This window comes from Capsicum annuum, chromosome 9, assembly GCF_002878395.1.
Source record: "Capsicum annuum cultivar UCD-10X-F1 chromosome 9, UCD10Xv1.1, whole genome shotgun sequence".
NCBI classification, from domain to species: Eukaryota; Viridiplantae; Streptophyta; class Magnoliopsida; order Solanales; family Solanaceae; genus Capsicum; species Capsicum annuum.
In genome coordinates this window covers 113,637,556-113,709,644 of record NC_061119.1, presented here as the reverse complement: position 1 = coordinate 113,709,644, position 72,089 = coordinate 113,637,556, and the positions used below count along the sequence as shown (strand labels likewise).

Genomic DNA, 72,089 nt, shown 5'->3' with positions numbered 1-72,089 from the left:
GACTTAGTATGTCATTCATTCCAGTTGTGTAGTCATGCCTTGAGATGTTTCCGTTTCGTGAGTAAGTTCTGTTGATCCGTATTCTCAGTCTATCAAGCGACATGCGAGGACGAATGTTCCCAAGGGGGAGATAATGTAATGCCCCGCAAAGCCCTCTTCCAGTATGAGCCTTAGAGCGATAAAGTAAAATGGAAATCCGAGTCTAAATGTTTCAGAAGTGTCTTCCCAAGTATGAAATACTTTGAATCGTGTGGAATTTCCACCGCATAGCGTCGTCATGCAGTTTTCCAGTTGTCCAATTTCCAGTGAACTGACGCGATATGGCGCATCGCTCTAGCATGTAAAATCGAAATTTTATAGTTTATAATTCCAAGGGCTTTTTGATCTTTTTCCCTTATCCCCAACCTCTATAAATACCCGGTTAAGGGATCTCAGCCTCATTTTTCTCTTCCACTCCAAAAACTAGGGTTTCCAAAAAAATTAAATCATCTCTTCTTCTTCAACAAAAATCAAGGGAGAAATCAAAAGGAAATCAAGAATCTCTCCAAAGGCTTTCAAGAAAGAGTTTACCCAGGTATGTAGATGTTGATTCTTCGGTTCCTTTCATCCAAGAAGCTCAAGTACCATTTTCTAAAACTCAAAGATTTTATGTTTATGAGTTGTTAATGACTCATGTGAGTTGAAATTGATGTTCCATGTGTTGTTGAGTTTTGATTCATGTTTTTTTACAAGATTCATGAGCTTTGACCCTTGTATGTGGAATCCATGTGATATTTGTGATGAATCTTCCTTTAAATGAATGACTGTGATGATCAATGAATGATTGTGATAATGATGATGAATGAATGGTTGTGATGGTGGAGGAATGACTATGCTTTATTTTATGTTATCGAGTCCTGAGGGTATTTATAGCCGATAACTTAGCTATTGTCTAGAGCCCGTGTCAGTTTCACGATAATTCCAGTCGAGCCATGATTGTCAGAACTCAGTGAACTATAGAACTCTGTATCCTCAAAAAATTGCAGAACTTAAGAAAACTCAGTAATCTCAGTTATCTCTGTAATCTCCGTATCGCTAGTAATCTAGCCTCAGTCCTGAAATCAGCTCAGATCTAATAGTACTCAAGTGTTCAATTCTAATCTCAGAAGCGATTCAAATATTCTATTCAAGCTCTGTATCGTTAGTCAGATACCATGATCTAATAGCATTCTATCAGATATAGAACCAAGTGATCTCAGCATAACTCAGTCAGATCTTTTGAGAAACATGATCAGTATCAAATTCAGTTCAGTTGTGTTCAGTTAAAAATTCAGTTCAGAGTCTTTCAGTTGGGAGTAGAAACTAGCACCGAGCGAGGGAAGGGATGGCGGCTCCTCCCGTCAACGAGAGAGGCCGGAGTCATTAGTAGCAATCCCTGACCTCCAGAACTGCGTAGCCAGTGTAGGATACAGAAGTCACCGTTAGGAAAAGACTGTCACCTCCAGAGAGAGAGTATTTGACTATTATATTGCCTTATGTTGACTGCCTGGTAAGGGTCATCCGTCAGAGAGAATTGACCAGAAGAGGTCTTTACCTCGTGGCACGGTATTGACACCCTTCCAACTGGGCTTACAGGTTGGATCCCACCTATGGTAGGTTGGGGCATATCGGTTAAGTAACTACTTCCCACAGTTTCAGTTTCAGTATCAATCTTCAGAAATCAGGACAGTTAAATATAGTTATCTATCATTATGAGGAACTCAGATACTTCCATTGATTCATGGACCATCCTGTTAGATAGGCTTGGTCTCATATACAGTTATTTGATATCATATTCAGAGATATGCCGCCAGACAAGCTTGATCATACTATCAGATTCTATTGAATATTCTTATTGTCAGATTCAGATATGATCATTTTCTTACCATTGATAATAGCTTCCTTAATCATCCATTAGAGAGGTTGATCTTTAATCTTGTCAGTCGAGAGCAGTAAGCTCAGAATTCAGTCATCGATGTAAGTACATCCAGTTTCTCAGTCATCAGTATCAGATGAGTCAGTATCTCAGTGTCAATAGTGAGTTCAGTCTGCAGTAAGGTAGTACCCGAGTTTCAGTCTCTAGAGTTATGATGATTGTGACTATGGTCTATGCATTCATGTATGTGTATGTGTTCTCGTGCGGCATTATCATGATTATTCAGTTTAGATATTATGCATGCATGAGCCCTTGCATTTAGCCTTACCCCGTCTACATACTCAGTACATTCCTGTACTGACGCATTTGTGCCATGGTATTTTATTTGGCACCATAGGTTCAGAGGCACAGGACCCAGAGTTTCCACAGCAGTTCAGTCCCAGTCAGCAGTGAGTCCTCTTCCTTTGAGGACGAATCTCAGTTTACTATTATGGCATCAGACTTTGTTTATATTTTCAGTAGACGAAGTTAGTTGGGGATCTGTCCCATCAACTCCACAGTTCAGAGAGTTTAGAGGCTTTTCAGACAGATGTATTAGTATTCAGTTTTCAGTTTTGAGTATGTATAGATGTGTTGAACCTTATGGCTAGTTTTCGCATTTATTTCAGATACTAAGTAGTATACAGGTACAGATATCAGAAAAAGGGTTAGCTTGTGATCCTTCGGGGTCATAAGCACTGTGTGACGTCTCAGGATGGGATCTCGGGGTGTTATAGTTATACAAAGAATAAAATTGGGTCAACTTTGTAATACAAACTAAGGTTGTGTCACAAGATTTGAAAAACAAAATAAGTCTTCAAAACTTGATTACCACCATTGCACTCGAGCTCTACTTTGAAAGATCTAAGAAAACTTTGAAACCCAAGGGGAATGGAAGTAGGCACCACATTGGTGTTTCGAACTAGGATAAATCTTCATGTTTTTATTTCAAATTGCTTATTTACTTATCTACTTATATAAATCTAATCTGGTTTGTGAAGTATATTAATTTTTAGGTAAGTCGACCGTGAAGAATCAACAGTCGACTCACAAAAATTTTCAATTCACCCCCTTTTGAATTTCAATTGTTATCAGATCAAGTCTCACAAATAGTGTTGCTTAACCACACATGAGCAAATATCAAATGGAAAACTACCAAATTCTCGGTGCTCTCCTTCAAGACGACCACTCCTCTACAAGAACACCATACTTTAACAGATAACATTACTCCTATTGGAAGAATAGATTTAGAATCTTCATCCAATCAAATGATTTCCAAGCATGGATTCTCATTAAGAAGGGACCAAATCCAATTACAGGACTCAAGGAAAAGAATAAGGACAAGGACAAAGACAAGGAATCATGTAGTATTGATATAGAAGACCTCGGGAACTTTGAAGTCACCAAAGAGCGACAAGAGCTAATACAAACTAATGCATGAGCTATTAGTTTACTACTTTGTGTAGTAAGCAGAGAAGAGTACGACAAGATATCAACCTGGGAGATCAAAAAAGAGATGTGGGATAAATTAGAGGTAACTTATGAAGGAACCACCAAAGTCAAAAAGTCAAAGATTGTTGCCCTAGTCAATGAATATGAGTTGTTCAAATGGAAGAAAATGAGAACGTTGAATTAATGCTTTCCAGATTCAGCAAAACTTTATGTGAGCTAAAATCATCGAGGATGATCTATCCACACAACCTACAAGTCCAGAAGCTTGTTAGAAGCCTCCCTAAAGTATGAAAAACTAAGGTTGCCATTCTGGAAGACGGAGACCTTCAGAACTGATATATGACGAGTTGCGAGGTAATCTCATTGCATATGACCAAAATTATATCAATTGGTATAACAAGGAAGAAAAGAAGAAACCAATAACCTTTAATGACGTACCAACTATAGAGGAAGAGTTTTTAGAAGAAGACAATAGTGAAGGAATGGGTCTAATAAATTGAGGAATAAGGAAAATCATAAAACAAAGATAGTAGAGGTCCCAAGGAGTCAGAAACAGTGATTCTACAAGAAATGATGACCACTGCTATCACTATGGAAGACCAGGACAATTTAAATAAAATTGTCCAGAGTTAAGAAAACGATCATCTAGAAAAAATAAAAACTTTGGAGCCTGGAGTGATGAAAATAGAAGCAGCCAACATGTGCTTCATGGAGAAAGGTGAATCAAGCGAGGTAAGACCCTAAAACTGTCATAACTATAACATCCTTGAAACCAATCTAGATATGGTTACTGATGAGCTCCAAAATATTATTGATGAGTACAATAAATTGGCTCAAGAAAAGAAAACCTAAAAATCTCGATTGAAATGGAAACTTAGGAGGAACGAAGAAATTTCCAAGTTGAACTGGCAGTATGTCAAATCGAAATTGACTTTTTACAATAAGAACTTGATGATGTGAAAATGTAATTAAATAGCATTATAAATCACCAAGTCATAGTTTCATACGATCAAATTCTTTTAAAACAATCGTTTGAATCGGCTAAAACCTCATTTTCTTTTCAAAGACCAACCTTCTATACCCGTGGACAGAAAGGGCACAAATCACAAAGTTGTAGACAAAGGACTAAATACGTATAGGTTTGGAGGCCCAAAGGAAGTAATTCCAACCCCCAAGGACCCAAGACCTTTTGTGTACCTAAACAAAATTAATTTTTTATTTTGCAGGAACATATTCGCAAAAGCTATAAAAGGGGATGTGGGTCATTGATAGTGGATATTCCAAATATATGACCGAAAAGAAAGAAAATATTTATTCTCTAAAGAAAATAGAAAGAGGACCGGTCGGATTTGGTGATAATGCTAAGGGCAACGTCATCGAAGTCTGCTTAATCAATCTCAACTCCTCACGTGAACTTGTTGAAGTGTATCTCATAGACGGACTCAAACACAACCGTCTCAGCATCAGTCAGTTGTGTGATGCAGGATTTGAAGTCTCCTTCAAAGCTGAGAGATGCTCCATCAAACATGATAAAAGAGATATTTCTCTTATCGGTGAACATATTGATAATATTTATGTTTTAATAATCCTAATTTTTCTACCCTTACCCACCTTACTGTGCAAACCAATAACACTTAGTTGTTGCACAAAAAACTTAGGCATGCTAGTATGGACATATTGAGAAACTCTCAAGTATTGGTGGAAAAAGATATTGTTTCGTTATTATTGATGACTATTCCCGTTTTACCTGGGTAATGTTTCTCTCTCATAAACATGAGGCTTTTACAAATTTTGAGATCTTTTATAGGAAAGTACAAAGAAAAGCAGGACACTTCATCACCTATGTTAATAATGATCATGGAGGTGAATTTAAAAATAAAGCTTTTGAGAAATACTGTGCTCAGAATGGGTACTCTCAAAACTTCTCATCGCCTCAGTCTCCTCAACAAAATGGTGTGGAGAAACAAAAAAATCGATCCCTTCAGGAGACTACAAGAATCATACTGCTAGAACACAATCTTCCAGATTATTTTTAGGCAGAGGCAGTAAGCATAACCTGTCACATCATCAACAGATACCTTATCAGACCTATTCTAAAGAAGATGCCTTATGAGCTGTGGAGAGGAAAGAAGCCAAATATTAGTTACTTTCATCCTTTTGGATGAAAATGTATCATCTATAACAATGGTAAGAATAACTTGAGAAAATTCAATCCACGAAGTGATGAAGGTATTTTTCTTGGGTACTCTCCCACTAGTCGCACTTAAAAGGCTTATAATAAAAGAATGCTATGTGTTGAAGAATCTATGCATATTGTATTTGATGAAATTAATCACCCTCCTATGAGTTTGAGTATTGATGAAGAACAGGTGAATGATCTATAATCTGAAGCCAATACTCATACAAAACCAGATCTGTCAAAAGATGAGTCAACTACACCCCTTTCGGAGTCTACTCCCATAGTTAAAATAGTCAAAATAAATGTTCCTAGAGAATGGAAACACAATGCTAACTATCCAAATAATTTTCATATAGGATGCAAACAAGAGCCTTTTTGAGAAAACAAGCATTGGTTGCCCTTGTGTCTTAATTCGAACCTAAGAAGACTGATTAGGCCCTCAAAGATAAATCCTAGATAGAGGCCATGAAAGAAGAATTGGATCAATTCGAACAAAATCAAATTTGGATTCTAGTTAAAAGATCCAAGAACTACTCAGTAATCGAAACCAAATAGATCTACAGAAACAAATTGAATGATGAAGGTAAAGTTATCAGAAACAAGGCCAGAATAGTAGCTCCAGGCTATTCCCAACAAGAAGGAATTGATTATGACGGAACTTTTGCTCCTGTATCAAGATTAGAGTCAATTCGCATTTTGTCAGCATTTGATGCCTTCAAATGCTTAAGTTATATCAAATGGACTTCAAAAGTGTTTTTTAAATGGATTTATTCATGAGGAAGTTTCGTAAAAAAAACCATTTTGAAAATCTATCTTATCCAAACTATGTTTTTAAATGTCAAAAGCACTTTACAGTCTCAGACAAGCTCCAAAGGATTGGTATGAAAGGTTGAGTACTTTTTTGTTAATTAATAATTTTCAAAGAGGAAAAATTGATACAACTCTGTTCATCCAAAAACTTGACTCGAATTTACTTATTGTGCAAATTTATGTTGACGATATTATTTTTGGTAGTCCTAACATATCCTTGTGTGAGAATTTTGCTAATCTAATAAAAGGAGAATTTAAAATGAGTCGCATGGGAGAACTCATGTTTTTCTTGGGATTACAAATCAAGCAAACCCCCAAATGTACTTTCATTAGTCAAGTCAAATACACGAAGGAACTTATCACAAAGTTTGGCATGGAAAAAGGAAAATCCTATGAAACTCCAATGAGTCCATCCATCTAGAAAAGGCGTTGATGAAAAAACTTACAGAGGAATGAATGGATCACTCCTCTACTTGACTGCCAGTCAACCAGACATTATGTTTAGTGTATGTAAGTGCGCAAGGTTCCAGTCGGTTCCTAAAGAATCCCGTCTGACTGTCATCAAGAGAATCATCCAATATCTTATTGGAACCTAAGATAATAGACTATGGTACCCTTGCTCTTCTCATTTTGATTTAATTGGAAATTCAGAAGCTGACCTTGCAGATGCTAAAAATAATAGAAAAAGCACTAATGGAACTTGTCAAATTCTTGGTGATGCCCTGATTTCATGGCTTAACAAGAAGCAAACTTCAATTGTTCTATCAACAACTGAAGCTGAATACATAATCGTTGGAAGTTCTGGTACTTAAATTGTATGGATTATGCATCAACTACTTGATTTTAATTTGTCCTTTGAATTTGTGCCTATAATGTGTGATAACACCAGTGCTGTTAGTCTGTCTAAATATACTGTGCATTATTCTAGGACTAAACACATTGATATTAAATATTATTTTACTCAAGATCATGTAGACATTTGTTGATTCCAAAAATCAATTGACAGATATTTTTACCAAACCCCTGTCAGAAGAAAGATTCTGTTTCCTTAGAAAAAGACTTAGTATTATCAATATTAATGACTTATGAGTCTTATCTTTGGAAATTGTTTTTTTCCTATTTCGAAATATTTATTTACTGCCTTATTTTAAATTTTCAAAATTGGTTTACAAAAGAAGGGTGTCATCATTACTTTCACTGCTTCTTATGCCACCTCTGCCGTCACTTTACCCTTTTATCTTCCCAACATCCCGCTTTTGTCATCCTTTCACTTCCAACAGTCGCCTCATTCACTTTACCCCTTTTATTTTCCCCTCGGTTCATCCATCCCCTTCGTTTATCCATCCATTCATCTTCTCCTCCGCCCTTTTAAAACCCTGGTTCAAACCATTCTTTTATGACCAAAACTCGCTCCATGGCCAGTCTTTCTAAATTCTTTCCAAAATGTCCTTTTGATAATCATATTCTTGGCTCTGGATCCTCTTACGAATCTTCGTTCGATTCTCAACTGTCAACTATTGTCAAAAACTGTCCAGCCCCCAACCCAGCCTCTCTAGTCAAGAAACCTCATTCAAAATTCCTAAACACCTTCCCTCCCGAGTACATACATAAATTCTAGACATGGTCGCAAAAAGAAAAGTTCACAGCCTTCAAAATCACTTTATTGTACCCGATCGCATAGTTAATATCTGTCAATTAAAGGAAGCTTATTCCAATGTCATTCACTTCTTTAAATTTCAAAACTTTAATGGTTTTCATCTATATGGACTTAATGTTTATAAGAATCCTGTTCGAACGTTTTGTGCCAATCTCTATCTCTCTTCTAACAATGGCAAACTTGAGATGCTTGTGTTTAGCACAAGAATCACACTAAATGATGTTTTGTTTGACAAAGTATTTGATACAAAGTTCTCTGTGTAATCATCCTTATGGATGACTCTTGACTCAAAGATTTTGAAATTAGCTTTGAAGAATCTAAAAAGATCTTGTCTGACTCGAACACAATTTCTTCCAATTTTGGTCCCTTGTCTCTATGTTTTATGTACCACATCATCGCCACCACATTGATTCCAAGAAAGGTATCCCTCAAAAACATAACCTACTACAATGTGTTTATCTTATATTGCATAGTGAAAAAGAACAAAGATAAATTGGGCTACTTGGATTCGTGAATATATGCTTGAGAGTGCAGCGGATATTTATGCCTCTGCCAGTCTGCCGTATGGATTGTTGATTAGTTTAATTCTCCTATATTACTGTATTGACCTCTCTGCATATCCCTCCGGATGGAAGTCTCCGCTACTTATGACTCTAAAACTTTTGCCAGCATAGGATATGTTTTGGTAGATAACAAATGGTGCAAAAAGGACTCTACCTGTACAAAATTTAAACTCCCTAAGGTAAGAAAGTCTATTTCTAACCCCATGATTACTGTATTAAAGGAACTGGAGGAACTCAAGGACCGCTTCAAAGCTATTGAGAAAGGAGTAATGCTGGTTCAGGATTTGACTTCTAAATTTCTAGATCTTGGAAAGAGCACAAGCACTGATATAGGCACGGTACGGTTGACCCTCGACTGATTCAAATAAGAAGGCGCCAAGTTATTCACTATAGTGTTTACTCGCATGGACTCCCTCAAGTCTCTAGTCAACTCCTCAAATAATGATCTTGCAATATCCATCCAGAACCCCTACTCTTCATTCTTTAAAAATGTTGAAAAATCTTATGATAAATTCTGCTATAACATGCATAGGACCCTCTTTGGAGGGTTGTAACATGATTTTTACACACTATCTACCATGCTTTTTTATTTTGTTTAAACCTTTGGTAATCAATTAGATTGTTTATCTGCTATATGTCTACTTCTGCTATATGTATACTTCTTTCTTTCTTTTTTTGTCTGTAGTGTTGTTCTTTTTTATTATGTCAAAGGGGGAATAAAGGCAGAAACATTAGAGGTGTCTACAAGTTATGTAATACCCCAAGAATCTAACCAATAGTGCAACCATTACTCAAGCTCATGAGAAGTAAATTATAGTTCTTTGGTTGTTTTCTGATCAAGGATGATGTGTATTAAGGCCTCAAAGATGTCCTAGCGATTAGGTGAATCAAAACATTTCTTACCGATTGAATTCTTCGGAAGGATATTGCCATATTCAATTTCAAATGAGAATATATCTCGTTATACTATGAATTATTGAGCTCATGACCTACCAAAAGATAGATAATTGAATTATCTTTCCAACGATACTAATTTTACCCAAATCCGGTATCGGAGCCAAGAGTTATGCCCATTTTACTCCAGCATATCAGGCTGGAAAACTGAGTGACGACATTTTGTGATAAGCTGTCACAAGTGTGACGACTTATCACCAATGTCGTCAGCCTTAGGCAGATTTCCACCCCCAGTGACGACATTTTGTGATAAGTTGTCACAAGTGTGACGACTTATCACCAATGTCGTCAACCTTAAGCAGAAAATCATAAAATCCACCCTTTTCTGACGACATTTCGTGATGACTTGTCACGAATGTCGTTAGCTATTTTTTTCAGTAATTAAAGGACATTTTTGCAAGGATATTTTGGTCTTTTCCCATCTTTTAGAGGCCCCTATATATATGAGAATTCCCATCTAAACCCTAATTTCTTCATTCTCTCTTCCAATTCTCTTAAGAAATATATCTAGGGTTTTTATTTAAGGACATTAATCTTCCAAAAATCATCCATAATGATACAAGAAAATCAAGGAACACACGGAATTGGCTCAAAACATTCCAAACACACTTCAAAAACAGTCTACTAATTCAAAGAATTGAGGACCCTTTTGAAGACCACTCTCGGATTCAAGAATGAAATACAAGAAAGACAATATAACTAGGTGTTTGACACCTTTTGCAGCCAACAACAAACTAAGTTAACCACACAAGATGAAACAAAAATGAGAACAACAACAACAACAACAAAAATGGTTTCACAATACAAGATACAAAACGGATACAAGATTACAAAAGAAAAAAGATAGATAGATAGACCACATGAAGGTATAATGTTAAGAACCCAAGAATGGTAACTCTTGGACCCTTAACACTACACACAACAATAAACCTATCTCTTACAAAGACACAAGATTGGAATCCACCTCCCAAACATCAATGTTTCCAAGTAAATGCAAACACAAGTGATTTTACACTTGTCTAAGCCCTAATTTTGGTTTTGGGTGCCTCAAGGAAAGAGGACTTGTGTTTCTTTGTATTGTAAGACTTACAACCTCATTCATAAACTAAGTGAATAAACCCTAACATGTTTCTTATATATTATAAAACAAATAGAAGTTAAAATAACCAAAAAGGCCCTTCAAGAATGGGTTGCCCCTCTAGTGTATGGAGTGGGCTATTTTGGTGTGTATTTGGGCCTTTAATTACACTTTTATTGCATATACACTTGGTCTCTTTCAATACACACCCACATAAGTCTATTTCTATGATTATTATCATATCATCCTCTCCATCTTGAGAAGAATTTTCCCACAAATTCACGGCTTCACTTCGTTTAATTGGCCACTTCAAAAAAAAATACTCAAAACAGTCCACAAAATAGGAAGAACCTGAGAGATCAATATGAACAAGTCTCGACCAACATCTTCATTTTGAACCTCGGCTTCCTCTCCATATTGAGACTTGGCTTCAGTCTTATCCGACTCAAATCTCCTTCCATCATATAAGCATCACCGTAGACTCCAAATACTTCGTGTCCATTTCTTCCATACTCCTCTATATGGACATATCAATTTTAGGGAAGTGGAGTTTCGGTTGAGGGGGCTATTTTGGTAAGTGGAGCTTCGGTTGTGGAGCTTGGATGGAAGGGAATGGGCCTCCAAGTCCTTCTTCTAGGACTTGATCAACTTACAAGAAAAGTGATCTACCTTGTTCTCAGTTTTGAGGGTAATTAGTAACTTGGCTCATGGCATTTTGTAGAGAACTTGGAGGTTGACTTTTGTAGGTAAAGTCTAAGGGGCAATGGTGATGGAAAGATTTTGGTCATGACCACTTGAGGAAACATGGAGTCGAGGAGTAGAAGCACTAGAGTTCCTTCGACTCTCCATTCGATCCAACCTCTTATTCATGGTAGACATCTCTCCTCGGATTGAGGACATAGTCATGAGCATACTTTCCATTCCTCGGTTGATAGTTTCAAGTCTTTCCAAGATAGCACCAATAGCATTGTTGTCCATTATAGCTAAGAAGTTACCTACAAAACAATAAACAAGTTAGTTGTTCAAAGAATGGTCCTCACACTCTCTCTTTAATCCTTTGGCCCTTGGATTTTCTCACTTTTGATCTCACAATTTTTGTAAGTTTGATAGTAATCTGTAAAACGTTGAGAGGTGAACCGAGTGTGTACAAAGGTGAGTGTATCGAGTGTGTACAATGACTCAAAAGAATAAAACACACAAAGAACGTAAACACGGGAAAAAATGGTTTCAAAACCAACTCACAATCTAGTAAATTGTCACTAGTTTGTAAGTTAGTAGTGGAATCAACATACGAAACTAATGAGACAACAAAATGAAACTAAAAGATCACAATTTGAGCTTAAAATTTTTGTATGAATAGTAACTTGGGTGATGTGGCAGCACACCATTGGGCACGGCCCCATAATTAGTCACTAGTTGAAGTTTACAAACTTTAGTTACTATATAATGGAAACAATTGATTTTGGAGGGAAAGTATAAGCTTGAATCTCCTTTAAGTCTAATCTTCAAAAGGAAAAACTTGACTTTGTACAATTCCCACAAAACAAGGTCCCTTAAAACAAGGAAAGTGGTTGAAAAGTAGATGCCAAATCAAGGAAGTGATGGCTCAAGTCTTCTCATAAACAACTTTACAACTTGTAGATTCACCTTTTTGAGTCTATATTACACTTTTGGTTGTCTTAAGTTGTAAGATAAGATGAAGAACAAGATAAACACCACAATAGCCCTTCAAGAACAACAACAATATTCACGAATTCAAGACCCAACCGGCCACAACAAGTCATAAGTTCTCGCCCTAGGTCCTTGTTCAAAACACAACTTTAACAAGTTCAAGCTCAAATATAGATCTAGACACCCATTAGTGTTAGTGAATCACGAAACTAACACAAGAAACAACAATACACACCAAACAACTACTAGATCTAGATGTTACAAGCAACCTCAGCCAAGATGAACAACAATAATAACACTTTCAAGGCCAGAACAACAAGAATACCAAATTTGTTTTTTTTTCGAGTTTTTTAGCAAGAAAGCCCAAGATTGGTATTGCAAGAACAACACCAAAGATGGCTCTGATACCAAATGATATAAGAAAACCAAGGAACACACAGAATTGGCTCAAAATAGTCCAAACACATTTCAAAAATAGTCCACTAATTCAAAGAATCGAAGACCCTTTTGAAGACTATTCTCGGATTCAAGAATGAAATACAAGAAGGATAATATAACTAGTTGTTTGACACCTTTTGCATACAATAACAAACTAAGTTAACAACACAAGGTGAAAAAAAATGAGAAGAACAACAACAAAAAAAAAATGGCTTCACAATACAAGATACAAAACGGATACAAGATTACAAAAGAAAAAGGATAGATAGATAAACCAAATGAAGGTGTAATATTAATAACCCAAGAATGGTAACTCTTGGACCCTTAACACTACACACAACAATAAACCTATCTCTTACAAAGACACAAGATTGGAATCCACCTCCCAAGCATCAATGTTTCCAAGCAAATGCAAACACAAGTGATTCTACACTTGTCTAAGCCCTAATTTCGGTTTTGGGTGCCTCAAGGAAAGAGGAATTGTGTTTCTTTGTCTTGTAAGACTTACAAATTCATTCATAAACTAAGTGAATAAACCCTAACATGTTTCTTATATATTACAAAACAAATAGAAGTTAAAATGACCAAAAAGGCCCTTCAAGAATGGGTTGCCCCTCTAGTGTATGGAGTGGGATATTTTGGTGTGTATTTGGGCCTTTAATTACACTTCTCTCGCACATACACTTGGTCGCTTTCAATGCACACCCACATAAGTCTATTTTCGTGATTATTCTCGTATCAATAAATCTGTAAGATTTTTTCAAGAATCAAGTTCCTCATAGTGTAGGCTTCGAGAATCATTTATTACAAGTGCAGATAGTCTCAAGCACTAGAATTCATCCAATTTCAAAGATTAAGATATGTGGGGTTTTGAACAAGAGCAATTCTTTTGTTCTTATGCCCAAAGCTTTGATTTCTATCATTGATTTATATGATTTTGCAAGTGGGTTTATACCCTAAATTACTTCATCATGAGATTATGAGAATATAAATTATTCAAGCTTTGTTATACATGATTATTTTCCTATTCCCAAGTTATGACTTGATATTTAATATTGTGAATTTCATATTTCTACCATGAGTTGATATTTTAAGTGCTTTCAAAATATGTGTCATGTTTTAAGCTTCCTTATGACAAACTGGATTATTGAGTATATTGATTCATGAGATTGAGTTGTTACAATGAATCTTGATATCTTCTCAAAGTTATTAATGTTGTCATGATTTAATGAATTGATACATTTTGATATTGAGAAAGATTGATTTGATTTGAGTCGAGTTAGGAATCCACAATTTGATTATGATTTGATAAATGAGAAAGAGATTCGATTTGGTCTTCATGATAGACCCTTGTGATGTTTGCGGTGGATTTCCTAACGTGTTCTGAGCTTGTGTCTGGGAGTAGTATTTAGCATCGAGTGGGAAATGTGGTATTTCCCTAAAACTACGTGCCACCATAGGATTGATATTGATAATTGTGGGCCAGAGGCCGAGTATGAGATTGTGATCACTAAATTTAGGTTGTACTCCTTGGCAAGAGTACGACGCTCCCGCCAATGTGGGGTTCTCTCCTTAAGAGGGAAAAACATTGGACTCCATGGAGCTCACATGGTTTATGTCGGTTATAAGAACCTCTTATGTCCATAAGAGTTAAGTTTCTTGAATTACTGAGTCACTCTGAGTCTTGAGTTGAAGAGTTGAGTTATTTATGATGATTTATGAGGTTTTTATCATATGATTTATTTACTATGAGATCACAAAAAGTATGTTTCAATCTAAATCAAGCCAAGTGAGCCATCATTGTACATATGCATATTTTTATGAAATTGATGATGATATTTGCATTGTTTCATGCACCACCACATACTCAGTACATTCCAAAGTGCTGACCCATATATTTTCCAATGGGCTACATTTTCTCATAATATAGGTTAAGGTACTCAGCCGCAGGCGCGTTAGCGATATTTGAGTGCCTCAACTACGTTCCCTCAGTGGTGAGTCCTCATGGTTTGAGGACCGTATCTATATTTTTAGTGATATCGTTTTGTTGTTATTGGTTTCAATACTATTTGAGTCAGTTGGGGGTTTGTCCCAATGGCTCCTTGATTTTGATGTATAGAGACTTTGTCAGACTAGAGGGTTGGTATGTATAGACATTCAATATATTTTGGTTGTACAGTCTAATATTCTCCAGTATTTCTCTTGAACCCAATGTGGTATATCTCTTTATTGTGCATGACTATTATTGAATTAAATTCCTTGAGGTAGTGTATGGATCCGAGGGTTAGCTTGGGGCTACGTGTAGCCCTAAGCACCGTATGGTGTCTCGGGATAAAATTTTGGGGCATTACAAGTTAGGGGAAGCAAGTTGACTATCAAAAGATGAGATTCAACTGATGCTCAAGGAAAAGAGGAACATCAAAAGTGCTTGCAAGACAGGGGTAGCAATCCAACTATCAAAGGATGAAAGGATGAGAGTCGGCTTATGCTTAAAGAAAACAAGAACATCGGAGGCGCTTGTAAGATAGGGGAGTACTCATCAAAAATAAGAAAGTCAACTGATGTTTATTATTCGTCATTATCAAAAAGAGGAGATTGTTAGCCCCATATTGTCACTATATGTTTTAATAATGACAAACTAATAAACAAATATCTTGCAGGATACACCGAAGATACAAAGGATCAAACAGAATCAATCCAGAAAAGAAGTATCTACTCACAGGAAATCCATCTCCAAAATTAGAATAATATCAATCACGGAGATTATTGGCTTCCAAGACTTATGGCAAGCAAATCAATCAAGACAAGAGAAAAAGAAAAGAAGACCATGGTATCAATCACGAAGAGTACTGGCCTCCCAGAATTATGGCAAACCAAATCAAGACTAAGAGAAAAAAGAAAAGAAGACCACACCCTCTACATGAACATATCTGATATGTACATGTATAGCTGTGAAAGCTGCACCACGTATCGACATATCTGATATGGACATACTTTATGGTGTCATTCCTCAATCAAGGAATCAATTCAAATCCTTGATTGAGAAGAAATCTCTTGGTTTCCTTATGAAGAATAGAAGCTGAAGCAACTGAAGGTTATAAAAGAAAAAACCAAATATCGAAGCACTTACGCAACTTCAAGAAAGAATCTCAGAGTTAAAGAATCTCAGAGTTTCTCAATCTTAGTCTCACAAAACTTTGTACTTCCTAGTTTACAATAGTTATACAAAGAATAAGATCGAGTCAACTTTATAATACAAATTGGCATTGTGTCACAAGATCTGAAAAACACAATAAATCTTCTGAACTTGTTTACCACCATTGTACTCGAGCTCCACTTTAAATGATCTAAGAAAACTTTGAAACCCAAGGAGACCGAAAGTAGGCACCACATTGGTGTTTTGAACCAGGATAAATCTTCGTGTTTTTATTTCAAGTTGCTTATTTACTTATCTTCTTATTTAAATCTAATTTGATTTGTGAAGTATATTGATTTGCAAGTAAGTCGACTATGAAGACTCCCAAAAATTTTTAATTCACTCTCCTCTTGAATTTCATAATCATCATTTAACATTGAAATAAAGTGATTCTGTTCTGTCTCTCTTTTCTTTTCAGATCCTGAGTAAGCTTTCGAGGAGTAGAGATCGAGCATCGAAATATCAGTGGATCAATTTGTCTTTATTCAATATAATTATTGAAAGGATAAAGCGACATATTTTTTTATATAAAAAAAGACTAAATTTGCTGGTCTAAAATTCTTCTCGATTATTTGTGCAACTATAAATAATTTTATGAAGGATAAAAGACACCTTGTTCAACTACATAGTCAATACACATGTGCATAGAATCACCCTTCTTCATCACAAATAAGACCAGAGCACCCCAGGGGAATACACTAGGTCTAACGAACCCCTTACCTAATAAATCTTGCAACTGTTCTTTTAATGTTTTCAACTTAGCTAAGGTCATCCTATAAGGAGGAATGAAAATGAACTTGCTGTCCGGCTTCACATCTATAGCAAAAGCAATATCGTAATCCATAGGAATACCAAGCAAATCCATAGAAAATACATACGGAAGTATATCCATGAACTTGCGAACAACTTGAGTAGAAACATAAGTGAATTTTAAAATTATATTATCTTTAATAATAAAAAATAATATTTTTTGATACGGATTAAAAAAATAGCAATGCATACATTGAGATAAAGAAAATATCTTTTATATTTAATATTATTTAATTTTAAACTTCTCATTGTACATTTAATAAGCAATAACATTTTCTCACAAACTTATTTTGGATCACATATGTTCAGAAAGGAAAAACTTTTAACTATGTATCCAATCAAAACAATGGGAAAAGTATCACATCATGTGTCGTGGAAGAAGTACAAAATAATCAAATGAAGCTTTACTTGAGATAGCTTTTCTCCTCAATAGTAGATAATAGACATGACTGACTCGCAAGTCTACTTTTTATCCATAAAATGTACAATCACTACTAGAGGTTGTTATCTATCTCTCTGTTTTTTTTATCGAGATCGTTAGCACGTGTGAGAATAATATTGAGTAAAATATATTAGTAATGTTGTTATTAGTTATATATGTTGAGATGATTTTTTATGCATTATATAGTTTGCAAATATATCCTCCATAAATACTATGAAAAAGGATGTACAAAAGATTTTGACTTTTGAGGGACAATTATGTCCTTGATCATGCTATTGCATGCGTTAAGAATCCTTGCATGGTTAATATCATGATTTGTCATATATTAATTATACATAATATATAATATCAAATAGACTATAGAATTAATGTTTGCACTAATTAAACATACGTTGAAAAAATATACCAAATAAGATATCTATATATAGGAGAAGAGCCAAAAAGAGATAACATTCCCAATAACTGGAAAGCACAACTAGGAAAAATAAAAAGCATAAAAGATGAGATGAAGAACAGAGGAAGCTACTTATTTCTTAAAGCTGAATTTTTAGCTGCTTTATAAGTGCTCCAAGGTACAAAATTGATTACCTAGAGCAATTTCAAGATGAGGCAGAGGTTAACCAATGGAGACGACAATATTTTCTCAGGTCTTGGAGGGTTGCAGCGGAGGAAGCATAGATTAGGAAACCCTATTCCATCGGGTATTTGTAATAAGCAAAGACAGGTCGGGTCGGGGTTTAGATCTAGAATTGGGCCTGCTTTGTTTATTTATTTAGGTGTGCAGATTTTTCAAAATGGGTTGGTCCATTTGTGTAAAGAATTATTGTTATTTTTAATTTTCATTTAATCAATAAAATTCTAAACTAAACCAAAAAAAATAATAGGAGAAACAAAACGTTCCTATGCTGACAACTATCAATATCATAAAAAATAATATTTATAATTAAAATTTAAAAAAAAATATTTATATCACATTCAAAATCAAATTCAAGTAAAGTGAAAGGGGTTATTAATTCTAATTAACATCCTATCCGGTTGCATTTTCTTTTTATTTTAAAACTGATATTATAACTTCTCACATTCTTACTCTCCATCATCGTCTATAACTTCTCTTTCTATTCTCTTTCAATCAGTGTTTATCTATACCAACAAATAATATCCTTTTTGCCTGCACATTTGACGGGTGTTTGAAAAGGAGTACCAAAGGTGCGAGAGAAAATGAGTAAGATTAAGGACGCGAAGATTAATCATAAGAGAAATTCCCCTCCTCCATGAGGTTTTTTACATTCAAATATATCTTAAGGTGTGTCTCATATTTTTCTCATATTTTATTCACATTCAATTATGATTTCAGTCTCCAAAACATAGTATTAATCCTTGAAAAGTATTCTGAATTTATTTTTTGTAAAACTCTAACTCGGACACTGTTGTTTATCTTAATTTGGGATAGAGAGTGAATGAAATGTTAGAGGTATGAAGTTTTTTCACTCTTCTTATGAACATTTCTTTATCATCTGGAGTGACAAAATGAAAGATACTTTATCACAATCAAATAGTAGTTCAAGAATTTAGAGACAACTAGCGACATGTTAGATTATTGAATATATTGTAACATTAAATTTTAGTGGAAGTTATTCATTTCTATGTTTGAAATTGATAAGAACAAAAACATATGTCATTTAAATTATAACCCCCATGCGTTTACTGCAAATATAATATAATCTCTTTTCAACGCTTGCGTTTTACATCCTTTTGGTTATTTGATGGAGGATGACTTTTATTTCTTTCTTATATAAACTATTTTTTTCAGTATATTTACGTGATCAAGTAAATTTATTGTCGAGAATTGATAGCCAAAAATTAAAAAGCAAAGTAAGGAATGTTAAGGAATGTTATGATGTTGTTATCTCCAAATTTCAATATAAAAACTAAAAAGTGAAGTAAGGAATGTTATGATGTTGTCATCTCCATATTTCAATATATTTTAATTGAGTTATATGTCTGTATTTCGATCACCAATGTGATTGAAAAATCAACGGTGTTGATTTATATGAGAATTGAAGAATATGTGCAATTTCCTAATTTTGTATTCATATCGACAAGCTTTATTATTCTTACGCGTGTATGATACGTTGATTATTCTTACTTTCTTTTTATAAGATAATTCATTTTAGTAAATCGGAAACACCCTATGGTATATATGTTGATGCTTGATGTATCTGTTTTATATGAATTGTTTTTTTGCGATGCTATTGATGCAAAGACATAGGATTTAGGTAAGGCTAATAATGAAAATTTTCAAAACTAACTTTTCATTTTTGTTATAATTTAAATTTTGTTACATAGTTTTATCTTCTTTTTTTTTTTTAAATTCTTGCTGCTTTAAGATTTTTAATCCACATTTCATTTGTCACTCAATATTACATCTCAATGAATTACCTTCACGATTTGCGAAAATAACTGTGCGTGAAACAATCGTGTCACAAGTAAGTTTTATTCCTGTTTTCTTACTTTTCTATTTTTTTATTTCATTTTTAAATAACACTTCTATAAATAATGATCTACTTATTCACAAAAAAAGAAATAGTTTATGGGCTTTAATTTGCAAAATTTCATTCATAAATTGAGGCTTATGGTGGAGACGACAGGTTTACTTCTATTATATCAAACAAGGCAACAATGATGTGGAAATAACCCACTGTCCAGACATACATATGATAATCTAAAAAAAAAAATTGGGAGATAATGAAGGTGCCGGTGGACCATTGACTATCAAGGGAGCAAAAGAATATACTTAAATCTATGTCTCCACTTATGGGTTTCATACCACCCATACATGCTCCCCTTCTCTCCTCTTTCTAATCTTCATAATAGCTACATTTACAAAAAGAGAGAAGTCTAGAAAAGTCTAAATTTAATGGAAGCTCAGCTTAACCAAATGGTTATTTTGTCAATGCAAACGCACTCAATTAGGCATGATTAACGTTCATTCCAAAGTTATTATATATATATATATATATATATATATATATATATTGTAATTAATGAAAATTAAGATGACAATTAAATTTTAGTTGATACAATATAATTGAACGTGGTTATACAAATCAAATCATATAATTTAAAATGATTAATATTTTTAATATCATGCGCGAAATGCACGGGAATGTATATACTAGTTAGTAGTAATATACAAACTAATGCATGCATTATTTTTTCTAATGACTCTTGCCAAACGACCTCATAATTGCTTCACGAGCCTACTTTCTGCATAAAAAATAAAAGTTATACGTTTAGTCATTTGTTAAAAACAGGATGCTGAATGAATGGTTCGTAGCACACTGGTCCAACGAAAAACATCAAATTTCCAAACAATTTCTTGTTACAGCCGGAACCAAATAATCCTTATCCATTTATTTCATTCTTTTCTAGTGGTTAATGAAGTGGATTGAGAATCATGAGGTCTCAGGTTCAAATCTCCGCAAAAACACTAGGTGATTTCTTTTATTTACATCAAACACAGGTTAAAATTGTGAAGTTCTATTTATTTACACAGTGTATACGAGTCCTAATTAGTGCAATGAACAAAACATTCACTAAAAAGCATATGAACTAAATAATCCAGTGATTATTAATCCCCGTACCACAACCCCCACATTGTTATCCATGACCTTGTTTGCGAACCAAACGATCATTCTCCCAAGTGTATACCTGGTTAGATTAGTGGGATGCAGAGGAGTCTGCCAATGCCAAACTTTATACTGACATATAGCTTGCTCATACAGTAAAGAACGTAGGCTGGGAGAAGAAAAGATAGAGGGCATCATACAGAAGTCCTTTTCTTTAACTTGCAATGAAGTTGGGATTTGGATTGAGGAATGTCCTCATAAAACTTCAGACAGCTCAGCAAAGAAAAACCTGATGGACAAAGAAAGAGAAAACCGCACATTGTGATAGTTGCAGAACGAAATGATGATAACAAGAATCCATAATCAATTTGCTTAAGGTGGAGCATTACCGAGTGCTTGATGCCCTCTTGGTTTATGAGTAGTGTATTCTGCTTTCCTTTTGCAGATAACCAAAGAATCAACAAAACTCCTGCCATACAATGAACTTGTAGGATCCTCAATGTACTAAAAATTGCTAAGCTAAAGCAACTACAAAGCCCATTTCTCGTGTACTTGTAATTTGAACACTCGAGTCATAGAGTAAGAGGAATCTATACATAATGGTACAACAAACTACAACAGGCAAATTCTGATCTACTGGCAAGAGTAAGATACCCAAAGACACAAAATACAAATGTGCTACCATCTTTCATCTCCAACCCAATTGTTCTTCTCCTTTGGCCCTGTAGGGCCTTCCTCCTTAAACAGTTCCATTGGCAGCTTATCAAAAATACTCTGTACTGAATTTCGAAAAATCATTGGCAAGTGATTAACAATTTTCTCAAGCTCCTTTCTTGAGTCATAAATAATGGTTGGACCCCACTCTCTCATATATTGTAACCAACATGGCTCACTGACAGCTTTATGGCCCAGATACTCTGCTGCCACTATTTCATACTGGGTACTTGAATCTACATAGAGATTACTACGGGCAGCGTCATTTCTAATTCCAATCCCTAGCTTTGACGACCCTTGAAGGTAATTTCCAGGATGAGGAAAGCTAGCATGACCACTCTTTGATGAATAAACAATAGCTTTATTTCCTGCAATAAACTCCAAATCATAAACATCCACCCATTCACCACCACTGTGCTGAGAAAAATAGATACTCCACAATTCTCCTGTGAAATTGCTCACTCGGAGTGTGAAATGCTCCCAATCACCTACATGCTGACCGACTTTGTTAAGAGGAACATTCACAACACCAACCTTTAGAGTAGCTGGCCCATTGAAGGGGCAAAAAATCCACATTGCAAGATCCGTAAAACTACCACCTAAGGCTGGCTTAACATGAACATAAAGTTTTGCACTCTGTAAATTTCCAAACATGATAATATCCCTCCGAGCATCGCTAGGCAAATCAATCCAGCACTGGCCATCATTTGTCCCACCACCAGGTAAACTGGAACCGTCAGTCTCAATAGGCTTAGCAGCTGAATCGCCTCTCATATAGAGCATTGCCCCATTTTCTAGGAACCATTGTACAGAAGATGGAAGATATGCCTCGCCAGGATGGAAAAACAAAGTAGGACCATAGTGCCTAATGATTGCATGAATCTGATCAAGGTTTGGCATTGCTTGTATACTTGTATCACAGTTCTTTAGGCATGCGATGTTTAGCTCTTGTCCTGGGCTCCAATAGCTACTGCAGAAAAAGGTACCAACTGAAATACCTTTACCATGCATTCCTCTATGGCGCGGTCTTATGCTCCAAATTGCCAGTACTTCTGAAAGCACAGAGCTGGTTTTGAGTATCAAACAGTAAGTTTCAGATTCATCAGTGAGGTCAGCTCGAACACATTTAACTTCCCCTAACTCAGGTTTAACAGGATTAGTAGTCGTAATGAACCCCATGGCTTTATAACCTTCAGGTGGTTGAGGTAACCAGAAGTAACCAGATCCATCAAAATTTTCTTCCGTTCCATCATTAGAACTCCAGACTAGCGTGTAATCAAGGGGATTCTGAAGCGCAGGAAAACAAGGATTTCCACTGCAATAGTCCCCCACCTCAGGTTTAGCCGCTTCCCGAGCAACAAGCACAAACCCTCGTAGAGGCTTGTTGTTAGATTGGCAGTAGTGGCCAAGGCTGAAAAATCCATCAGGCACCTCCCTTGGCTTATAAATGCTTACACCCTGTTTCCGATCTTGTGATAGATTACAACCCCAGACAAACTCAAGCTTGCTGATTTTACGAACCTCCAATTCCCCTAGTTTAATTGTTCCACTTGCGAATCCTGTACCAGAACATTCTAAGACAGTGGAAGAAATAGGAAAAAAACTAGCATTAGAGATGTTCTTCATTAATTACTTTTTCAAGAAAGGACTTCTTTTTTTATTTTTCTTTGTTTTTTTTGTATGGAGTCTGCTAACATGATTCTAACAGTCCATTGGGGTACAGTGCTGATTCGACAACCCATAAACTAACACATCATATCAAGTGAGTCTGAAAACTAATGCACTCCCAAGAACATATACAATGTCTTTTCCAAGTAGAAGAAAGAAGTAGAATAACAAATTCTTATGTTTAACCCCAAAGAGTCGTTTGATCAAAATGAAAACTTAGAAGCTGAATAAAAAACTCATTTAAGCCATGAAATAATTAGCTTTCATCTCAAATAACAACTAAGAATCCTAAACTATCCAAAACAAACTTATCCAAACTCTTAAGAATTTCGTTTAGTGGATTGAAGATGAAAATTCAGAATTAAAATTTTAGTGATAACGTATCTAGCAAATTGCTAAATCAGTCTGCAAAGTTTTTTAAGTCTTTTTCGAATGGAAAGGCACCTCCTGTAAGATGGGAATGAAAGTACAACATAGAAAACATGGAAGAGAGGAAAATTGAAGTGAAACTTAATCAGTTGAACAAGAAATTGACAGAAAAACAACATCCTGCTTTAATATATGGAAGTTAAATCATGAAGGAAAACTAAGTGAGTTGGACAAATCTTGAAAGCAGTTTTACATAAGATTTTACTGGACAAACAAACGCACGAGGAACTTTCAGAAAGTATTCACATTTAAGAAACTTATGCTAGTTTCGTTTTCTTGTAAAACAAAATAACATCAGGAAGTTTCCATTTTACTGCTCCCTGTCCTTGTGCCTATCAATCAAAAGACTACAACAGCCTCTTCCCAGACAACAGTACTTCATTGAAAACTCTAGGTATTAAAACTTGAAGAGCCCTTGTAAATTGTAAGAAGGGGCAAATAGAATTAAAAGCATGAAAGAGTGGTAAAAGAGAAACTACCAGTTAAGAATGTTTCACACTCAATAATGTGCTTGGAAACACGAAAACGATTAGAATCTTTCTTTGCCAGTGCTAAAAGAATCAGTCGTTACCACCACCTCATGCATATTTCACCACAAACAGTAGCATACATTCTTCTATTTTTTCTTTAAGAAGGCACACATTAATTTTTTTTTCTTAACATACATTAAACATTATTCTTCTCGAGAACAACAGAAATCATTTTAAAGTTGATCATTGTCGGTCACCAAACCACAGTAGAAACATGAGCTGTCATAGCCAGCCCGCTAGTGATATTGTCCGCTTTGGGCCTAGGCCTGCACGGGTTTAAAACGCGTCATTAGAGTCTAACACTTGCTTCCTTATATACCCAGCATCTCTCCCGTGTTTGTCAATGTGGAATTTGCCCCGTGTTTGTCAATGTGGAATTTGCCTAGGGGTGTTACATGAACCTCGTGGAATGCGGAACCTATTAGTTCAAACTAAGATAAACAAAACAAAAGACATAGTCACGGTAATTGGATGAAGAATATTGCAACATGCCACTGGGATGGACATGTAATTTCCAGTTTTGCTGGAACATTGAAGCATTTCAGTCAAAAAAGATGTTCTTTTCTTTTCAATGCAAAGGTAGGCATAACAATGGATACATAATAAAGAGGATAAAACCTTACATGTTAAAATCTAATGCGCAACAAACCCTATGTGAGATGAAGCATATCCGGATTACATAAAAACAGTCTAACAATGAAAATTTCATGTAGCCCAACCAACTAAGTAATTTGATATTGAGGTGGCAGTTGATTGACTGATTAAAGTGACAATTGAGCAACAAAATTCAGATAATAAGAATTGACAGCCAATGAAAAAGATCAATAGAGAAGAGATAATTAATAAGGCAATTGGGATACCTTGGGGCCATTGAGGGATGGGTGCTGGCAGAAGAAACGTGTCAGGTTCACGGGAAGAGAGATCTGAAAGTTTGCTCCAACGAAAGCATTTGCATCCAAACATAATTAATTGTCTCCCACGCCAAATGCAAAAAACTAAGATTTAGGTGTATGCATCTCTCTCTGTAAAAATCAACCCAATTGCTGGGGAATGAATCTTCCTAGAAATTTGTCGATTCTGTGTTTCTGTAGAATGATGTGTTGTGGGAAAAAGAGCGGACGATGAATGCCCATGCCAACTCTTGTGTTTCCACTCATCTCCAAAATTTATTTATAGGTTACGGGTCCCCCTCTTCATTCATATATGCCGATCCCCCTATTTATTTATTGAAGCAAAAATTACTTAACCAACCAAACATATATTATTAATTATTACTAGTTTATTCGCAAGTGTTTCGCACGTGTAAAGTTTGATTATTTAAAATTAAATAATTTTATTTATTGTAGAAATTTTTAATGAAGTATAAATATTTCAAATTAATTTTCAAAGATGCTTCATACTTTAATATAATAATATAAATATAAACACACACATATATATTAATGTAAACACATATATATTTTACCACAAAAATTCTAAGTGACTATCGACACACTTTAGGCGTGACCAAAGCACGCATTTTATTTGTTAACAAATATAATTAAAAAGAATATTGACTTAGATATGAATTTCATCATTAATTAATTGGAAAATTGTTCATAACTATTTCTTTTCATTTTGTGAGAAAGCATACTTAGTCAACATATAAAATGTATGAACTTTTAATTACAATATATTAAGTGAAATTTTTAATGAAGTGTAAAAATTTTAAATCAATTTTTAAAGATCCTTCATACTTTAATATAATAATATAAATATAAATATAAATACACACACATATATATTAGTGTAAATACATATATATTTTACCACAAAAGTTCTAAGTGGCTGATGGACACACTTTAGGCGTGACCAAAGCACGTATTTTATTTGTTAACAAATATAATTAAAAAGAATATTGACTTAGATATGAATTTCATCATTAATTAATTGGAAAATTGTTCATAACTATTTCTTTTCATTTTGTGAGAAAGCATACTTAGTCAACATATAAAATCTATGAACTTTTAATTACAATATATTAAGTGAAATTTTTCAAGAGAGGTTTGAGTAGAATCTCAAATATAAAGAGTAATCATTAAATTAACTTTATTATTTATTACTATTTCTTGAAATATATATCAAATTGATAGTGAACAAGTAAAGATGGCAGGAGTATAACTCTTAAAAAAACAAAAATCTTGTTCTTAACCAAAAGGAGGGTTTTCTACAACCATGCAATATTAGAGGGCAACTGACATCTTAATTCTTATATGTTGTTATCTGACATGGACACCTTTTTAATTCTTTTTCTTTCCTAGCATTACCTCTCAATTACTCTTATCTTTACTATAGTAATTATTCACTGTTATGTTTTTCTTTCTAGCTTTATGTGTTAAAAAGTCTGATCTTCAGTATATTTCTTAAGATATGATATACACCGCAGTTGTTGCATTTTAGTGAGTTTCTGTATTAGCTGATAAAAAGTCCATGTTGGTGCATGTTCTATTTTATTCTTTTTGTGGCGTAGCTTGTTCATTATTCTTAGAACAACACTTACCGTCTTTTTATTTGAAATATTTTTGTCATTCCAGTTGAAACATTTTTGAGTTTTACCTAGTGATTAGCTTAACCCTTTATGGCTTAAGTTTCCATCTCAACATAATGTTGTATTGTGTGCTGTAACTTCGGTTTTCTGTTAAGAAATAATCTTTTTTTATTCTTCACGATTCAAGCTCGTGACATACACTATGTGTAGCTTAGGTTTTCTGTAGAAAAAAGTACTCTCTCTTTATTCTTCGTTAATTCAAACTCGTGAATGGTCTCTTCAAACATATGACAGCCGCGCACCCACGATTTGTTCAACTCATGATGGAAAATTGTCTTAAGGTAAGAGTACGTACATCTGTTTTACGCCACATGATCAACTGGCTTTTTATTTCATAGACCTTCTCTATCTATTACTGTATCTTCCGCATAAGCGGATATAGAGTTGTCCCGCCTTGTTACTTTAAGTGTAGCATATATTTATATGTTAAAATCTATTAAAATTGATTTGAACCAATAATTATAAAAAATAATGGATTCAAATATGAGAAACCTTAAAGATTTGAAACATAGAGTTTAAGTTCTAGATAAAGGGAACAAATTAATAGACTAATATCTTTCTCTTCAAATCTCTTCAAATCTCCTCCTATTGTAAAACATAAGTAAATTTAGCTCTATCAGACCAATTTACAATATATAAAAAACTGCATAAATATACAATCAATAAAATAAAAAAAGAACTAAAAATATTGTATATAGTGAGTCCCACTAACAACATGAGTAATGCATGATTTATAGGGTAGGGCAGAGTAAATAATCTCGACAAAGCAAGAAAAAGGTTCAATTCATTACCATTGTGTTTAGGTACGGACATATATTTGCTATCCTGCGGAAGAAAGACAAGATCAAAAGTAAGTAAATTGAGAATTAACTCTCATCGGCACAATAATAAAATATACTCCCTTTGTTTCAGAATAATTGAATTGTTGAAATATGACACACATCTTAAGAAAAAAAGACAAAGACATAAATTAGTCATGTTTTTTTATTTTTGTCCTTTTCAAATTCCAAAACATTAGTAATGATCATTGGAACTCATCCTTGAAAATTTTAATTAACGAAGGATAAAATTGAAAAAAAATTTCAACATCTATCTTAAATAATGAACAATTCAATTATTTTAAACACTGAAAAACACTCCAATAATTCAATTATTTTGAAACGAAGAAAGTACATAAAACATCAGTACTTAAGAAAATTGAGAAAAAACATATTAATTTCAACAATTGAAATCTTATTGATCCCCGTCAACTATTTCCTCCATTAAGAGAAGCGATTTAGAGTTGCAGGCATCTGACTTTACGTTATGATCCTATATTTATGGGTTTAAGTTTGGTGTACTGTCGGTGTATTTTCTTTTTACACGTCATGTGACTTTTATCTATTATAGCAGGTCATTCATTTTTATATTTTTACATAAGAAATGGAGCAGGTAAGAGTTATCTGATAGTATAAAAATAAACTACACCGACGGTGCACCAAACTGAAATTCTATATTTATATATAGGAACAACAATCATTCTTTTGTTATAAAGCAATAAAAGAATAAAGAAGAACAAGAGTAGAGAGAAGAGAGAGTAATTCTTATTTATCTTGAAAGATCTCTTGAGATCCTTGAGGATGATTTACAACAAAGGAATTCCTTCTATTTATAGGATAAATTACTCCTAGTTTCTGACTAAAAGATAATACTTCAAATCTTGATAGATATCAACTAGATATTGATAGATCTTATTAGATCTTGATAGATCTTATCTATACTCTTGATAGACCTTCACTATAATGTAAATATATTCATAACACTCCCCCTTGAATGTCTAATTAATGATAATGTGCCTCGTTAAAACCTTATCTAGAAAAAATCCAGTGAAAAAAAAAATCTAGTGAAGGAAAAAGAGTACACACCTCTAACAATATGCATTTAAGCTGCCTCATTAAAAACCTTACAAGGAAAACCCAGTGGGACAAGACTTTGAAAGGGAAAAAGAGTACAACGCGTATTTGTTCCCCCAGATGAGAACATCAATGAACTTTTGTATCCCGATCTTGTGCACCATCTTCTTGAAAGTTGTAATTGAAGAAGACTTGATGAATAAATCAGCCACATTATCACTTGAACAAATTTGTTGCACATTAATATCGTCATTCTTTTGTAGCTCACGTGTATAGAAAAACTTTGATGAAGTGTGCTTCGTTCTATCTCCTTTTGTGAATCCTCCTTTAAGATATGTTATGCATGTTGCATTATCTTTGTATAAATTGTGAGTACATTGTCACATTTCACACAATATTTTTTTCGAATGAGATGTATCATAGACCTCAACCATACATATTCTCGGCTTGCTTCATGAATAGCTATTATCTCAGCATAGTTTAATGAAGTACTAGATAGACTGTTTTGTATATCTCCAAGATATGACAGTATCTCCACATATGAACACATTGCATGTTTGAGATCGAGATTTATGTGGGTTAAATAAATACCCAACATCAGTATAATCAACAAAATCGGGACTGTAAGCTTTAGAATAAAATAAATTCATGTATTTTATCCCCTTTTGATGTCTCCTTGTAGGAGCAAAAATATGTCTTGCTTAATAAATTGACTGAAAAAGCTATATCAGGCCTTGTAGTATTTGCAAAATACATTAATGTTGTGCACCAATTGCATTAAGATATGGTACTTCATATTTCTCATTTCAGCAAATAATTTTATTGCTTTTGAAAACTCTCCAAGAGTTTTAATAATATTTGGACCATCAATTTATCCCTTATAAGGATAATAAACAAGTTTCTAAAAAAACTTTATATGCTTTAGGCATTTTGAATTCTTTAGGGATTTTCATATGGATTTTTGTCAAGTGACAATATCAATATGTGTGACATCTTCAAGTGTCTGGACTGCAAATCAAATAAGTTTTATGCTTACCAAGATGCATCATTTCATGTCACTTGATAAATGTTTCTACGTCAGCATACTTGGATTAACGTAGAATTCAGATCCTCGTAATCCTTTACAATACTGCATCAATATTGTATCAAAGAATCATTAATGATATATCATTTTGTATCGATTCACAATGCAGCATAATATTTTGAGATCTCATCACTTCATTATTTTCAGATACCTGAACCTCTCATAAGGTTTCATGAATTGTTATGTCATAGGCTCTTCAAGAGCGCATTGCCTTCTTATTATGATTATTTGCTCTTTATCCTTTTAAGGATTATTTTATTTAGAACCGGTTTGTCTATCATGCTTCATGCATACATAGACTTTGTCCTTTAGAGACACAAAATAGAAGCACTTGTAGCTTAAATATGAGATATTTTTGGGATTTAACTTGAATTATCTTTTGAATGAGAATCTGATGATAATTCCTAGCATATTTCTTAGTTACTTATAATCTGCCCCTTATGTTAGGAAAACTAACATACATCCTCCATCTTCTTTGAAGAATTCATCTTTGTGCATCATGGTACATTCATCAATCGTATACCGCACATCAAAATTATTATATGGAATATTTGATTCATGACCTTGAACCAATTGGGAGGGAAGAAATAATCATAATCTATTGGTCTAATGCATACAAGTGCTATTGTATGTAATATATTATATTTTAGATCAACACATGATGCTTTTTCTTATTAGCAATGATTTAGCTATTTATCGAAGTTATTCAATGCCAAACCATCATCATCAAGATGAATTGTCTTGATTCTACAATCTAAAAAGTATGTTCTAAACTCAATTTTATTGAGCAAGTAACTTTATGAATGTCAAACTGTAGGTTGACAATAAATGTACAAGTGGTCATCTTATATCAATGCATCTTAATAGATCACATGACTGGTAAATGGACCCGTATTAAGATTTTAAGAGATCCAATCCCTAAATTAGTTAGTCCAACCAACGTATCATGAGAACTAGCAACATTAAAGTTCATGAAGAATTTTTGAATTCTTCAATATATGTTTAATATTTAATATGTATATCTTTAAAATGTCGCAATCGTTCAAGTCAACTTATAAACTTTTATGCTAGTAAACTTCAAGTTTGCCATGACATGTGTCTTTTACTTTAGTAAATTTCAGATTTACTATTACATAAATAAAGTTCAGATTTACTACTTCAGAAGTAGATTTTAAAATAACTCTTCTCAGTTATTCTACCTTTTCGAGAGGTAAGTTGTGTGTGATACAATCACAATCAAGTGCACATTTATATTAATAAGCTTTAATAAATATTATCACATTCTCTTCAGGGAATAGATCTGTACTTATAATAATCAAAAATTTCATTCCAAGGATTGAGAATGAAAAATAATTGTGCCTTAAGTCTATCAAATTATGATAGCTTATAACCTCTTTCAAAATATTGCTAATTTAAGAGCAAATCGAGGTGTGCATCTAATGTAGAGAATTTTTCTTTTAACATACCTTTTGGGGTATATCATATATTGCTACAATATTCACTGGAAGAATAGAGCAGTTTGTCATCCTTCAGAATTATCATATACTGCTACCGCATTTACTTCAAGAATAGAGCAATTTGACTTATCATATATTGTTACTGCATTCACTTCTTGGAATGGAGCATATTCAATGGGACAGATTCATGTCCTTTTATCAAGAACACATTATTTTGCCTTAGCCATCATTATATTATCAATATGGTGCATTGAGATTCAAACTCAACATTTTATCCATATAAAGGCGTCTTAGGAATAAATCGATGGGACTTGAACCCAACATCTTATTTTTATGATGCATGCATTCATATCGTTATTTTGGGAGGGTGACCATCTTCAAGTGGCCGAATCTTTCTTTTAGGCCATTCCAAAAAATAAGTGGATCCTTAGTAGTAAGGTATTCAATTTTTAGAATTTCGTCAAGATGATGATGCAAGAAAATCATAGCCTTAGTACGATTTTGATGAGATGCTATATTTTCTTTCTTTATGGCGTCTCCAAGACCCATAACATCTAAGTGGATTTCAACATTCAATACTCATTAAAGGTAGTTCTTGCTTGACGCAACGAACTCAGATTTTATAGTTGTGTCTCCTGTATGGAGCATTCACCCTTCTTATAGTTGTGTCTCCTTGCTTGTGATCTCTCAAAATATCCGGTATAAGTGGTGGAGACTCCCAAAACAAAGTAGTAGTACTGCCGGTACGCAGACTAATTAGTAGAGGTACATGCCGCTAATGCATCTCCGCTAGCCTATTTTGTTCCCTGTAAACATGCGTCATGCGTGGTTCACCCATCCTGCTGAGAAGGGACCTGCAATCATGTATAAGAGATGAGTTAGTGCGAGAGCAAGAGGCTAGCTAGCAGTTGTGCTAATTTATTAGAGTCAATATTGATCTGTAGGGGCTTGAGGTGGTACTACAGGGCCAATGTAAGTCCTAGAAGGAGTGCATGGGCTTCAGCTTCTAGTGGTTGAGTTGTAGTACATTCTTCAGTTAATCCTAACAACCAATCGACGCCCCTCAGAGAGATTAGGAGCATGAAGTAATATTTGTACTACTATCAGTGTTAAGCATTATATTACCATTTGCTGGAGGGTTCCATTTTTCTTACTTAGGAATCTTGACTCTGGGAATTTTTTATTTGCCTGCCAAGAACCAAAAATTCACCCGCTATTGCGCAATGCCTGCAGCAGAAGGGGAGAATGGAGTTGCTTCATAGAGAAACTTGTTACGTGCTATCCAAATAGCCCAAACATAGTACGAGACAAAGGAGGGAGTAGGTATATAGCGTACAGTATGTGTGGAGATAATCGATCTTAAAGAAAAGGGAAACCAACTTGAGGGTTGAATGGAAGATGCTGTGATGGATAAGATTTTATTCTGAACATTAAAATCAGTCCAAAGAGGCTCTAGCTTTGGGCATAAGAGAAAAAGACGAGCTGATGTTTCTTCCATCAGATTACATAAACAACAAACTGGAGATTGGACAATGTCAATGCGATGGAGCAAGCTAAGAGTAGGCACCCTACCATGATTTAGGAGCCAAAAGAAATGCTTAATCTTTAGAGGAGTATTTAATTTCCAAATCCAGCTAAATCTGGTGCAAGAATCATCATTTGAGAGGGACAAGTCAGCACTATTCTGAAGTGCTTCGTAGCAGGACTTAACTGAGAATAGACCAGATTCAATTAATCCTCAATGACCTGATCGTAAGAAGCTGAGTAGCGAGAAAAATGGATATTGTTGATCAAGTTAGTGATGGCTTGCGGAAAGTCAACCAAAAGGTTCTCAAACGACCAGGTATTGGAGGATCTAAAATGAGCAACTGGCAACATAGCTTCATACTTATGGAGAGGTCCTTTGATAAGGCCACGAAGGAATGTGTTAGGCCTAATCCATGGCTGGTTGAAAACACTGATATGTTCCCCTGTAGCTTGCCTCCGCATAAGCCCAAGTTGGCAGTACCTCCATCTTACTTGGAGGGTTTTCCAAGTTTTTGAGGCTACGGAATTTCACATCGATGGGTTAACTGTTGGGAAAGGCAACGATACTAACAAAGTGCCCGACAGGATAGCAGCGGAAGAATACCCAAGATTTAAACTTTTCCTTTTAATTTGAACCAAGAAGAAATAAGCAAATCCAAGCAAAACAAATAATAGACAACAAATATATCAACCACACAAAAATGCTAAGACAAGAATAAAATCAATCAAGCCAAGACACCAAATTTACGTGGAAAATCTTTCGGTGTGAAGAGTAAAAACCCACGAGACCAAACCTCCACTATAATCACCAAGAGTTACAATATTATTCTCCAAAATTGTCCACAAAAACAAGTGTCAAACAAAGAGCAACAACACAACAAGATAACACCAAAACTAGAGAATAAAAAAGGAGCACAAACACCCAAAACGCAGCTACTGTTCAAAAATGAAAAATAGGAGCTACAGGCCACCAAATCAAGCTCCGTTAGTTCCTAATCAAATATTGATATGAGATTAACAAGCAGTCCAAAAATCAGCTCAATCGGACAAGAAACGAAGCAGAAATCGCAATTTGAAGTTGACAATTGTGGCTGAAATTTTTGGGTGAAAATCAGCTTTCTTTTCCTCTCTTTGGCTGCTGAAACTCTCTTTTGTAATGGTGAATAAGACCTAAAAAAGATCTATATATATTCCCCATAGTAATGGACCTATGTACAAAAGTGGGATGGTCCAAATTGGACTTTATTTATCCACATAAGAAAGGACAAAGACCCATATCCCAACAATTCTCCCCCTCCCGACTATGTGGAGGAGGCCGTCATCCCGACGATCATTGCAACAATCTTCAAACTTCCTTCTTGGCAAAGCTTTAGTTATCATGTCAGAACCATTATCACCCTATGAATTTTCTTAAGTTCAAGCAATTTAGAATCCAATACATCCCGAATCCAATGATGTCTCACATCAATGTGTTTAGACCGACCATGAAATGTATAATTCTTGCCAAAATGTATAGCACTTTGACTGTCGTAATGAAGCATATACCTCTCTTAAGTACAACCAAGTTCCCCCAAGAATCTCTTCATCTAAAGCAATTCTTTACAAGCTTCAACGGCAAAAATAAGCTCAGCTTCTGTAGTAGATAGAGCAACACATTTTTGCAACCTGGATTGCCAAGACACAGCTCCCCCCGCAAAAGTAACCAAATACTCTGAAGTAGACTTGCGAGTATCAATGTCACTAGCCATGTCTGAATCAGTATAACCACAAAGAATAGACTTTCTTGTACCAAAACACAAACTCAGACGGGAAGTGTCACAAAGATATCTCATAATTCACTTCACAACGTTCCAATGTTCTCTTCCCAGATTAGAAAGAAAACGGATAACAATACAAACAACATGAGTAATATCCGATCTTGTACAAACCATTGCATACATCAAACTACCAGCGACTGAAGCATAAAGAATCTTCTTCATATCTTCCTTCCCATCATCACTAGAAGGACACTGCTTCGTGCTCAATTTAAAGTACATAGCTAAAGGTGTACTGACAACCTTAGCCTTATCCACATTGAACCTTCGAAGTACTTTTTAAATATACTTCTCTTATGATAACCACAACTTCTTAGACTTTCTATCACAGACAATCTGCTTGCCAAGAATCTGCCTTGCTGGTTCTAAGTCTTTCATAGAAAAAGACTTACTCAACTCTTGCTTCAACTTTTAAATCCTACAAGTGTTATGACCAACAACAAGCATGTCATCAATATAAAGCAACACAATAATAAAGTCACCATCAGAGAATTTTTGCACAAAAACACAATAGTTTAAAGTAGTCTTCTTGAAGCCATGTTGACTCATAAAGGAACCAAACTTCCTGTACCACTGTCTGGGAGCTTGTTTCAAACTATAAAAGCTCTTCTTCAATTTGCAAATATATTTTTATTTTCCCTTGACTTCAAAACTTTCGGGTTTCTCTATATAAATTTCTTCATCTAAGTTACCATAGAGAAAAGCAATTTTAACATCCATTTGCTCAACCTCTAAATCTAGACTTGCAGCTAAGCCTAGAACCACACGAATGGATGACATCTTCACAACTAGAAAGAATATCTCATCAAAATCAACTCCTTTTTTTTGGTTAAATTCTTTCACAACCAATCTAGACTTGTACTGTAGAACTGGGTTACCATCTTTATGTTTCACACGAAAAATCCACCTATTTTTCAAAGTTTTTCTGTCTTTAGGTAGCTTAACCAAATTAGGTATGATTATCATGCAAATATTTAATCTCATCTTCCATAGCATCAAACCACTTTTCTTTTTCTTCACTTTTTATGACCTCATCAAGACTCTCAGGTTATCCCCCGTCAGTTAAGAGTACATACTCATTGGGAAAATAACAAGATGAAAGTATTCTCTCTCTAGTAGATTGTCTGAGAGAATTCTCTAAAGCATCAACAGCTGGTTGCTGATCAACCATATTAACTTATACTAGAGCACCAACAACATCTTGCTGGTCATTCTGGACATAATCATCATCTTCATTATCAACTTAATTTTCATCATCATGAAGATTTTCTTCAGGAGCAATAGTCAAAGCAACTGGATCAACATCAACTAGACTCTCACTACTCTGAGAATCAACCTTCTCAGCTTTGTTAAAATCTTCAATTGTTTGGTCTTCAAAGAGCACAACATCACGACTTCTAACAAGTTTCTTCTTAATTGGATCATAGAAACGATAGCCAAATTTATCTTGACCATAACCAATAAAGATAAAGTGTCTAGTTTTTACATCCAACTTTGACCTTTCATCCTTAGGAACATGCACAAAACTTTACACCCAAAGACTCAAAGATGATCATAAGAAACATTCTTACCAGACCAAACACTGTCAGGGATATCACCATCCAAAGAAACGGTAGGAGATAAATTGATAACATAAGCAACGATATTAAATGTTTCTGCCCAAAAGAAATCTGGCAGCTTAGCATCTGAAAGCATACATCTAACCCTCTCAACTAGAGTTCTGTCCATCCTGTCTGGTAAACTATTCAGCTGGGGAGTTTTTAGAGGAGTTTTCTGATGCTGAATACCTTGCTCTCTGCAATATCTATCAAAAGGACCAACATACTCACCACCATTATATGAGCGGATGCATTTCAATTTCTTCCCTGTCTGTCTTTCAACCAAGGCCTGAAAACCCTTGAACACATCAAGTACTTGATCCTTGGACTTCAAAGAAAATACCCAGAGTTTGTGAGAATGATCATCAATAAAAGTCACAAAGTAAAGTGTACCACCATGAGACCTTACTTTAAAAGGACCACACAAATCAGAATGTACCAACTCCAACAAATCAAGCTTTCTTGAAGGCGGATGACTCTGAAAAGTACTACCTTCATCCCATTTTATGTCTCTATTTGATCGGGCACGAAGTTTAAGAAATAAGTGATGACTTTGTAAAGTTTACAAAATTTCCCCTCTTAAAGTTATTTTAATATTTACTTTTTAATTGTCTTTTCTTAATAAGTGGAATCCACTAAGGACAAAATAGAAATGATGTCATTAAATAGTTACCAAATAAGGAAAGGTGACATTCTTTTTGGGAAAGAAAATCACGACACATAAAATGGGATGGAGGGAGTAACTCTTTTCTATTTACTGGCTAAGCAATGAACATACTTCTTCAACTTTGCTTGTTTGACTCCAGAAAGTAAATTTTTCTTAGCCAAACTATCAATCCCATTCTCACTTATATGACTCAACCTTCTATGCCACAACTCCGATGAAGTATCATTCTCCACTAAGTTTATCAAGCCTCTAGAAGTAGAGCCCTAAAATACATACAACTAGTAAGCTTCTACTGGCAGCACCAAAGGTATTAATATAACCCTGATTATAAAGGTTCCCTACAGAAATCAAATTCAGGCAAACATCTGGATCATGCTTGACATTGTTGAGAGCTAGTTTGGAACCATTATTACTTTTCAAACAAACAGTGTCAATGCCAAGTACTTTAACTTCATCATTATTATCCATTTTCAACATTCTAAAATTACCTGGAGTATAAGAAGAAAATAATTCCTTCTTTGGCATAAAATGAGAAGTAACACCAGAATCCATAAACCAGCTAGACTCATCACGAACAAGATTAATGACATTCTTACCACAAGCAACAAGAAGATCATCATTAGCAACAACAGTAACACAATTTTCACTATCATTTTCATTCTTTTGTAATCTCATATCTCTCTTATGCTTGTAGCAATATTTCATGATATGCCCCTTTTTGTTGCAGTAGTCACGTGTAACATTCTTAAATTTGGACCTCTACTTGCTTCTACTTTTATCTCTATTATTTGAACCTCTGGACTTGTTTCTCCCCCTCTCTTCAATAACTAAAACATAGAGTGTGAAGATGAGGCCTGAGATCTTCTTCTCATCTCTTTATTCAAGACTCTAGTCTTAACATATTCCATAGTTACAACACCATCAGGAATAAAATTAGTCAAAGAAACTCTAAGAGTTTCTCAAGAGTCAGACAGAGTATTAAGAAGCCAAAGTCCCTGAATTTCTTCATCGAACTTTACACCCATTTTGGACAGTTGGTTAAGGACACCCTAAAAATTATTTATATGATAAAAAATAGAACTGCCCTTTTTATACCTAATATTCATCAATTGCTTAAGCAGGAACAACTTGTTATTCCCAGTCTTCAAAGCATAAAATGTCTCAAGCTTGTCCCACAAACTTCTGACATATGTCTCATTCATAATATGATTTTTAACATTATCTTCAACCCAATGTCTAATATAGCCACAAACTTGTAGGTGCTCAAATTCTCAATCCTCATCTATCATGGATTGAGATTTAGTAGAAGCAAACACAGGTAAATGCATTTTCTTGACAAAGAAAAGATCTTTCATCTTGTCTTTCCAAGTATGATAGTTACTACCATTCAAACACACCATCTTGCTCATATTTTCCTTCATCATTCAAATCAACAATAAAAAATAACCAACGCTCTAATACCACTTTGTTGGGAAAGGCAAGGACACTAACAAAGTGCCCGATAGAGTAGCAGCAGAAGAATACCCAAGATCTAAACTTTTCCTTTCAATTTGAACCAAGACAAGATAAGAAAATCCAAGAAAAATAAAGAATAGGCAGAAATTATATCAACCTCACAAAAATGATAAGACAAGAATAAAATCAATCAAGCCAAGACACCAAATTTATGTGGAAAATTCTTCGGTGTGAAGAGTAAAAAATCACGAGACCAAACTTCCACTATAATCACCAAAATTTACAATATTATTCTCCAAAATTTTTTACAAAAATAAGTGTCAAACAACTAGCAACAACACAACAAGATAGCATCAAAACTAGAGAATAGAAAGGAAGCACAAACACCAAAAATACAGCTACTATTCAGGAATAAAAAATAGGATCTAAAGGCCATCAAATTAAGATCTGTCAGTTCCTAATCAAATATTAAGATGAGACTAACAAACATTCCAAAAATCAGCTCAATCTTACAAAAAACGAAGCAAAAATTGCAATTTGAAGTTGACAGCTATGGCTGGAATTTTTGAGCAAAAATCAGCTTTCTTTTTCTCTCTTTGGCTGCTGAAAACTCTCTTTTGTGATGGTGAATAAGACCTAAAAATGATCTATATATATTTCTAATAGTAATGGGCCTATGGGCAAAAGTGAATTGGTCCAAATTGAGCTTTATTTATCCACGTAGGACACAAAGACCTATATCCCAACATTAACAAGGTACCTCAAGTACTTATTCCTTAAAATAGTAGCCCAAAGAGAGGAGGAGTAAAAGAGTCTCCATGAATTCGACAGAAATAAGTTTGTTCTTGGCAGCATGTAGGTCTTGGATACCTATACCACCCTATTATTTAGCCTTAGTGATTGTTGACCATTTAATCAAGTGCAACTTTTTATGAGTTTGAGAGTCACCCCAGTAAAAGATACATTCATATAATTCTATTTTTTCAAGAAGATGGATAGGTAACTGGAAAAGCATCATGACGTGGTTTAGTAGAGAATTAAGAGTAGAATGAATCAGCATGGTTCTACCAGCCTTAGTGAGGAACTTCATCTTCCAACCTGCTAAAAGTGACATAAGATTATCTAGAAGAAACTGAAGGTTTTCCTTTGTCATATTGTTCGTGGATATCGGGTACCCTAAGTATTTTTTGACCCTGTGTCCTTCCACCATATTAAAATGAGAGAGAATAAGGTTTCTACTAGCCAAAGGAGTATTTATAGAGAAGAAGATTTTTGACTTTGAGTTGACCTTTTGACCGGAAATAGCACTGAATTGAGACAAGACATTTCCTGTTGAGCTAGAAGAAGACTCATTCAGTTGTCCACAGAGGATAATATCATCGGCAAACATGAGATGCAAAATTTGGGGCCCTTAAGCGACAAGGTTTATAGGGGTCTAGAGCGTATATTCAAAAACTATGTCTATTCGATAGGAAAGTCGTTCCATACACAAAATAAAAATGTATAGTGATAAAGGATCTCCTTGACGAATACCTCTATATGGAAGAAAGAAAGAAGTTGGACTCCCATTGATGAGGAAGGAAACAAAAGTGGATGAAATACATGACATTATAAGCCTGACAAAGTTTTCAAGGAAGTTAAAGTACAACAAAGTGTCATGTATAAAAGATGACTCAAGATGGTCAAAAGCCTTCTCAACATTAATTTTTAACGTCATGAAGTGTTTCTAACCTTTGATCCATTTGAACAACTGAAGCAATTCTTGAACTACAATAGCGTTGCCACTAGCCCTTCTGTTAGCTGAGAAGCGAGACTGTGTAGGCCCTATTAGGTCTTGAAGAAAAGTCTTCATACATTTTACAATGATCTTAGAACTCACTTTATAAATAGTAGGCAAAATGGTCTCTTGGACCCTTGTACTTGTGTTCATTTGTAAAGTAGACAATTCTACTTATATACTTTTGTCATCTGAACCCTTGAACCCATTAAAAATGAATTTTATAAACCCCCTTTTGCATATTGATAACGCTCAAACTACACTCTTGAATGGGTGAAAGCGATCGTTGTCAATATAAAACCCAACTAGGTTGGGGTCAAATCCCACAGGGAATAGGGTGTGAACTTCGATTTATTTATGAAATACTTTACTGGTAGTTTACTGTTTTCGAAAATAGGGGTTTAAGTTTCACAGAGAGTCAATTGTCACTTTCAATATTTTAGTGTTTGTAACCAAGATAAATGGGAGACTAGAGTTATGATCACCATGGTTTTTGGGAATTGCCAAATACTAGGTAATGCTTAAGACTCTTGAAGTAAGTAGAAACAGCAGAATATCCCTGATGACGATACTATCTGACTTATCTCTCGACCTCACCAGACAATTTATTATCTAATTCTCTCGAACTTAGATAACTTATATATTTCTAATAGGATTTTATCTCAGGTAAATTAATCCAGTTACGGTATCAATCATTAAACAGAAGGTCTGTAGCTTCCGAGTCCCTATTGATAATTCACATCCTCTAGTTTATTTCTCTGTTAAAAGCAAATAAGCCTAAGGCATAACCTATTGTTTGTAACAAATAGATTCAAGTTAAAGAAACAGAATTTCAAGATGTCCTACTATTCTTTGAATTCTTTAAATATCTAGCATCATATCAAACCCTAATCCATGGATCCCATAACTCGGGCTAATAAAATTAGCCGCTCATGATTTGATGAACGAAATAACAAGTTGGATTCATGACAATATGGATAAACTTACTGATGGATGAAACCCACTAAGTATTTATTCAATTCAATCATAAGATAAAAACCCACAATAATTGATAAGTGTTTGGAAAGAAAACAAGAAAAATATCTAATGAAAAAGATGAAGCAATTTTACGTGCCACCCTCTAAGTTAATTGTCTGATAGCTTCTCAATCATAAAAATCCCAAAAAGAAATCGTTCAAAAAAACCTAAAACAAGTCTTTAAATAGTTAATTCTAAATAAGGAAACAAAAATTAAGATTTCAGTTTTCTCTTCGGAATAGTCGACGGCGATCTTGACGGCGTGTCAAACGTCTGACGACGTGTGAAAGATATCGTCAAAGATTCCAGTGAATTTTTATCTTCTGAGTCTTTTGATGGCAAATCTGACGGTGTATCAATTAAGTGACGGTGCGTGAAAAATGTTGTCACATCTTTATTGGAAATCATCATGTTCTGCTTCGAGTTGACGGTAATTTTGATGCCTTATCACAGTTGTGATGGCGCTTCAAAAAGGTCATCACACGTCACTTAAATTCTTCAAATTCTGTCTATGCTTGACGGTGACTTTGACAACCTTTCACATATCTGACGGCACTTCAGAAATGTCGTCAGCTTTACTTCAGCTTATTTGCACCAGATTCTAACTGATTTGTTCTTCTTTTCTTTTGTTTTCTCCCCTATCACTCATAACTGCATTAACACAATAAAAATAATCAAAACTAACAAAAGTTGCTTAAGACTTTGCAATTATTTTGAGTTAAAAGCCTCAAATGTGTTAGCATCTGGTCACACATCAACACCCTCAACTTAAAACAATTGCTTGTCCTTAAGCAACCAAAACATAACTAGGAGTATACAAAGTACAATTCGGCAGCTAACTACTCTTATCAGGTCAGAATACATGCACCATCTCTATGATTAATCAAAGTAGAATCAACTGTGTCTAGTATTTGAAAACGACCATGTAACTCACAAGTATCTAGATATGGCAAAAATCTCAGCTATAACAACCTAGCACATACCCAAATTACATTATCCGAATAAAACAATTATTACCAACATACCTAGTGTGCCCTCATAACAAAGGAATCTTTTTTTTCACTCAGTTTCATATGTATAGACATAGGGATGAACATAAGACTATCTCTAAGAATGAAGTTCCAACATTGCGCATCAAATGCCATAGGCTTGCCCTTATAGTCAGTACCTAAGTCTTCAGACAAGTCAGTTAGGATCATTATAGGGTTTTTCTTAAGCTTGTAACGTAGACTAGGGGCTGGTATGATATCCATGGGTATTTCATAGTGACTACACCTCCTTGGAACTACATTCAATCTTGAGGTTTCAACTTTTGACCTTCTTTTCCTCCCTCTTTTATTTGTCAAGCTTGCTTAAGATGGGTGCTGTCTGTTCAAGCATTAGATTAAGTTTTTCAGTTTTTCTCTTTTCCTATTTTCTTTGACACTACACCCAACTTGTTATTCATTTTCCTTCTTTTACCTCTCTTCATACTTATATTGCATCACACACCCCTATAGTAGCCACCCTCAACTTAGGTTATTTATCTAAGTCAAGGTGCGCAGTGTCCAAGGAAGGCCAGGGCCAAAATAAGTTCATTATGATGTAATGGAAAGGTGAAAGGTGTACAAGAAAGAACTAGGTTATTTAGGCTCAAAAAGGGATCAAGGGATATTATTCACAATTGGATGGTTATTTAAGATAAAATGGGTTAACATGCAAAAACGGCCTATGATCCTTTCCTAACGCCTATCCTATGACTATGGCATGACTAACTGGGTAAGTTCTGGATTCAACACACAACGGGAAATAAGTAAGACCTTACACGCACATGGAACACAAGTATATCGCATATCACTACTCATTCGTTTCATGCATTTATTTTCTACAGGTTATTCATTTGCCATATTAATGCCACAAACAGATACATAGTGGTCACAATGGATGCAATCCATACAGTACACAACAGATCAGACCACTAGAGAGGTACTCAGAAATAAAAAAAACTAGCTAACTGCCTCAAGTACTTGTACTACTCCTAATTATCTACAGAATATGTTACAACAATAGTTTCCCTACACCCTCAACTTAAAATCAAGAAATAAAAAGCATTAAGGGTTAGGATATACCTAAAGATAGTCAAGCTTGTGGATTCTGGGTCTCCGACCCTACTACTGCATCATCTGCTGTCTTCCCCCCACTCATAGCATCTGCCTTTTCAGTGGCTGGAGCCTGGCTCGATGAAGCATCTGCAGCCCTAGCTATGATGGCTGCTTTCCATTTCTCCGTGTCATCCAGAGACTCCAATATTGCCCTTTCTAAGTCTTCCTTCTCTGCTTTCTTCTTTGCTTTCTTTTTAGCTTTTCTCTCTTCTTTACTATTCGGCTCATCTCTCTTGTTCTTGCCTTTCTTTTCCCCCTTTTTATTTTTTTTCTTTGGGGAATCCGCAGTAAGATCAAGGATAGGAATTTCTTCCTCTACATTATGCATGTCTGATCCTGTTGGCACCATAATTTGGTGTTGCTGCAGTATCCCAACCTCAGCCTTCACCTTATCCAATGCAGCCTTAAAAGTGGCAAGATCAGCACCTGTTATCTCTCTTGCCCGAGCATCGAATCTATTCTCTAGATCTGCCACCTGCCCAGGCAAAGTCATGAAAGGTTCAAGTGCAGCCTTTATTCTTTTATCCACAGTAGTAGTAAACTATTTGGTGAAGGCCTATAGTTGTACCTCGCACCAATTTACTTGCCTAGCCACCTTCCTGATATCAATCAGCTGAAATACAGAACCTGTTGCTGCTGGAGGAACTGAGATAGTCTGCTTACTTTGAGGCACTGAGCCTGCTTAAGCTGAATATGCTGGTACAGCTTCAGAGCTTTGCACCCCCGCATCTGGTGCTAAAATAGTCTCTGTGACAGGAGGATCTGTTGCGCCAACTGCATCTCGATCAAGTCGCAAGCCAGCTGAATTTCATCTTTTCTGATAGAGTTGTGGGTATTCTTGGCATGTAACTCAACATAAATACCTGAAATCTCAGGTACATTAGCAGTTTCACACAACCTAGTGATTAGACATAGGAATGAATACGCAACATCGGGTCTTGTAAGCCGAATCTTAATCTCTTTCGCTATAATCTCTATCTATCAAGTTTGCAACTAATATTGATCGATCATCCCCCAATATGTTGTCTCCCTCGGTGGGTATCAGATGAATCCGTACTAAACCCCACCAAAATCTTGCCTCTAAATTTAGAGACGCTTTGGTTATTTTTTTAGCAGGATTATTCAGCCACTCAGGTTCCCCATCTGCTATGAGAGTCGCTAGCCATTTGTGATGATTTTCCCGATACTTTAACTGGGCATAGAATGTGAGTAACGTGACTCGTGGGACTAAGGATGGCCCATGAAGAAACCTATTTATGGTGGCGTCTGATACATCCACGCTTACTCCACGTACTATAACTTTAGTCAGTAGAGGCTTATCTGAAGTTCTATCCCCTTCTTTGCACATATTTTCCACCGTAGCCTGGTAATTCGCATAGAACTCCCAGACTAATGAAGGAAAGTAAACACCGCTTCTCCTAGTAGTCCACTCCGGGCCATAATCCTTGAGTTTTTGCATCACCTCAGGGTATTTGATCAACCCTGTAGTGATAATATTCTTCTTCTCTAAAATTGGCCTTCGAGCACTTCTTCGTTCTGTTCTGCGAAGTTCATCCCAAAAGATTGTTTCAGCTCCAGGGATTTGCCATCTCATATTTTTCCTAATCTTGGGGTTTTTGCATCTCATCAAAGTTCCCTGTACTGGAGAATCCTTATCACCTTGATTCTCCAATGATGGTGATTCAGACTCAGTTTCTTCAGCTGCAGGATTTTCAGAACCCTCATTTTCAAATTCTTATTCGGTGTCCTCTGACTCCTGCTCAGTGTGTTATGATCTTTGTTCCTTCGATGCTTGCTCAGATGAGGTTGTTACCTCAATATCATCATTATCCTCTACCTCAATAGGCTTAGGTGGAGGTGGTGTCTTTGGACCAGCCCTCTTTCTAGTCCATCTGAGCAATGGTTCGTCGTCTTCATAGTCAGAGTCCTCATTGACAAGTTGCCGAGGTACACTCTCTTTAGCCATTTTCTTTGGTGTAGTTGGATTCTTTTTCTTGGGTTCCATGCTCAGTTCTGAATGTTGGCTCTTAGCTGATGTACTTCGAGCACTTAGAATTATGAGTGAGAGAAGACTGTAATGAGAGAGAGAGAAGGTTTCTTGACTTAACTCTCAAGCTTCAACATACAAGGAAAGTATTAAAATTTTGCCTTAGATGGAAATAACTTTGAAAAGGGAAGAGAAATAATTCACTTAGGAAAGAAAACCAAAACTGAAAAAAAATATCTGTAGTACGGGGGAATGTGAACAGCTGTTACTGGGCCGGGCTAGTTCAAATTTTTAAACTGGGCCCAACTCATTTGACGGCAGTTTTTACGGCCCGTCAAAGATAGTACGGTGCTTCAAAATTGCCGTCAGCCTTAACAGTATATGGCTTTGACTTGATTGTTTTGACAACGTTTCTCACGATTTTTCAAACTTATGAAAACCCATCAAAATTAACGTCAACCTTCTCAAGCTAACTGCAACCAGTTCACCTCTTTTGTACAACTCTTAGCTACAACTATTAACAACACTGGTGCAACAAAATTAAAACTTTGGGTACAGCGCTTGATTTAATATCACGACACGACTTGGTTATCTCGACTACTCAGACTTTGTCAAGGTACCGTATCGATACCTCATTACCATTTTCCTGGAATACATCCACAACTGAGAAGATATTCATCTCCTCCACTTGCTTCATAGGAGGATGTATTTTGAATCTGGCCTCCCTTTTTCCATACCTGAACCTTAACTCATTGAGCTCCATATCAACTAGTACTCTTTTCGTGGCTAACAGTGGTCTACCCAAAATGATGGGTACCTCAAAATCAACATCACAATCCAATATCACAAAATCTACAGGCAGAATAAAGTTATCCACTTTTACCGGCACATCATGCAATATACCAACTGGTTGTTTTACCGATCTGTCTGCCATCACAAGACGCATCATTGTGGGGGTAGGTTCCCCCAATCCAAGTTTCTTGTAGATATCAAGTGGCATCAGATTAATACTTGCTCCTAAGTCATATAAAGCTTTGGTAAACTTCATGGACCCAACTGTGCACGGTATAGTAAATGCTCAAGGGTTAGGCTTTTTCTACACTAAGGATTGTGAAAAAACAGCACTACAATGGTGGATGTTGTCCACCGGGTCACAGCTTACCTTTCGCTTCTTTGTTAACAATTCCTTCATAAATCTAGCATAGTTTGGCATTTTCTCAAGTGCCTCCATCAATGGCACATTCACTGTCAGTTGTTTCAGTATTGCCATGAATTTGCTAAATTTTTCGTTATCTGCTTTCTTCCTCAATCTTTGAGGAAAGTGAGGTTGTGATCTTGGCATTTCTTTTAATATCACTTCCCCTTCCTTTTCATCTTTTTTTCTCTGAAATATCAACAAAACCATCCAGCTTCTCAGACTCCAATGGATTTTTTCCTTCTGATTCATTAACACTTACCTCATTCCTCATATATTTTCCCACAGGAGGGCCACATAATATCTTACCACTTTGAGTGATAATCGACATACAAGAGCCATCGGTTCGAGGATTTTAAACTGTATCACTAGGTAAAGTACTAGCTTTTCTCTAGTTTAATGTAGCAGAAAGTTGGCTCATCTGTTGCTCCAACTGCTTAATAGAAGCAGAGTGTGAGCTAACCAACTGACTGAGGGTGGAAAACTCACTCTTCATAGTAGTTACCCCCGAGTTGGTAGCTTCAACTCCCTTTAACAGCTTTTCCATCATGTCCTCCATAGACATCTTGCCAGAACTAGTTGTTGTAGTATCCCGACTTCCAAGAGGAACATACAAACCACTTCTGTCATTATTGTTTCTCCAGTTTTCTTGCTCCCTATCTTTATAATCAGGCTTGTCATAGAAAGTCCGACCTTGGTTCCCTTGGCTATTGCCTCGGAAACCCCCCTGATTACTCATATAGTTGTCCTCTATATCAGCACCTGCAGAAACAGTACCCTGAGATTTCACCACTTTAACCATTTCAATCTTACCGAATAGCAAGTGCTTGGCTAGCAAGTCCATCTGCGTCTTTAAATGGGCCATGTCCTGACCTCACTCCTTATCCCTTCTACGCTGCTCCACAGTTATACCACCAGCAATAGTTGGTCTAGCCACCACAGAATCCCTAGGGTGCCAAGCCCGACTCTGTTTGGTCATTCTATTCAGCATGTCAGAAGCATCTAGAAAAGAGAGGTCAATGAACGAACCACCTGCAGCGTTGTCAACAATTGACTTTGTCACAGAGTTGAAAGCCCGGTACAAAGTCTCCATCAAGTACAAGTCCGTCATGTTGTGGTTCAGACATTATGCAAGTTTCTTCTTAAATCTTTCCCAGGTTTCGTGTAATGCTTCAGTCGGGAGCTGTCTAAAGTTACTAATTTCATCGCTCAACTGTACCCTTCTAGAGGGTGGAAAGAACCATTCTAGGAATGCATCTTTCAACTGTCTTTAGTTGGTTATAGAATCAGGTTCTAGTTCATTCAGCCACATTGTTGCCTCTCCAGACAGAGATAACGGAAACAACCTCAACCTGATCGCATTTTGGCTCACTCCCGAATTGTCAAAGAATTTACAAATGGTGATGAAATTCACCAAATGCATGTTTGGATCATCACCAGGCAAGCCTCTAAATAACCCCTTTAGATTCAGGAGTTGGATCATAGTACTTGTTATGCTGAATTTTGCACCTGGTGCCAATGGTGGAGGAATGATAGCACCCATTGCACCGGCTTCGTCCATTCCTTCATCATCTTCATCAGCCTCATATTGAATAGGCTATTGACCATATCTTCCTCAGACTGGATGGTTTCTATTGATGTTTCACTGCAATGATGCAGCAACTTGCTCAGCTCTCCTTGGGTTTTGAGGATTCAGTAATTCCTCATATCCTAAGTCTTCATCATCAGGGTTCTGGTGACGTGCTTGTTGACTTAAATTCTGCACATTCACTTGAGCCCTGGCCAAAGCAGCTAGTCTCTCTGCTTCCTATTGTTCAGCTATTCTCCCTATCAGCTAAGGTTTTGGGTTGATTGGTAATAGCGGTTCTACAAAACTTCTTATTTTTGGTATAAACAACACAACACCTAAAATAAACAAAAACAATAAATAAATGTAAATCAAGGAAACTTAACTATCAGCAAATTTTCGCACACAAACTTTTAGTCTACAATCGAATTCCCCGACAACAAGGCTATTTTTGATAACGCTCAAACTATACTCTTGAATGGGTGTAAGCGATCGTTGTCAATATAAAACCCAACTAGGTTGGGGTCGAATCCCACAGGGAATAGGGTGTGAACTTCGATTTGTTTATGAAATACTTTACTGGTAGTTTACTGTTTTCGAAAATGGGGGTTTAAGTTTCACAGAGAGTCAATTGTCACTTTTAATAATTTAGTGTTTGTAACCAAGATAAATGGGAGACCAGAGTTATGTTCACCATGGGTTTTGGGAATTGACAGATACTAGGTAATGCTTAAGACTCTTGAAGTAAGTAGAAACAGCAGAATATCCCTGATGACGATACTATCTGACTTATCTCTCGACCTCACCAGACAATTTATTATCTAATTCTCTCGAACTTAGATAACTTATATATTTCTAATAGGATTTTATCTCAGGTAAATTAATCCAGTTACGGTATCAATCATTAAACAGAAGGTCTGTAGCTTCCGAGTCCCTATTGATAATTCACATCCTCTAGTTTATTTCTCTGTTAAAAGCAAATAAGCCTAAGGCATAACCTATTGTTTGTAACAAATAGATTCAAGTTAAAGAAACAGAATTTCAAGATGTCCTACTACTCTTTGAATCCTTTAAATACCTAGCATCATATCAAACCCTAATCCATGGATCCCATAACTCGGGCTAATAAAATTAGCTGCTCATGATTTGATGAATGAAATAACAAGTTGGATTCATGCTAATATGGATAAACTTACTGATGGATGAAACCCACTAAGTATTTATTCAATTCAATCATAAGATAAAAACCCACAATAATTGATAAGTGTTTGGAAAGAAAACAAGAAAAATATCTAATGAAAAAGATGAAGCAATTTTACGTGCCACCCTCCGAGTTAATTGTCTGATAGCTTCTCAATCATAAAAATCCCAAAAAGAAATTGTTCAAAAAAAAAACTAAAACAAGTCTTTAAATAGTTAATTCTAAATAAGGAAACAAAAATTAAGATTTCAGTTTTCTCTTTGGAATAGTCGACGGTGATCTTGACAGCGTGTCAGACGTCTGACAACGTGTATAAGATATCGTCAAAAATTCCAGTGAATTTTTATCTTCTGACGGCAAATCTGACGGTGTGTCAATTAAGTGACGACGCGTGAAAAATGTCGTCACATCTTCATTGGAAATCATCATGTTCTGCTTCGAGTTGACGACAATTTTGACGCCTTATCACAGTTGTGACGACGCTTCAAAAAGGTCATCACACGTCACTTTAATTCTTCAGATTTTGTCTACGCTTGACGGTGACTTTAACAGCCTTTCACATATCTGACGGCGCTTCAGAAATGTCGTCAGCTTTACTTCAGCTTATTTGCACCAGATTCTTACTGATTTGTTCTTATTTCCTTTTGTTTCCTCCCCTATCACTCACATCCGCATTAACATAATAAAAACAATCAAAATTAACAAAAGTTGCTTAAGACTTTGCAATTATTCCGAGTTAAAAGCCTCAAATGTGTTAGCATCTGCTCACACATCACATATGTGGCATTAACTTGATGATATGAAAAAGCGCATGTTTTAAATTCATTTTTTGGCGAGTGAAGCCAACTTTTTTGCATTTAAAATATTTTTAAATATAATTGTAAATTAAAAAAAACTGGGCCCTTCATCTTCTTCATTGACCCTTCCCCCTCCCCCTCACGTCCCTCCACCCCTTCATCCCTGCACCAGCCCTATTCCCCATCCCTTCTCCCTCGTCCCCCACCCCAGCCTACACCAGTCATTCCCTACCCCACACCAGCCTCTCTCCCCCATCCCCCACTCTCATCCAGCATATATACACACACATATTTTTTCCCCTGTCCCCACTCTCTTTCCTTATCCTAACCCCTCTATTCCACCCCAACCCGCACAAGTCATTCCCCACCCCTCTCCCTCGTCCTCATCCCATACCATCCTCTCTCCCTCGTCCCCTGCCCTCACCCAATACACACACACATACTCTCTCTCTTTCCCTCATCCCCCACCCTCCTTTCATGTTCTAAAACACAATAAACTATTTATTTTTAAATAAAGAAAAAAAACAAGAAAGTGAAAAAAGAGGTGGAAGAAGTTTATTAATGTTTAATTAATGGAAAAAGGAATGAAGAACTACTGGTATGGATTATGGATAAATTAATGTTAATGGTCACATGATTATGCAATAATTAAAAAAGGAGGAAAAGGGTTGAAGAAAAGTGTATGTTGACCTAAAAAAGATTAGATTTTTTAAAAAAAATATTTTATATATTTTATATATTCTGAGTATTTAATTTCCTATGTCATTGAAAAATGGCATGGCATGCCACGTGTCGGCGAGTGTATTATTAGTTGGATGAAAAAAGGATTTAAAACGTTATGTTTCGATGGGTAAAGGGTTTAAAAAAATCATTTTTAATGGGTTAAAGGGTTCAGATGACAAAAGTGTAAGTAGAAGTAAATCCGAACAAGTACAAGAATTCATGTGACCATTTCGCCTAAATAGTATTGCACAAACTAATTGTTCTATATTGACCTATAGTAGCAACAGAGATCACTTTGGGCATGAGAAAAAACAGAGGTCTGGTTAATTAAGGTAGAAATAGAACAATGAGGAAAGATATTAACACAAATTATTCCACTGATGGGGCCCACTATATCCCAATAATTTTGGAAGAAGATCGAATGAAGTCTGTCTGGTCCCAGAGATTTATAAGACTTAAAAGAACACACTGCTATGACTAGCTCCTCATTAGATAAGCCCAACTCTAAAAAAGGGTATGATGTGGAAGAAATAGAGCGCAAAGGGGCACGCTGGAAAGCTCTAGTGTCTTGGAGGAGTTTCGTACAGTACATATCTCTGTAGAAACTAAGAATATGAGCCTTGATATTTTATTTCCTAAAGATCCAATTACCTACTGAATCTCTAAGGTTAATAATATTATTCTTGCACCGCTTACTGAGAGTAGAGATATGAAAGAATTTTATGTTATGCATCCCTTTCTTGTTTAACCACTGTATCCGCAATTTGAGTTTTCAAAACTCGTGTTCAAGGAGAAGGAGGCTATTAAAGTCATGGACAAGAGTAGTCTCAAGATGTTGGAGGAACCAACTAGTAGGGTAGCAAGAAGAGGGTTGGATTCTTACAATTCTGCGTAAAAGCCTATTCTTTTTAATGGAAAATTTTCCAAAGACTTGGTTAATCCAATTCGAAACCTCCAACTTAAATAAAGAATAGCTGTAAGTAAAGAGTTTTGAGCACTAAGCTAAGAGTTAGATATAATAGAGAGGAACTGAGGATGGAAGGTCCAAATAGTTTCAAACTGAAAAGGCTTATTGTGGATGATATTTGAAAGAGCCAATTCATCTAGGAGAAAAGGACAATGATCTGGGTGAGTTCTAGCCAAATGCTTAACAGAGGCATCGAGAAATAATTTGATCCAACCCGAGTTATCACAAAGTCAATCTAGCCTTTCCAAAACCATGTGATTATGACCTCTAAGATTATTCTAAGAATTTTTGCTTCCACTAAACCCTAGATCAATCATATTACAGTTCAAACAATAAAGAAACCTAGCAGCTCTAGAAGGTTCACAACCAAACTACCAAATTTCTCTCAAGCCCTATGAACTTTATTAAAATACCCACCCATTAGCCAAGGCCGATCATAAGAGTCCTCTACTCTCTTAAGATTATCCCAAAGTAAGAGTCTGCTCGAAGAGTTATTACCACTTATTGGGGGAAGGTATTACCTAGATCACGTAGTGGAGTTCTTGGTATGTGAGTGCCACATCCGTGACATTGAGGATGTAAGCATGCCAAAGGATAGACATGCCTCCTACATGCCCCTCAGCAGGGATGACAACTACACTAGAGAAGCAAAACTCATAAGGCATAGATTGGTGGTTAACCCTATGAGTTTTGAGTAAAGCAACCAATGTAAGTTTCTGGTAATCTAGACGATCTCTAAAACTTGTTCTAAACTTAGCAGAGGTTGAACCTCTATAGTTCTAAATAAAAAAATTCTAAGGATGCCAAAAAGTAAGGGAGAGATAATAAATTTCCACATGCAAGGCTAGTTTCCCTCAGAGAGGGACTCATTATTATTTCATACTTCCCCACAACCGGGTTTAGAGTTGACCTGACATGGATAGAGCATTTGGACTTGCTATGAGTACAATTTTTGCTTATTTTTCTTGCAAACCGCTCTTTGAGAAAGAATATCCATACCTGTTCTAAGAAGGTCATCATCGATCCTATCTGCTAAATCTTCTCCATTATGTACCCCAGCTCTATGATGTCCTAACCATATGCTATTCCCTAACCCATATCTTATGGGTATGGTCCTAAGCATGCAGTTGCATCAAGGAGGCTCCACTTTTATAGCCATCACATGTTAAATCCATGGCACAACGTTCACTCCATGCAGAGGTTGTGGATAAAAGGAGAGCCAGGCATAAGAAGGTTGTTCATCATTGATGGGCTCATATTTTTTGGGCTCACCTCTAAGGGATTCAGGATCGTTGGAGGACTTTCAAGACAGTGAAATTGGTCGTACGCTTCTAGCCCCAACCTCATGCCCTCTGTGATGATCTAGGATAAATTGCTTGGGATTTGGATTATTACAAGTCACTCTTGTCCATTCAGTTGCAAGTTGAAAGTGAGGGCGTGGACCATAAGAGTTACTTCCAACCTAGACTAAAGAGGATGCAGTGCGACTGGGTTCACTGAGGAAAACGCTGGATAATTATTTTGAGGGGGATTCTGGTTGGGGTCTATCGTTGGTAGTTCTTGAAGGAGGTAAATTAGAGAGTAGGGTTTATGGTGAATCTGAACTCCCTGGTAAGAGCAAGGGGTGAGGGTTCATTATATATCAAGTGGGAAGGTAAGGAAGAGGGTGATGGTAAGGGCGGTGCAGCTAGAGAGTTATCAGCTAAATTCATGCCTTGAGAGGGTGAAGGAGTGTCACATGTCTCTAAATGATTACCAATATCATCATTATATCCAAGAGAAATCAATAGGGTAGTATTTTGGAGTTTTGGAGAAGTAGTAGCATGAATGGAAGCCACTTGACAATTAGTTTTTTGAGAAGGAGAACAAATAGGTTAATGTGGGGAGAGGAATTAACTTGATGAAAAGGTGAAGAATCTCTAAAATTGTCATTATCCAGCCACATTTGAGAATTAGAGAAATCCTGAATATTTGCATTGTTGTGGCATCATAATACTTAGTTTAGCAAAATTATATTGATTGAAAACCTTGGGTAGATTGGTCAATACCATTGCTATAACGGTTTATTGTCCTTCAACTACTTACCTATGGCAACTGTTAATTCTGGTTTGAAACCCTTCCTAGTATAACTTACAAAAACCTTACCTTTACCCGAGCTTTGCAGGGGCACACTCTCCTTTATCCTACCCTCAACAAACCTAGCTTTTTCCAGAGATCGTGTTTTTGGGCGATTAAGGAATTTAACTAGCTTCCATTCCTCTTCTTTGGTATGGTGCACAGGAGCAGGTGCATTACCTTATGGATCATGCAAATGATCCTGTATAGTAGTTGCTTGCCTACGTTTTCAAAGAGTTATAGTGTGTCCTAGGCATCCACAACTTGTATATAGAATCTTTGCACCCTTATAAAGGCTTAGCTGCTTACGAGGACCAATATATACATGGTTCTGGAGTAGCTGTTCTAGAGGCACTTGAACACATAAGTATACATATATATACCACAATATGCGGATGAGGTGCAAGTATCAACCTTAAAAAGAGTTTTGACTTTTTTCCCGACCTTTTGCAAAATGTCCATGTCATAAAACTCCGTAGCAAGTTGGGGGAGGCGAATCCATATAGAAAAATACGCAAGTCTAACTTGAGAGGATACAAACATAGGCTCCAATTTTTGGTCAGACAAAAAGTTGTACAAGATAAACAAGGACCATCATGAAGGGATGAAGCATATTGTGCTCATGAGCAAATTTAATGAGGAAAAGGTTAGTACCAAGAACTATAAGAGAAAGATCGTCCAAAGGCTTCCAAAGAGCAATCACTTTTTTTTATTCATTTTATCCCTAAATTAAGGTTTAATTCTCTTGAAAGTTTAATTTCATCTATTTGGTAATTATAAATAGCTAGACGGGCTTTTTAAATATTACAAAGAATAATGAGTCATGGAAAAGATAAGGGGCACTTACAGAAAATAGTTTATGTTTCTACAAAATAGGAGTGCCCCTAGCCTAAATTTCAAAATTACAATTCATATCGTCTCATTCGTTTTTTTCTTCTTTTCGTTTCTTGTTTTATTTTTTTATTTTTAGTTTTTTTTCTCTCTTCTATCTCAGGCCTCTACTTCTCATTCTTTTTTTTTTCTCTCTTTTGCATTTTTTCCTTTTTCTTTTTTTTTTTTTATTTCTTATTTTGGTTGCATTTTATATTTTATATTTTTTTGTACTTTCCAAAAATTGGCTACGTCGAATACAAGACATGGATGATGAAGAAAATATCATAATTGCTTATTATATTTGTATTCACCATCCTAACACACGTAGGAACTCCATACGCATCTGTCGATAACCTCAGGCCATTCATCTGGGAAAGATTGAGAGTCAAAGAAAGTACTAGAGGTTCATATAAATACGGATACACGACAAAGACTTAAGAATAAAATTTCATAAGAATGCCATTTAGCCTCCCGAAGAGAGGATACAAACGTTTTTCTATCGATCTGCAGGACTCTACTAGACACTTAGGTCTTGTACCAATACATCAATAAGCCTAGTCTATAATACCAATTTGTAATGACCAATTTCTCAGTTCATGATGACGTCTACTATAACCCACTTATAGGTAAGTCAATCTATAGTCCGAAACAATGAGTAACAGATTAATAACAAAGGTAGAAGCAAAACTAAATAATAAGGAGAAAGAAAGGAGAAGAAGGCAAATATATTCCCAGAACCTTGTGAAGTCAGTACAAAAGCTTTAAATTTAACATGAATACAAGTGAAATACATAATATATACATGTTCAACCATCTCTAAAATACAAAATAGAGATTAGTCTAATCAATATAAGGGAGAACAGGGATACTCCAAATGCCAGGAGCTCACCCTAAATCTTCGATCCAAAGATTCTCCACATAATACAAAATGACTACGACGAGAGTCCGTATAATGATCTACAGGCTGCAGAAGTGTAGTATGAGTACCATACACGTAGTACTTAGTAGGCATCGGCCGACTGAATTCCAAAGATAATGCAAAAATAAGTAACATGTAAAGCAAGAATATAAGTACATGCAGCTATTCACAAAACTAAACATAATAATATCAGTGGTGCAAAAAGGATAAACTATCTTACTCTAGTAGTGTCCGGGAACTAAAGTGCAATATCATATATCACTAGTCAATATACAAGTGAAAAGTAAAAGAAGGATATATAGTAGTAATACAAGTCCAAATGATACATATACAATATGAATATATAAGGAAAGAGATGGATATGCACTAATGGCATATATATATATATAATATATATATATATATATAGTTATATATATATATATATATATATATAGTTATATAGCTATATAACATATATATATGACCAACTCTAAGGTAATAACCTAAGGTAGCCAACCTGACATCTCAATGAATCCTAACCAAGTAGAAATGCTAATGCTAGCATAATCAGGGTCTCTAATCAAAGGATGATCAAACATAAGTTGAACTATAAATAATGTAATTTACCGTATTAGATAAAAAACATCAAAAATGTACTAACAATCTCAGGTATAAGTCCATAATTATTCTGCACAAACTACCAAAAATGATCAACAATAAGTAACTGGCTAGTCCGAATAAACAGTAACCTAATCGAGCCCCAATAAGCTTGAAAGGTGAAAGCAAGTACTCAACAAACATTAATCATAGATTATACCAATATAACCCCTTATAAGACTGATAGATATAAGCACCAAACAAATATACCGGTGCTAGGCAATACATATCAATGAATGAATGCACATCAACCAATAGTAACTCATATTTGATCGGAGTGCCAAATGCACCAAGTGTACACACCTCCTCCAGCTCAATAGCTCACAAAGGCAAGACCTATAGAGACCCTTCTTCTCCGACACTATGGATTATGAATGTACGAATAAAAGGGTCCATAGGGGACTCTGAATATCCATATACACTTCCTGGTGCCAAACCAGGACTTTTAATATTCATCATAAATAATCTAATCTATCCAGTACCGTTATATATATATATATATATATATATATATATATATATATATATATATAATAAATGCATGGACTCAAATCATATAGAGTGTAAATCTGTAAATCCATTGCTTGAGATCGATATGGCTACTAAATCTACATAATAGCATAAAAAGGATTGAAATCTCTCTTGGCTGAAGTAAATAGTAATGGTAAAAGAGTGGAATAGTAATATATCAAAATCAATCTCGGTCTAATTTTAAAAATAGCACATTTAATCCTATAAGCTCATAATTTAATACCTAAGGTGGTACGATTCTCATTATTGAATAAAACTATTTTTAAAGTAAAAAATGGGAATAAATTCCTTTTTAAAAAATAGTAGTAAAATCAAGGGTTTGATTGGAATCGTACCACGTAGTGAGCATTAATACTCCTAAAATTTTACATTCCATCACTAGTATCCAAATGCAACCATAAGCACCTAAACGTCTATAAATGCTCACCTGGTGTCCAACTTTTATTGTAACCCCAGCCTCGAGCCCAACAGTATGTAATTATCATAATAAGGCCTTATAACTTATGAAACTACGACAAATGAGGGCATAAAGTCACTAAGGATCTAATCAGGTAAATGCCATCCAATTTACTAAGTCAAATAGTAAGCCTTATACAAAAAGGATCCTTATCATTAAAACATGGTTTACATGCTTATAATCAAGGATAGTAGGATTCTATGGCCATAATGAATATCATGTGCTAAGGTGTGGATCACCTTTCTATTGAAATTTCCTAAATAGGTGAAGTCATGTTATACTAGTCATCAACCCATCCTATAATCTCTACCTAACATGCAATCTATACTATAAACAATCTCATAGAGAACATAGACCAAAGCATACCTTGCTGTCAAACTGCATTCTCAAACCATCCATGAACCACTCGTCTTTGATCTATGATCCCAAAATGATTTTGCACTATTAAAATAATAGTATACATATTAATATAAGTAAAATGATATCCATATTAAATATAAAATTCTGAGCCCAAAATCGGGTCAATAATGGGCCCAAGAAGCCCGCTAATAGAATTTTAAAATTAAATCTGTCACGAGGTCCCTGGAAGGACAAGCAATGTCCTTAAAATTTTAGCACAAATGGAGTGTAAATTGGGGCCCAAATCATCCCCTAAAGTTGAGGAATTTCAATACTAATTTCTATGAATTAATCAATGAAAAAGATGGAATTCGATGGAAAAATAATGAGAAATTATTGAGAGGTGTTAATTTAGCTTATCTTAGCCTCAATGGATAATTTTCCATTCTTTTCCAATCTCTAAGGTTCATCAATAGTGGATAGGGACATAGCAAATGGTGGAAAAATACAAAGAAGGGGATTATATACTGCCAGGCAATTGGCCTTTGCGATTGTGGAAGCCAGGGGTCATAATCATAATGCTCGATAAAGTTACACTTCACGAACATGGCTAATGGGTTGCAAACACAAAGGAAAATGAGTTAGACTATTATGAATGCGGGCAACTATCTGTGATCATAAAGAAGAAATCAAGCTCGATCGGGCCTGACCCACATCGTGAACACGAGAGGTGAGGCTTACATTTGTGATGGTAAAAAACTTGACTCTTTGTAAATAAGACCTGTACCTCGAATCATAATAAACAACAGGTGGTTGCACTAGATTCTAGAAAACTAGCAATTTTCTAAGTCCAAACAGACTCCGATCGAGTGCTCGAGATTCATTTAGAACCCCGTGCATAAAAATAAACTATGTTACTATACCAAATTTGTCATTATAGACTTAATAGAACCATCTTTCATCAAAGATTATTTCAATTAAATATGGGTCCCACACCTAGTTTTTTTTAACCAAATCCTACCTAATAGACCAAAATGAGTTTGCATGCCCCGGGACCCAGACCAAGGGTCCCCCTATCTTAAAATCAATATTCCAGAGATGATGGCGATGTCAGATTTCTCATCATAAGTTGTTTACTAGAATTTTTAGTCCAAGACCAATTCCTTAACATTGAAAACTCTAAATAAGAAAATGAAACTAAAATCAAAATGAATAATATGATTTGTACTTCGATCATGAGCACCCCCAAATATTCGATCCAAAGCTGCTCACACAATGCACACATCAACAGTGAGAACCCATGCTATGATTTGTAGGCTTCAAAAGTGTAGTATTAATACCAAACACGTAGTTCTCAGTAGGTACTGACTGACTGAACTCCAAAAATAATCCAAGTATAAATAACATATAAATCAAGAATATAACTACAAACTGTTATTCACGAAACTAAACATAATAATATATGTGGGATGATAAGGATAAATTATATTATTCTAGAAGTGTCTGAGAACTAAAGTGCAATACCGTATTTCACTAGCCAATATACAAATAAAGAGTGAAAGAAGGGTATATAGTAGTAACACAAGGCCAAAGTATACATATACAATATTACCTTAGAGTTACATATATATATATATATATGGTATTACTACAATCAACCTAACATCTGAAGGAATTTTAACCAACTAAGAATGCTAACGCAAGCATAATCAGGGTCACTAACCGAAGGATCACTAAACATGAGTTGAACTACGAATAATATAATTTAACATAATAGAGAAAAGAGATCATAAAATGCAATGACAATCTTATGTATTAGTCTATAATCATCCTACATGAACTAATCGTAATAATCAATAATAAGTAACTGTTTAGTCCAAACAAATAATAACCCAACAGGCCCCCATAAGCCTAGAAAGTGCAAGCAAACACTCTATAAATGTCAATCATAGCTTATGCCTATACAATGTATATGAACAAAGTGAATGCACATAAACTAATAGTAACCCATACTCGATCAGAGTGACAAATGTACTAAGTGTATATACCTCCTCCAGCTCAGTAGCTCACAAAGGCAGGACCTATGGCAACCATAATAATTAATCAACTCTTTCCTATACCATATATATATATATATATATATATATATATACATACATAAAGTATAATAAGTGTACAAACTTGAACCATGACTAAAGAGTGTAAATTTGTAAATCCATTACCAAAGATTAATGTCGGGACTAAATCAATATAATAGCATAAAAAGGGTTAAAATCTCTCTCAATTAAAGTAAATAGTAGTGGTAGAAGAGTGGAATAGTATTGGAGTAGAATCAATCTCAATCTAGTTTCAAAAATAGCCCATTTAGTTCTATAAGCTCATAATTTATTAAATAAGGTGGTACAATTCCCATTATAGAAAAAATCTATTTTTAAAGTTAAAAGCTGAAATAAATCCCTTTTTAAAAAATTATACTAAAATCAAGGGTTTGGTTGGAATCGTACCACTAAGTGAGCATGAATGTGCCTATAAGTATGCATACCATCACCAATATCCAAATAATGTAACCATAAACTCCTAAATATCTATAAGCTAGACCATATCCTTTGTAACAATAGAATGCTTACCTGGATTCCAACTGGTATCATAACCCCGACCTCAATCCCAAAGTACATAATTAACATAATAAAGCCTCATAACTTGAGAATATGGTAAATGAGGTTGTAAAGTGAAATATCCTAGTTTTGACCCTTGAAAGTTTCTTGATTTTGAGCTCTTTGGACATCATATGACTTGTTCTTACTTGTCGTATGATGTGGATACGGTTAGAAATCCTTGGTAATATGATACTCAGTATGGTTTTGGTTGGTTTCTGTCCAAGGTACGAGTGGACATCATACTAGTCGTATGTTAGGATATGAGAAGTATAGTTCCAAACTATATGATATCCTATATCTAGCCTAGATAATTCTACCTAGGGTACGATTCTAGGGTACCAATCGTATGATTGGATATGAGTTATTCCATGAAATCATCTGTTGGATAGAATTGAAGTCTAATATTCTGTCTAGGATATGAGTGGTCTGTACCACTCGTATCATTGGTGTACGAGTTAGGGGGAAGTTGTACCCTCCTGCGTATATATTTTAGCTTTTAAGCTAAGGACATTTTAGACATTTTCCACCTCAAAATCCTTAAGACACCACGTCTTAAAACATATTGTAGCCTCTCATAACATACATTGAAAGATCAAAACACCCCCAAAACTCTCTTTAAACACTCTCTTGAAGATTGGGCTAGGGTTTCTACAAGGTGTTCATCTAGAGGTTCAAGGGTCAAGTTCTTTTCGTGAATCTTTGTGAACAAGGCATGTGACTCTTCCTTCATTGTTAGTTCTCAAATATCATGTGTTTTAAACATATATTATGACTCATTAATGGTGGTTTAAAAACCAATATTGAAGGCTTTGTTACATATTGTTGAGTATTATTTACACTTGGTTTAAATTGTGTTTATACATGTTTTGGTGATAGTTTGCACATGTGGGTGCTTGGAAATTGTAGTTTAAAAAATGGGTCATGGGTAACCCTTGTAATACCCCTATTTCTATCTAGCTTAAATTCATCCCAAAGATGTCAAAGACTTGTTTTAAAGATTAATCCATTTTTCATACATGTGGTATTTTCAAGATTTTTACTTTTTGTCGTGTGGGAAATTAAATAAGATTTCCATCGATATAAGATTTGCCTAAATTTAATAATTGGGTAAGAATTTATGACTAAATAAAGTTTCAGTCGAAAAACACTGTTATCTCAGTCGGTGGCGCATTGCGCCATAAGCCAAAATGACATTCATCAATTTCCAGTAAGACTCTATGATTTCACCACGTCGCGGAGGACTCCCAAATCTCAATTGTCAAAATTCAGTAAAGCTCCATGATATCCCCGTGTTGCGCCATCATCCAATTTCCCAGTTGTCAAATTTTAGTGACACGACGCGATAGCACCGCATCGCGCCAGGGGTCCAGGTCAGGAAATTTTTCACAAAAATTAAAAAGACGCGTCCAGGGTTAAATAGGTCCTTTCCCATGATTTTAGTTCAGCCTTACACAAAATTTAACCCTACATAACCTAAGGATATCATTATTCACTCTATTTTTTCCAAATTGAGTTACTCTCTCTCAAGAACAAGAACCCTAGCTCTCAAATTCAAGGGCCAAATCACAAGAACTCTTCATCAATCCTTCCAAATTCATTAACTCAGGTATGAATAGTGTTCATTCATGAACTACTTTCATCCATGAAGCCCAAGAATCTCTTTTCAAATTTCAAGTAATGGATTCTTAAGAATTCCATGTTGGGTTTATTTTTGTTCATGTTGATAATAACCAATTGAATTCTAATCCACGTTTGGTGATAAATTTTATGTGGAATTAGTTATTATATGTGTATATTCATGTGAACTCATGTTTTAAACCCTTGAATTGTGAAACTAGAATTGAATCATGATGTTTACTTGTTGTGCCATGTAGCCTACATATACTATGCTCACTATATGTTTGATTAAATGCCTATGCGAAGGAAAAATACCATACTAGTTTGATAATATAAAATCCCCATTCATATACAAGTTCATGCATCAAGTGTTTGATGAAATGTCTTAGACAAAGGATTATGGATATGTGTGTAGCCATTATTGTGCTTTAGAGTTTATGCCATGAATTACCTTTATGATATCGAGTCCTGGGGGTATTTAGTACCTGACAATTTGGCTGTGTGCCTAGAGCCAGTGTCATATTTTCATGATATCCTCAGTCAAGCCATGTTCAGTAGAATTCAGCTAGTTATATGACTCAGGAAAAATTTAGTAAGCTCAGTAATCCCAGTAAATCTCAGAAAGCTCAGTAATTCAGTAATCTCAGTAGTATTCCATTAGTCATTTGAACTCTAAGAACTCAGTCCAGTTTAGTTCAGTTAATCATGTTCAGTGTCTCTTCAGATGGGAGTAGGAGTTAGCACCGAGCACAAGGATGGGAACTCACCTGTTATTAGAGAGAGTGATTCTTAGAAGTAATCTTTGCACTCCAGAACTACGTAGCTAGTGTAGGTTAAGACATCATAACCTATTATATGAGGGAAGATGAGGTGAATTAACCTGTTATATAAGGGTCCCACCATTCTCATTAGAGTAACTTGTTATATGAGGGTCACTCACAGTTTGTCCATACCAGTGGTGTGGTATTGACATCCTTCCAATTGGGGTTACAGATTGGATCCCAACTCAGCCATAATGGCGTATTAGGGGCATGTCAATTAGATAACTACTTCCCATAGTCTCAGTCTCAATAATAGAACTCATATAGTTCTACAGAATTCAGGACTGTCAGATACAGTCAACTAAAAATAGTACAAAACTCAGCTAGTTCTATCAGAACCTAAACTGTCAGATACAGTTAACTCAGAACTGTACGAAACTTAGCTAGTTCTATCAGAACCTAGACTATCAGATACAGTCACTTAGTATTAGTTATACAATTATCAGTATCTCATGTTATCAGTACCCAGTCTCAGAAATCATATTATCACGAACTCTGTTACAATTATTATGTAATCATGCATGCATTCTCACGTCCGTGTTGTCCATTCAGTTAGTATAGTTCATGCATGTGAACCTTTTGTATTCAGCCTACCTCACATACATACCAGTATATTCAAACGTACAGACGCATTTGTGCTATGGTGCTTTAAACCATAGGTTTAGAAGCACGAGCTCCAGAGCATCAGCAGCGTTTTAGATTTTAGCAACCATATTTAGCAGTGAGTCCTTATATTTTGAGGACATGACCATTACTTTATTCCATAATTACTTAGTCTATTACAGTAGTTAGAGTTAGTTAGGAACATGTCCTATCAACTCCTCATTCAGACAGTTAGAGGTTTTTCAGACTATCAAGTTTTAGATAGTTTATTTTAGTTGTTTTGGGTATTTATACCCCATCCAGATGTTATGTTTTGTTTTATTAGTTTTGAACCTTATGGCCTTACAACCTATATTTCCGTATTATATAATATATTATGCAGTGTTCAGGTACATATATCAGTCATGGGTTAGCTTGTGGTCCTCCGAGGTCATAAGCACCGTGTAACATTCTGGGTACCAGATTCAGGGTGCTACAAACTTGGTATCAGATCCTAAGGTTCAATAGTGTCCTAGGAAGTTTGAAAGTCACATCTAGTAGAGTCTTATGCATGGATGTGTTGTACGCCACATTTATGTGCAGGAGGCTATGAGATATTTTAGGAATAGTTCCCCATCTTTCAGTATTCATGTCATGCCAGTGAGTGTGAGCTCAAATTTAACTTTCAGTCTAATCCATTTCTCCCTTTCTTCTACAGAACACGCCTTTCAAAAGAAGACATGGAAATCAATCAGCCCCTAAGCCCATCCGAGCAGACCCCTTGGACGAGCATGTTTCGCATGCAGAGTTCAGAGCTTCAGTCAGCACTCTTGCTAATTTAGTTGTTGCTCAGAATGAATGGACAGTTTTTTTTCTAGTCAACCCAGTGGCCAATTTAGCTGCAGCTAAGATTTGGGACTTCACCCAAATGAATCTTCCATCCTTTTTTGGGTCTAAGTTAGAAGAGGATCCTCAGGAGTTCTTAGACTAGGTTCAAAAGGTTACAGACATCATGGGGGTTACTTTTAGTGAGAGTGATGAGCTAGTTGTATATCAGTTGCAGGATATTGCTCACACTTGGTTAAAATAGTGAAAGTCAGAGAGGGCTATAGATGCAGGGTCTATTGAGTGGGAGGAGTTTGCTACTGCCTTCTTAGATAGATTCTTTCCCCTAGAGCTGAGAGAAGCTAAAGTGTTATAATTTATCAACTTCAGGCAAGGAAATATGACGGTGAAAGAGTATACTTTTAAGTTTACCCAATTAGCCAGATATGTTCCTTATGTAGTGGCAGATAGCAGAGCCAAGATGAGTAAGTTTGTGTCATGGGTAAATGATAGTGTGGTTAATGAGTGCAGATTTGCAATGTTGATTAGTGAGATGGACATAACTAGGCTTATGATCCATGCTTAATAGATAGAAGAGCAAAATATTAAGATAAGAGAGAAGCAGAATAAGAGAGCAATAATAGGTAGTTTCAACTTTGTGCAGGCTAAGTCGAAGGGAGAAAACCGTTCTCAGTTTCGTCCTAAGTCACCCATTCTAGCTCCTTCTTTAGCTAGTGCTCCAGTGCCAAAATTCAAAGATGGAAATAGAGATAGGGCACTAGGCTCTAAATCTCAAGGCAGTGTTAGTAGTGCCCAAACCTATCCTCTTTGTCAAACATGTGGCAAGCACCATCAGGGTACTTGCAGAGCGGGCAGTGGGATTTGTTTTTGATGTGGCAAGCCAAGACACAGAGTCAGAGATTGTCCTTAGCCAGGTCCTCAGGGTCAGCTTAACCATTTCTCAGCCCAGTTCGATCGCCCAAATCAGCAGGGTGCCACTTCCAATGCTACTAGTGGGCAACGCCCAAAAAGACTTTATGCTCTCTAGTCTCGATAGGATAAAAAAATTCTCCTGATATAGTTACTGGTATGTTACATATCTTTCACTTACATGTTTACGCTTTGCTAGATCTAGGAGATTTCTTATCTTTTGTTACTCCTTATATAGTAGTTGATTTTGGAGTTAGTTTTGAAATTCTAGCAGAGCCCTTTTCAGTCTCTACCCTAGTGGGTAAAACCATCATAGCTCGGCGGGTATACAGGAACTGCCCGGTTATGATATTTCAAAAATTCACCTCAGCAGACTTAGTTGAATTAGAGATGACTAACTTTGATGTCATTCTTGGAATAGATTGGCTTCATACCTGCTATGCCACAGTCGACTACAGAAACAGAATAGTCCAGTTTTAGTTTTCAAATGAACCCATCCTAGAGTGGAAAAGTAGTGTATCTTCATTCAGAGGTAAGCTTATTTCCTACCTTTAGGCCCGAAAAATGCTATCTAAGGGATGCGTCTATCATCTTGTTCATGTTAAGGACTCTAGCTCTTAAACTCCCAGTCTTAAATCAATCTCAGTCGTGAAAGAATATTCAGATATCTTTCTTGAAGATCTTCTAGGAATTTCTCCCAAAAGGGAAATAGACTTCGGTATTAACCTTTTTCCAGATACTTAGCCTATATCTATTTCACCATATAGAATGGCATCAGCAAAACTTAAAGAATAGAAAGAGCAGTTGAAGGATCTCCTAGATAAGGGATTCATTGGATCCAGTGTGTCCCCATAGGGTGCACCAGTCTTATTCGTGTGAAAAAAATGGTTCTCTTAAAATATGCATTAATTACTGTCAGCTCAATAAAGTCACGGTCAAGAACAAGTATCCTCTTCCCAGAAGCGATGACTCATTCGACCAACTTCAGGGTGCCAGCTATTTCTCTAAGATAGAATTCAGATCAGGCTATCATCAGCTTAGAGTCAGAGAATGTGACATTCCAAAAATAGCTTTTCGTACTCAGTATGGTCACTTCGAATTCTTAGTTATGTCCTTTGATCTTACCATTGCCCTTGCAACTTTCATGGACTTGATGAACTGGGTTTTTATACAGTACTTGGACATATTCATCATAGTTTTCATAGATGATATTCTTATCTATTCTCGTAGTGAAAATGATTATGCAGACCATCTCAGAATAGTATTGCAGACACTCAGAAATCATCAGTTGTTCGCTAAATTCAGTAAGTGTGAATTTTAGCTAAGGTCAGTATCATTCCTTGGTCATATCAATTTCAATGATGGCATTAGAGTAGATCCTCAAAAGACCAAAGCAGTAAGAAATTGGCCCAGACCTGTCTCTCCATCAGATATCAGGAGTTTCTTGGGTTTGGCTAGCTATTACATATGGTTTATTAAGGGATTTTTTTCTATTGCATCCCCTATATCCAGATTGACTTAGAAGAGAGTTAAGTTTCAGTGGTCATATCCTTGCGAGAAGAGTTTTTAGAAGTTGAAGACTCGACTCACCTCAGCTCCAGTTTTGACTCCCCCAAACGGTCCAGATGGGTTCGTGGTGTACTGTGATGCATCCAGAGTAGGTCTGGGTTGTGTCCCCATGCAGCATGGTAAGGTCATAGCCTATGCCTCTACACAACTTAAACCCCACGAGAAGAATTATCCTACTCATGATCTTGAGTTAGTAGCCGTAGTATTTGCCTTAAAGATTTGGAGGCATTATCTAAAAATAGTTTATGTAGATGTGTTAACAGATCATAAGAGCCTTCAGTATGTCTTTTCTCAGAAAGATCTTAATCTTCATCAGAGAAGATGGTTAGAGCTCTTAAAAGATTATGACATGAGTGTCCTTTATCATTCGAGCAAGGCAATATAGTGGTCGACGCTCTCTGTAGACTATCTATGGGTAGTTTTGCTTATGTTGAGGATGGTAAGAAGAAGTTAGCTTAGGAAATCCATCAGCTTACCAGACTAGGTGCTTACTTAGTTGATATAGAGGAGGGTGATGTATGGGTTCAGAGTAGTTCAGAATCATCTCTAGTTTCTGAGGTAAAAGAAAAGCAAGATAGAGATCCAAGTCTAGTCAAGTTGAAAGAGTTAGTCAAGGATCAGAAATTAGAGGTTTTCTCCCAAAGGGGAGATGGTGTATTGCGTTGTCAGGGTCATCTATGTGTTCCAGTTGTAGATGACTTGAGGCAGTGAATTCTTACAGAAGCGCATGGTGTACGCTACTCTATTCATCTAGGGGACACAAAGATGTACCACAACTTGTGGGAGATCTATTGGTGGAGTGGGATGAAGAGAGATATTGGAGAGTTTATGGCTAAGTGCTCTACATGTCAGCAGGTTAATATAGAGTATCAGAAGCCTAATGGGTCCATACAGGAGTTCGATATTCCCAATTGGAAGTGGGAAGAAGTAAACATGGACTTTAAGATGGGTTTGCCTCAAACTCGTCATCAGCATGATTTAGTTTGGGTCATTGTAGACAAAATAACCAAATCAGCTCATTTCCTCCCAGTTCATATCTTCTATTCAGCTGAGGATTATGCCAAACTCTATATTAGGGAGTTGGTTAGATTACATGGTGTTCCATTTTCCATTATCTCAGATAGATGTACCCATTCACCTCTCATTTCTGGAAAGTGTTCCAAAAGGATCTTGGTACCCAAGTTTATCTTAGTACATCCTTTCATCCTCAGACAGATGGTCAAGCAGAAAGGACTATTCAGACTTTAGAAAATATGATGCGAGCGTGTGCAATTGATTTCAAGGGTAGTTGGGATGACCACTTGCTTTTGATTGAGTTTTCATTCAACAACAGCTATCATTCCAGTATTATGATGGTTCCATTCAAAGTTCTCTATAGTAGAAGGTGCATATCTCCAGTTGATTGGTTCAAAGTTAGTGAGACCTTAGTTATAGGGCTTGACTTAGTATTCGATGACTTAGAAAAAAGTTTAGTTGATCAGAGAAAGACTCCAGGTTGCTCAGAGCTGACAGAAGTCTTATGCAGAAATGCAAAGAAAAGATCTTGAGTTCGAGATTGGTGACTATGTTTATCTAAAGATCTCTTTCATGAAGGGACTGAAGAGGTTCGGCAAGAAGGGAAAGCTCAGTCCTCGATATGTTAGTCTCTTAAAATTTCTCAGTCTCTTCAACAAGGTAGCTTATGTGCTTGAATTGCCTTCAGATCTTGCCGCTGTTCATCCAGTCTTCCATGTCTCTTTGCTCAAGAAGTGTATAGGTAACCCAACAGTTGTAGTCCTTATTCGGAGCATAGATATTTGGAATATCTGCTTTTATGAGGAGATTCCAATCAAAATTTTTTACTATTAGACTCACAGACTAAGGAACAAAGGAGTCCCTCTTGTCAAAGTCCTTTGGCGGAATCAGTCCATTGAGAGAGCTACTTGGGAAGCAGAAGCAGACATGTGTACCAAGTATCCTCACCTCTTCTCCGCTAACTCAGATTTAGCTCAAGGTAACATTTCTCCTTAAGCTGTTCAATTTCACATTTAGATTTTAGTTACAAACTAGTTTCATGCTCAGATTCCCATTTTAAAACTTGGTAACCATTTACCATTGCATATTCAATCATATGTTCATATATCATATCAGTCATGTGTTCATGTATCCTGCATGCATTCTCCTTATAAGAAGACTCAATTAGTAGAAATCTCAGTCATGTATTCATGAGTTAGTTCAGTCATATATTCACACATTAGATATGCGTGATCAGCTTATCAGTACACTCAGTCTGCATTCATATATTAGCTCAGTCATGAAATCATGCTTCAGATATGCATGCTCAGTATGAATCTCAGAAATGTTAGTCCTGTAGTCATGTTTCAATTGTTTGTGATCAGTATGTATTTCAGCTTGTAGTTTCTCCCATCTCAATCAGTCTCATTCGAAGATGAATGTTCCCAAGGGGGAGATATTGTAATACCTCGTATTTCTACCTAGCTTAAATTCATCCCAAAGATGTCAAAGACTTGTTTTAAATATGAATCCATTTTTATACATGTGGTATTTTAAAGATTTTCACTTTTTGTCATGTGGGAAATTCAATAGGCTTTCCATCGATATAAGATTCGCCTAAATCCGATAACCGGGTAAGAATTTATGACTAATTCAAGTTTTAGTCATAAAATACCATCATCTCAGTCAGTAGTGCATCACGCCATAAGCCAAAATGGCATTCATCAATTTCCAGTAAGACTCCGTGATTTCACCGTGTCGTGGAGGACTCCCAAATCCCAATTCTCAGAATCTAATAAAGCTCTGTGATATCCCTGTATTGCGCCATCATCCAATTTCCCATTTGTCAAATTCCAGTGACACGGCATGAAAGCGCCGCATCGCGCCAGAGGTCCAGGTCAGGAAAATTTTCACAAAAATTAAAAAGATGCGTCTTGGGTTAAATGGGTCTTTTTCCATGATTTTAGTTCAGCCCTAACACAAAATTTAACCCTACCTGACCTAAGGATATCATTATTCACTTTATGTTTTCCAAATTGAGTTGCTCTCTCTCAAGAACAAGAACCCTAGCTCTCAAATTCAAGGGCCAAATCATAAGAACTCTCCATCAATCCTTCCAAATCCATTAACTCAGGTATGCATAGTATTTATTCATGGACTCCTTTCATCCATGAAGCCCAAGAATCTCTTTTCAAAGTTCAAGTATATGGATTCTTATGAATTCCATGTTAGGTTTGTTTTTGTTCTTGTTGATAATGGCCAATTGAATTCTAATCCATGTTTTGTGATAAATTTTATGTGGAATTAGTTATTATATGTGTATATTCATGTGAACCCATGTTTTAAACCCTTGAATTTGTGAAACTATAATTGAATCATGATGTTTACTTGTTGTGCAATGTAGTCTACATCTACTATGGTCACTATGTGTTTGATTAAATGCCTATGGGAAGGAAAAATGCAATACTAGAATGATAATATGAAATCCCCATTCATATACAAGTTCATGCATGTCAAGTGTTTGATGAACTGTCTTAGTCAATGGATTATGGATATCTGTGTAGCCATTGTTGTACTTTAGAATTTATGCCATGAATTACTTTTATGATATTGAGTCCTGGGGGTATTTAATACCCGACAATTTAGTTTTGTTCCTAGAGCCAGTGTCATATTTTCATGATATCCTCAGTCAAGCCATGTTCAGTAGAATTCATCTAGTCATGTGACTCAGGAAAAATTCAGTAAGCTCAATAATCCCAATAAATCTTAAAAAGCTCAGTAATTTAGTAATCTCAGTAGTATTTTGTCAGTTATAGAAACTGCATGAACTCAGTTCAGTTAATCATGTTCAGTGTCTCTTCAGATAGGAGTAGGAGTTAGCACCGAGTGAGCACAAGGATGGGAACTCACCTGTTATTAGATGATGTGATTCTTAGAAGCAATTTTTATGTTCCAGAACTACATAGCCAATGTAGGTTGAGACATCGTAACCTGTTATAGGAGGGAAGATGAGGTGGCTTAACCTGTTATATGAGGGTCCCACTATTCTCATTAGAGTAACCTGTTATATGAGGGTCACTTATAGTTTATCCTTACCAGTGGCGCGGTATTGATACCCTTCTAATTGGGATTATAGATTAGACCCCAACTCAGCCATAATGGCGTATTAGGGGCATGTCGGTTAGATAACTACTTCCTATAGTGTCAATCTCAGTCTCAGTAATAAAACTCAGATAGTTCTACAAAATTCAGGACTGTCAGATACAGTTAACTCAAAACTGTACGAAACTCAGCTAGTTGTATCAGAACCTTGACTGTCAGATATAGTTGCTCAGTATCAGTTATACAGTTATCAGTACTCAGACTCAGAAATCATGTTATCATGAACTGAGTTACAGTTATTATGTAATTATGCATGCATTCTCACGTTAATGTTATCCAGTCAGTTAGTATAGTTCATGCATGTGAACCCTTTGCATTAAGCCTACCTCACATGCATACCAGTATATTCAAATGTACTGACACATTTGCGCTATAGTATTTTATACCCTAGGTTCAGAAGCACGAGCTCCAGAGCATCAGTAGTATTCCAGATTTTAGCAGCCAGATTTAGTAGTGAGTTCTCATCTTTTGAGGACATGACCATTACTTTAATTATCATTACTTAGTCTATTACAGTAGTTTGAGTTAGTTTGGGACATGTTTCATCAACCCCTTATTCAGACAGTTAGAGGCTTTTTAGACTATCATATTTCAGATGGTTTATTTCAGTTGTTTTTGGTATTTATACCCATCCAGATGTTATGTTTTGTTTTATCAGTTTTGAACCTTACGGTCTTACAGCTTTTATTTCTGCATTATACAGTATATTATGTAGTCTTCAGGTATAGATATCAGTCATGAGTTAGCTTGTGGTCCTCTGGGGTCATGAGCACTGTGTAGCATTCTAGGTACCAGATTTAGGGTGTTACAACCCTAAACTTGATGGTTTTACCTTGGTTTTGGTCTTGATAATGGTATGCCCTCAACATGTTTGTGAAAATATCTAAGAGAATAAATTAGTCACATGTTGAATAATGTTTTAATTAAGGCATTGGCCTAATGAATATGAATGGTTGGTACATGGTTTTGTGAAGGCCTTGTTGGCCATGTAATTATTTAAATAGTAACCTTGGTGATTTAATTGACTAAAAGGGTTCGAGTCCCTAAACTTTGAATTGAATTAGTGTCTTTGTTAGATAATAGGTTTGAGTCCCAAAGTCAAATAAATGATTAGTTGATTAATAATGGTAATGGCATGAGGTACGCTTGCAAGTGGTGTTGGTCTGACGATACCAATAAATTTCCTTTGGTAAGTAATTAGCTTAATAATTGTGTATATGAAATAATGGTTTTAAATTAGGCTTTAAAGCGGGATGTGTAGTTGGGTCATGAAAGTGGAGTTCGAAAGACTAACACTAAAAATGACGTTAGTTGGTACGGGTGTCTTTATGGTTGGGTGGTTTGAGTCCCCTGAATGAATATATGAATGGGAGGTTCAAGTCCCCCATAATATAAGTATTGGTGCTTAAGTCACCTTAATTGTGCCGGGAGGTTCGCGTTCCCTATATAGGCAT

At 35.7% G+C, this 72,089-nt stretch overlaps 1 protein-coding gene across 2 annotated transcripts; it reads right to left on the bottom strand.

Annotated features, from left to right (window-relative positions):
• Positions 1 to 20,661: 20,661 nt before the first annotated feature.
• On the bottom strand, positions 20,662 to 25,360 carry LOC107842521. 2 transcript variants are annotated; one of them, XM_016686419.2, is made up of 3 exons: positions 25,014 to 25,360; positions 21,202 to 23,085; positions 20,662 to 21,101 (listed from the first exon to the last, which is right to left on the bottom strand). In XM_016686419.2, exons 1-2 carry the CDS (start codon positions 25,114 to 25,116, stop codon positions 21,491 to 21,493), a joined length of 1,698 nt encoding a protein of 565 aa, XP_016541905.1. In that variant the 5' UTR covers positions 25,117 to 25,360; the 3' UTR covers positions 20,662 to 21,101; positions 21,202 to 21,490. The 2 variants fall into 2 exon arrangements, with proteins under 2 accessions (XP_016541905.1, XP_016541904.1); XM_016686418.2 differs by having other exon boundaries at positions 21,202 to 23,100; positions 25,014 to 25,345.
• Between the last annotated feature and the right edge of the window lie 46,729 nt (positions 25,361 to 72,089).

Coding starts and splice junctions, on each gene's coding strand:
- LOC107842521 (XM_016686418.2), bottom strand. CDS start 25,116: ATGTTTGGATGCAAATGCTTTCGTTGGAGCAAACTTTCAGATCTCTCT. Junction 23,101..25,013: donor CATCCCTCAATGGCCCCAAG/GTATCCCAATTG, acceptor CCACTGTCTTAG/AATGTTCTGGTACAGGATTC.